The sequence below is a fragment of the Macaca nemestrina genome, chromosome 8, assembly GCF_043159975.1.
Source record: "Macaca nemestrina isolate mMacNem1 chromosome 8, mMacNem.hap1, whole genome shotgun sequence".
NCBI lineage: Eukaryota > Metazoa > Chordata > Mammalia > Primates > Cercopithecidae > Macaca > Macaca nemestrina.
The window spans coordinates 59,821,763-59,882,710 of record NC_092132.1 but is presented as its reverse complement, the minus strand read 5'-3'; the positions used below and the strand labels follow the sequence as shown (position 1 = coordinate 59,882,710).

Sequence of the window (60,948 nt, the reverse complement as noted above, 5' to 3'; positions counted from 1 at the left end):
CGTCGGCGCCAGTTAGAAAGCCCTGCAGTTTTGCGAGACAACAGGAGGAGATGGAGGGGCGAGGAGCCACGACTCCCGGGAGAGCGCAGGGAGGGGCGTAGGTGCCCCTTCGCCCACCTCCGCCCCCCTCACCTCGACAGCTGTCCCGCTCTTGGAATTCATTGGCTTCCCCCACCCGGCCTCCCAAATACCACCCCAATCTAGTTTAGCCCCCTGCCCCACCCTCGCTGACCTAATAAGGCCATGCAGTGTGCGGGGGGGGGGAGCTACATAAAAACGCGGGCCCTCGGAGACTCTGCACCACGCAGGGGAAGAGAAGGCAGGAGCAGTCCAGCGCGGAGGAAGGCGACCATGGCCAAGGAGTGGGGCTACGCCAGTCACAACGGTGAGTGCAGGCAGCGGCGACCTGGCCAGGAGGAGATGCCGGTCCTGGAGAGCCCTGCCATTGCACAGAAATGGGCAACTTTAGAGAGTGCAGTGGAAAATGTAGGAGTAGGATAAGACCTAACATTTACTGAGGTTTTTCAACTGCCAAATGCTGCTCCTTCTTTTTTCCCTTCATCTCATTTAGTTCTCCCTAGTATGGAGTTTTTATTTCTCTTGGAGGCAACTGAAGTGCAGAGAAGTTGGATCACTTGCCTAAGATCCCGTTGCCTCTGAGAAGTCAGACAGCCCGAGGTCAGGTGTGACTGGCCCTTATTCTGTTAGACTGGACAAGCACCTAACCTGAGCTTGGTGCTGGTGTGAGAATCTCTGCTCTGCCTAAGGTTCTCCCTAATCCAAGGAAAAGGAATACGGGTGTGCTCTGAAAACTGCAACATAATGCTCAAATGTAGGTGGTCAATATTATTGTATTCCAACTGTATGATGGAAGGTGGCATTGGTTTAAAAAAATGTGATAAAGTTTATCTCAAAAATAAGCCTTTGAGCAAGCAGAGTGAACACACCGAGTTAAATAGTCTCCATGTATGCTATTCACAAAACTACCAACAGGCCTGAAATGAACGGTAAGTCTCTTATTGCCCAGTCTGAAACCTAAGACCTTTTTGAAATCACTGTCTAGCCTCTCTGCATTTTGCTGGTTTAGTCAATTAGAAAGAGGCCTTGGGTTGTGCCACCAAATAAATACATCCCCTCGACTTTATTTCCTAGGTCCTGACCACTGGCATGAACTTTTTCCAAATGCCAAGGGGGAAAACCAGTCGCCCATTGAGCTGCATACTAAAGACATCAAGCATGACCCTTCTCTGCAGCCATGGTCAGTGTCTTATGATGGTGGCTCTGCCAAGACCATCCTGAATAACGGGAAGACCTGCCGAGTTGTATTTGATGATACTTACGATAGGTCAAGTAAGTATGACAGTGAGGTAGAATCACATGGATGTTTTCAATGTCCGTATTGACAAAATGTGGGTTATGACACAGTACCAGAATTAGTGAGGAGAGGGAGCCCTTTACCTCTGAAAATGGAGATGACATTTGACTTTGCTTTAGTTATGAATAATTATATTTATGCATTGAAGAGAAATGTCTCACCCTCCAAACTTGGTCTCTGTGAAAACGGCCCCATGTCCAAGCTAAAAGTTGGCAATGCATTCCTGAAATGGAACATGATAGGACAGAGATGACAATAAGCTCAAATGAGTATTCTTCAGACTCTGATGGCCTGTACCTGAAGGATTTTTATGCTTCTTGTCCATGGTCTGGAGAGCCAGGCTTCCACTCTCGATTGCGTAGATTCCATTCTACAAAGCCAGAAATATAATAGAAACCCTAAATAGGCACTTTCTTCCCCTGGTGCCTGGGAGGTGACCAATCTAGGGGAGAGAATGGGGCCATTGAAGGTGCGAAGATGACTTACCTTCAAGCCTTCAGTGGGGTTCATCTGATTAATCATTTTGGTGAGTATTTTTGAAATATCTGACAATTTCTTCTTGAGTAGTATTTGTGTGTGAGACAGCAACTGAAAAATACATGTTTAGAAAAAACAAATCTCTTTATTTCACTTACACTAGTAAGCAAATCAGTAAAATAAAAGAATGCTAGTCAAAAATACTTTATTTCACAATAAATGAGGTAAGAAATAATCTTCCTTTAATATTTTGGTGCTTGATATACAGCAAAATAATTCCTTATAGCCACATTTCTAATAAAGTTACATTTATTGATATACATAAGTGAACATTCTTAATGATGTTGTAATGAAGAATGATATTCATAATTCCTACCTACTAGGAGGTTCCAAGTTATAGAAATTTAAATTTTCTTAAACAGTGATTTTGTATTGCTATTGTTTTCTTTTTTCCCCTTCTCCTTATATATCAAGTACCATTTTGAAAGCACCATAACAAAATTAAACATGTCTATTAGATTGAACCACATGAAAATGCCATTTTTGTGAGCAAAAATAGTTGAATATTGCCAATTTCATACAGTTTATTCTAATAAATTGGACTCACATGTCCCTATAATAACTGTTCTGAGTGGCTGGACAGGAAAAATGCAATGAATTGAACCACTCCATTTCTACATGAAAAAACTCATATAGGCCTAGCCTCATTGTTTGAGGTCTACATTTATGGCTTTCCTGGGCCACTTAGTGTGGCCAACCTCTTCTAAAATAGCTGTGCTCTGAATTCTATTTTGATCTAGCTTATATTGCCAAATCTTGATCTTACGGTTTCTGCATAGTTTTCAATATACTTTGGAAGATATCTGAACCTCTGAATCACTCTGCAATGGGTTGAGATGTTTATCAACAAGCCCAAATTAATGCTGCTGAGAATTATCTAGTTTAGTCATATAAATTGATTGGTTTTCTGGGAAATTTCTGAATTTTCCATTTCATCTCATTTGAACAGACACGGTCTAAATTAGGCATAGATGAAAGTTCTTGCTTGCTGTCTTAAGAAAAGTGTAGTTGGAAGCAACATGGGGAGAAGGAATTCACATTTGCTCAGTGATCATCGTGCAGGCACTATGATGAGCACTTTAAGGTGCTTAATCTCAGTTAATCTTCACAGCAGCTCTGAAAGTTTGGTATTATTATCACCTTCTTAGAAATGTGAAAGTGGGTTCAGAGAAGTTTAGCAACTTGTCTGAGATCACAGAACTAGCAAGGGGTGAAGCCAGCATTGGAAACCTACATCCACCTGGTTCTCAACTGTCCAGTTCTTCCCACTGCACCACACTACCGACCTGTTCTCTGGGTGTATGCCTCCTCATTGTCCATCTGTTGTTTTAATTTTACTTTCCTAAATGTTAAAATGATGTTTCAATAATAATGAAACAAACAAACAAAATAAGAAAAACAGAAAAGAACAATCATTTATCTTGACATATCCCAAGACTTCATTTTATGAGGAGTCTGGTGTCCTGGGAGTGGCACCATCTACCCAGCACACTGACCACATTTTGTCCATTAAGCTCTGTAAAAGAAGCATGAATTCACTGTTGACCAAGCTTATCTGAATCACAGTGCTGAGAGGGGGTCCTCTCCCTGGACCCTACCGACTTCGCCAGTTTCATCTTCACTGGGGCTCTTCGGATGATCATGGCTCTGAGCACACCGTGGATGGAGTCAAGTATGCAGCAGAGGTAGGAGGAACTGCCATAATCCATTCTGAGTCTCATACAGTGAAAATTGCAAAATTAAAAATAAGAACCACAGCAACAAAGCATCATCCACTGCTTTTGTTTCAAGTCTATAGTTATGAAAATAGCTGTACTAGTTTTAGCTAAACTGAAGCTGCCAGACATTCTAGGCTAGACAGGTAAAGGGGTATAGGTGAGTTGGCATCAAACATGAAGATTTCCAAGGTTACATTAAGAAACTGGGGCGAGTGCAGTGGTTCACACCTGTAATCTCAACACTTTGGGAGGCTGAGGCAGGTGGATTGCTTGAGCCCAGGAGTTCGAGAGCAGCCTGGGCAATATGGTGAAACCCTGTCTCTACAAAAAACACAAAAATTAGCCTGGCATGATGGCATGCACCTGTGGTCCCAGCTACTCAGGAGACTGAGGTGGGAAGATCACTTGAGCCTGGGAGGTTGAGGCTGCAGTAAGCCATGATTGTGCCACTTTGCTCCAGCCTGAGCAACAGAGTAAGACCCTGTCTCGAAAAAAACCCCAAAAAGTTAGAAATTGGATAGCTACTTAATAAGAAAGCCTAGGGTCCTCAATGAAACTGGAAAAAGGATAGCTAATACTTATTAAATGCTTACATGTATTAACTCATTAGATCCTCTTAGCTACCTTAAGAGACAGGTTACAAACGAGGAAACAGAGGCATAGAAAAGACACATAATAAAGTCACATAGCTGGTGAATGCTAGTGCTCTACCTGATACAGACTGGCTTCAGAGTTCATCGTCTTATCCAGTGCCCTATGCTGCCTGTTTTATAAGAATATAGTACTCCAAAAATAGCATTTAGAAATTCTGAATAATGCTTATGTTCCAATCTCTTAATGAACCGTGTGCATATATATATGTGTGTGTGTGAATATCTATATATACACACGCACACATATTTACACACACATAGAGATATGTGTACACACATACAATTTAATCTGAGCATATACTACTCTCTGTCTCAGTTAACCCATTAAAGAAAAGAATGAATCGTAACTCAGATCAACGCATCAAATTACAAGGGCTTAAGACAGGCCTCTGACAGGTTTTCTTTATAAAGCCAAGCCAATAAGTGGTGGCAGTTGCCTTGGAGGTGAGGACCAATTCATTTTTCCTGCCTTTCTCTTTTCCAAAGATAGGCTCTGGTTAACATAGGGGCTGTGAAAGAAGCCCAGAAATACACTATGAACATGTTTTTAAGCAGAATCATTAGGCAACTTAGTTCTTGGTTAAATTAATTGCTAGAAAACCCAAAGTACTTCACTGTGATCTTTCTGTTTCTTTACAGCCAATCTAGAAAGCCATGGCAAGATAAATTAAATATTGAGAATGCCTTCTAGACATCTTCCCCAACCAAATGGGGAAAGTTGAGTATATTTCTTACAGATGCAGTCAATATTTTCAGTTTGACTTTTGCATATGGGATTATTTCATACTTTTGGTCTTGAATAAAACATTTTTTAACTGCTGCAAGTGATTGTATTCTCTTGCCATTCTCTGTAACTCAGCATAGAAAGTTTGATTAACCTAACTGGTACGCATGTTCTAAATTAAGATCAGGTTGCCACCAGGTGTCAGAGCTCTGGTTGATAAAAGGAGATAAATAATTTTATATGCCTTTTATTTGAGCCACTAGAAGTGTTACCAAAATACTACATGCTACTCTTTCAAATTTTCTCAGCTTTTATGAGAGTGCTCAGCAACCTTAGCCTGTACAACGATTGGATTTACTGTGGATAATGTTATACTTACTTCCATATTCCAGGAATTTACCTTCTAATCTGTCTTCTATGGTTTCAGCTTCATTTGGTTCACTGGAACCCCAAGTATAACACTTTTAAAGAAGCCCTGAAGCAGCGTGATGGGATCGCTGTGATTGGCATTTTTCTGAAGGTAAAGTAAAAATTGACCATATATTTTCTTTCAAAATGTATTTCCCTACCAATGCTTAGCATAGTTTGAGTTTCATTCCCTCATTTTTACTTTCTTCCCTCTATATACATTTTATTATTAATTCAACTAATCAAGATATTTCTGCTAAGATCAGCTCAAAATGTCTTGCTTTTCTCTAAAAGTGTATATTTTACCACACTCCAGGACCCCTAGCACTTCTAAATTTTCCCCAGATGTGGGATGTGTGTGTGTGTGTGTGTGTGTGTGTGTGTGTGTGTAGGTGGCGGGGACAGAGCCTTAGAGTGCGCTTATTATCATGGTGGTAAGGGCAAAGGTGGCATATATTCATTTTCCTTTCTCACTGCTCCACTTCAATTGCACTGGAAACCAGAAAAGTCAGTGTTGGGAACCATATGATGCCAAGTCCCTGGCTGGACATCCCCTCGGTTTGAGGTGGTCACCACTCACATGATCCCAGGCTAAGATAGCACATGGAATGTGTGTGTTGTTGAGCCAGCCTTGCTTTAAAGAGGACTTAGTGTCATTAACACATGAGGTTAGTGGTAACATAATCTAGATTTCAAGCCAGAGGTGAAAATCTGGCTTCTTTCTCTTTGAATGACCTAATTTGTTTTAGGTTCTCAATTCATTGGGTCATTTCTGGTGCTTGAACACAGCACAGCAGGAGGTGGAGTAGGTCTAAGAAGAAAGACAATGAGTTTAGTTTGGGAAACATAGGGTCCATTTTGGTTCTAAATCTGTTTTTTAGAAAAGTGGAATGACTTTGCGGAGAAGGTCAAAGACACAGAACTAGATCAACATGTAATTTTGTGGTCCTGTACTTCAGAGGCCTGGAGTCCAAATTTAGATCAGAAAATATATACTCTAAAATCTTGAGGAAAAATAAACTTAAGTTTTTGCTTAGTACGAGATATTCTGGCAGATTTATAAACACTAGTTGCAGATGGATGAATCAAAATCAGCTTTGAAGACAATCCTAAATTATGGAGGAGTAAAAGAATTATACTTGGATTTCCGTTTTCTTACAGATAGGACGTGAGAAAGGCGAGTTCCAGATTGTCCTTGATGCATTGGAAAAGATTAAGACAAAGGTAAACAAAAATCATTTTCCCTCCTAACACATAAAGCAGATTATGCAAATTTTCTTTACACATTTTCAAGTTTTTTTTTCACCTAAAATCTGTTACTAAGTTTGATGGATATGCTAAGCATAAATATAAAAATAAATGCTATTATATTTGTATGGCATGCAGTTTTTAGAGCAATTTCACATATATCAGTTTTTTAATGGTGATAGTCATCCTGTCAGATAATCTCTTTCTCAATGGAATAAGTGAGAATCAGAGAAGTTGAGTGGTCACCGCATCCTCGCCCCCCCCCTCCACACACACACACTGCATATATGCATGCATACCATCATGGAGATACTAAATGTCAGCCAGCACTGGTCTGTTGAGTCTTGGTGATGACCTTTCTGGGAAGCACTTATAAATTTAAAATCTTAACAACAGACTCATGTAAGTAACAGAAAAATTTTGATTTTTTTTGCGACCATTCTAATAAAATATTATTGAGTTTTATTAACAGAGAGAGTAAGTATTCCAAGTAGAACATTCAATAAAAATGCAAGCCTGATATTTTTTGGTATCATCAACAACAAAACATTAACTTACATGAAATAATTCAATTACGCTTGGGATATCAGTTTCTCCTTTTTCTTGAGGAGTGATAGAATTACAAATTCTACTCACAGTTAAAACAATAAGGAACACAGTGTGACAATGATTGTGTCAGATCAAGTAATAATGTGCAAACCAGCTTCCCCGCTTTGATCTTTATTTTTGACAGGCCTCTACTTTGTTCAAAAGTTCTATTTTCTCTATTGCATTTGAAATCCATTCTCACAAATGAAGTGATAAGGGCATTGGGGTGGGTGAGCATGTGCATGCACACACTCACTGCACCTGCAACCTGCTCTTACCCAGGGCAAGGAGGCACCCTTCACAAAGTTTGACCCATCCTGCCTGTTCCCGGCATGCCGGGACTACTGGACCTACCAGGGGTCATTCACCACGCCACCCTGTGAGGAGTGCATTGTGTGGCTGCTGCTGAAGGAGCCCATGACCGTGAGCTCTGACCAGGTGAGCAGCCTTGTGAACACATGGGCTTATGTTGCTGTCTGCCTATGTAAGATACAGATACCAAATCAAAAATACATAGCTACTAACTGGATACTCACTGGACATCTCTATAGCTAGAGATTTCATGGTCTGCCCTGGTTAGTTACAACCAGCTTGTTCAGCTTTCTAAAACTTGGCCCCCAAAGGGTACCAGGATAAATAGAAATCATTTAAAAGTCGTTTTGATACTGACCATGACTGAGTTTATGCTCTATAAACACTTTAAAGGGTTTAGGTTAATATGAATCTTTGTTAATTTGGATGTTGCCAAATACTGAGCACTGGTAAGGAGATGGGATGATAAATACAGACCTGGAGAAGAGAAGGGTGCTAATGGAAAGGATTTAACAATTTTGTATGCTATATATTATTTCTGCAGTTTTACAGATACGTAATTCAAGGTTCAAAGGTTCAGTAATTTGTCCATGATCACACAGCCAAGTGCAGGATTGTAATTCCACCTTCAAACTGTTCCCAGTATTTTTGGCATCTGTTCTCAAGGTTCCCTTCTTAGTGTTCAATCTAAAGAGTGTCCTAGTAACATTCATTAAAGACACTTTCAGGGAAAAGCTACATAGGAGAAAATAAGTGGGCAAGAACATGGAGAAAAACAGATTGAAGCAAGTAAACAACACAGGGACTTACAACCTAGAGCATGCATGTTCTGTAATAGTAAAATCAGTTTCCCAGTGTGTGTCTCTTGCATAAGGCAACAGTTTTCATATTTATGTCAGTTTATAAAGACATTTTTATTAAAAGATCAAATTTAACAACATCGTTCAGTGATGTAACTATTTGGAAAGAATGAAATTTTTTTCAAGAAGAAATGTAAAAATATTTTAATATAGAATCATAGTGTTACTAATGAGAATTTATTGTCTTATCCTTTAAGAAAGAAAAGACAATTTAAAAATTGGAAATGTAGCGTGAGTTGGATTTCTTTTTGCTCTTAAAATAATTGACTCCATAAACTTATACAAAAAAGGTCTATTACATTTTATTTACACTGATATATGGATGTGGTCATCCTCTCCAACAAAGTATATAGTTCATACTGACCCCTCAGATAAAAAATAAATGTTTCAGAATTCAAGAGGAAAAGGCTGTGACCAGAGGGCATAGTGATCTTGTACAGAATGAAGAAAAGGGCTTTTACAAATAAACAAAAAATGAGTGTCACTCTGCAGCGACTAGCTAAATAGCTCTGGACTGGACACTGGGGACAGGTTGTGTGGTTTGCTTGTCATTTTTAAAACACCAGTATTGGCTGGGCATGGTGGCTTACGCCTGTAATCCCAGCACTTTGGGAGTCCGAGGCAAGTGAATCACCTGAGGTCAGGAGTTCGAGACCAGCCTGGCCAACATGGTGAAACCCCATCTCTACTAAAAATACAAAAAATTAGCCAGGTATGGTGGCAGATACCTGTAATCCCAGCTACTCAGAAGGCTGAGGCAGGAGAATCGCTTGAGTCTGGGAGGTGGAGGTTGCAGTGAGTCAAGATCCCACCACTGCATTCCAGCCTGGCTACAGAGCGAGACTCCATATAAACAAACAAACAAACAAACAAACAAACAAAAGAAACCCCACCAGTATTTACACCTCTTTGTTGCGTAGTGTGTCCAGTTCATCCGAATGTCTTGTTAACAGTCTGCCCCTGCCCTTTGCAGATGGCCAAGCTGCGGAGCCTCCTCTCCAGCGCTGAGAACGAGCCCCCAGTGCCCCTTGTGGGCAACTGGCGCCCTCCACAGCCTATCAAGAACAGGGTAGTGAGAGCTTCCTTCAAATGAGGCTGCTGGATCTTGCCCTCTTCAGGAAAGGAAACCTGCCATTGGAGAGCTTGGTTCCTTGCCTCCTTCTGGTGCTCCTTACTCCAAGTCTATTTCATTTCTCCACACTGAGCAATGAATGTGAGAGATGTGGTCACCAAGAAACCAAAGTTACTTTTGACAAGACCTAATATGAAAGAATAGATTTCATATTTGATCTCTGTAATAATCATCTTTCCTATAAAAGTAGCATTTTTAGTAAAGTTTCAAAGAAGAAGAAACAGAGATGGAAGAGTAAAGATATTTTTAAAATGGCTAGCTATTGGGCACCAGTTTTTCTGTTACCTAAAATTTCACAGAACTTCATTGTTTTTATTTTTACATTATGAGTTGTCCATCTTAAAGAAATATGAGTAATTCTACATGTAGTAGAGGTGTATGAAGATCATGTAACAATTAAACATAAGCCAGAAATTAAAATGACTATGGACAGCAAGAACTGAGCTAATAATATGTTTTAACTCAACACCAGCAAGAAGTCAGTCATTTATTGAACTTTTAGCTACTAAGATTACTTGGTTTTTATTATTAGTGAAAAGAAAACACAATACAATCAGGAGTTTTCAAATTTTTGATTCAGTATTTGAATTTCTTCTTCATAATTGTAGTTGAATTTATCCTAGTATTTTTCTTTACCTGAAGGAGGGCCATTTATTTTTAATTTCACTACATTTTCCTTTGCATGATTATTAAAATAAAAACTGCCTCTGTTGTCTTTCTCACTGGAGGCTGGAATGAATGATCATTAAACACAAAACAGTGAATGATGGCACTTGAAGTTAAAGCAGTTGTACTGATCACCAGAACCAATAAAGACATGAACGGAAAACGTTGAGTGTTGTGTTTTTTTTAAAATGGAAGGGCAGCATAAATGACAAAAATGGAGTTTAAGAGCAACAAACTTTGTAAGTTTGTTTTTATAGCTGAAGGATGGCACTAAGGACTGAAGTTCTCAGTTTGGATGCTACATTCCTCAAGGAGCGCCAGGAAAAAAAAAAAAAAAAATTAGTACGGGCCTTCTGAGGAAACTGCAGACCAGAAGATGAATGTGTGGCCATATATCTGATAGTGGGAAATACTTTCCAGAGGCCTCAAAATTGGTTTAGAATTCTGGGGTTCAGACTAGTACAATGGGTTTCAGGGGCATGAAATCAAGTCAGACTATAGCTTTTACATCCATATTTTTAAAAATTGTGTCTTTAGGATGATGCTGGCCTAACACTGCAAAAATCCATATATTTAGATCTTTAAACCATTTAATATAAAATCTTTAGACATAAAGTCTAATTTTGCAGTTAGTGGTTTTGATGCGTCTTTCATCACCTCACTGGCCAATATGTTAACTTACTTTAAAAAGTGACAGGAATAAGTTCATTACCCTAAGGAATGAAATAATATTGGGTCAGGAGAGTCCTGAGATGCCAGAAGTCAAATCACGTGACAGAGTCCTATGAGGCTAAAGATATTTAATAGATTACCACCCAGGTGAAGTCAAACCAGGTTGGTCAGTATGAACTGGAAGTGTTAATTAAATCCCTTGAAATTAGGAGGTGTGGAGCTTTGATCATTAGTGATAATACACAAGCTGATTCTCTCAAGGTACTTACTTAATAATGCTTATGCACTGTAAAAGATGTATCCAGTATTGACTCTATGTGGGGGAGGAACATATGACTTAATGCCAGCTACAAATGGTCCTTATTCCAGTACACAGGCTGAACAGGTTAGAACTGTTTTGAGGGAAAACACCCCATCAAAAGAGGCTATCTTCATAGACCATATGCTCTATGAGGGCACAAATATGAGTCTTGCATGCTGACATTCACCTTGCTGTCTAATACTGTGTCTGGCACATAATGATTACTCAATATTTGTTGAATAAGCGATGTCATGAATATAGATGAATCCAGGTAAAATACTTACCTTCTTGAACAACACATTACATGGTTAATAGGAATATTGTTTTTTGTTTATCTTAGTTTAGATCCCCTTGGAAAATGATCTCATTAGCTTCAGGTGGGAGCTTTCTAGTAGAACATAGTTCTCCCCTCCCTCCAGTCTGAGTCATTGTCAATGCTCACAATTATCGCCCATCTTAAAATTTCCTCCCAGCTTCTCAAAGTGCTGAACTCAAAGTGCTGTGATATTATAGATGTCCATTAGAATATTAAAGACATACTATGTCCTTATTCAGCAGGGGGATCATTTTCCTGATCATAAACAGGCCCCTAAACAATTGCATTTCAGATACACACAGCCTTACAAAGGGGCATGGCTGGGAACTGCTGTGGTAAGAAGATTTCAGCATCTGCCAACTTTTGTTCTTCAGGGTATAATCATTGCAAGTATTTTAACATTTCAAAATAGGGCAGAAACTAATTTGAATTCGTGTTTCATAACATTCAGATATCATATCATTAAAAGCGTATGAATTGGGCAGAATCGACAAGAATTTACCTAATATAGGGTATTGTTAGAAGTATGCAAATATATCTATATTTACATATATATATAACTTTTTTTTAGATGAAGTCTCACTCTATTGCCCAGGTTGGAGTGCAGTGGCATGATCTTGGCTCACTGGCACTTCTGCCTCCTGGGTTCAAGCGATTCTTGTTCTTCAGCCTCCCAAGTAGCTGGGATTACAGGCATGCACCAGGATGCCATGCTAATTTTTGTATTTTTAGTAGAGATGGGGTTTCACCATGTTGTTCAAGCTGGCCTCAAACTCCTGACATCAGGTGATCTGCTCACCTGGGCCTCCCAAAGTGCTAGGATTTCAGGCGTGAGCCCCCGCACCCGGCCAAGACTAAGTGTGCAAATATACTGTTAATATAATCCCTGCCTTTTAAATGAGCAGATATATTTATGAAAAGGCAAATAATTTCAGGAGTATTGATTCAAAATTCTTTAAACTGTACAATCAGTGAATATTTACGTAGATGAGTGAGAAGCATTCTACACAGAACATGCAAAACTGAAGCACTCAATGTTTAACCATAATCATTTATATAATTAAATATAGTTGAAACGATCAGCTATTAACAAGCTTGGATACATGTGGAAAAATTAATATGACAGTTATTAAAATGAGAATTGGCACAAATAAAATTGGCCTAAGAGAAATACATATGGTCTAAACCCACATAAAGAAAGTTAATTAGATTCTAGGTTCTTTTCTAATGCCTTCTTATCTGATATTAAATATGAGCTCCAGTTATGAGTAAAATATATTATTTTAGCAGAGGAAGAATAAGTGAGAAGAGGTAAGAAAAATGAATCACTGTGAATTTCAGATTTTTTAAATTTCAGATTTGAGGTATACAAATTTAATGATTCTTTTAAAACCTACCGCTAAAGTAGTTCTTAAAGTCTTAAAATGCAGATGGGAAAATAAAATCATATTTGAATGTTATTTTCACTTAGGTCATTAGATGGCAGCAAAATATTACAAAAATTTCATGTGCATCACTAGATGGCAGCAAAATAATTACAAAAATGACTATGAGATTAAAAGCCATGCTGTGCTTTATTCACACTAATTGCAGAGCAATAAGATTTAAAAATTGTTTTTGACAGCCTATTTCTGTTTTTCAAATGTTTACTATTAGTCATTGATACCTATGCAAAAGAAAAGAGAGTGAAGGATTCTTACATATTTTTAAGAGTCTTTATAGCCAAAAATAAGGCCTGAGGGATAAAAGAATAGTAGTTATTGCACTGAAACTTAAATAATGGGAAATTAACATTTTAAAGCCCTCTTCAGTATTCAGAAGGACTAGATTCAAGACACACAACACTTGCTGAATGTGTGCATCAGGCAAGTTAATTTCTCTATGCCTCAGTTTCCTCATCTGTAAACAGGAATGAGAGTAATAGCTGCCTCCAGAGAGATTTTAAGAATTCCTTGTAAACCACTTAGAATAGTCCTTCTGACATAACTCACAATAGGAGTTAACGATGATCTTTTATTAATTAATTTCACACCAACCAAGAAAAAATTGGATGCCTTATTCAATACCTAAACTTACATTTCTTTCTTTAGGTATCTATTAGTAATATCGTGAATCCACACCTCATCAACAGGTAATATTAAAAGAGTTTCTATAACAGGCTCACCTCTGGTTGTTATTGGTGAAAATGGTATTTTAAAACAGTAACTTTTGTCCTATATATATAGCAGGCAAAACAAGATGTGGTGACATTGGAAACCAGCACATCACTAGAAGCAGCGATTCAGAGGAGGACCAAATAACTTTTCCTGAGGAAGCTTCTGCTCCAGGAGTTCTACCCCTCTCCTGAGGAACATACAGAGTTAGCAAAACATCCAGAAAATAAACCAAAGAGGAGAGTTGTAAGAACCATAGCGTTTCTTTTGTTCAATACTGATTTTCAAATGTTAGCAAGATAGAAGCCCTTGGAGTGCAGCGTGAAGTGGAAATCTATCTTAATAGTAAATACAGAAAGTCTCCTGCCATGAAATTGATTTTGGACTTGTCTGAGCATGCCATAAAGTCAGAATCCTAAATGAGATGCACAAGTCACACTTGAGAGAAGAGCTTGTACTTTGGGGGTGATTCGACTACAAAAAAAACAAGGAGATAAAACAGTCTAGGCATAAAGTCTAGCATCAAGGAATTAAGTAGAGGGTTAAAGCACTACTTTAGGTGTGAAGGTGTTTAGTAGGTGCTGCCACTCGACAACTTGACCGCGTAAGTAATCACAGCAGGAGTAAGAGCGAATCTAATGGTGTAATCACAGCATTACACGTGTGCAGCAGCAGCATAAAACCCAGTGATTTAAATGCTAATTTTAGCCAGGTTAGAATTGACTCTGTGCAGTAAACAGGAATCAAATCCTCCCTTGTATTTAAATCTTTCTCAGGTAGAGGAGAGTGGAATTCCAGGGAAATATTTTGGCCATTAAGTGTACATATTCTCTGTTCAACATGTCCATACATTTCTATAATATGTATTCAGCGCACTTGAAATTTGGATGGTTCCAAATGCATTTGTTCAAGGGAATTCTTACCCTAAAAGGAACCTGGCTCCCATGGAACTATAATACAAATGGAAGTGTTTGAAAATACTGCGCTCACAGAATTCACGCTTCTGCTCCTGTGAGATCAGTTTACAGCAAGATCTAAGGCATCACAAGGGGCACATGGATGGATCAGGACCCCAAAGAAGGGGGCCTATTAAGGGTGGGAAAATTGTACAAGCCAAGCACAGCAGATGTAAGGGCAAGGCCAAGTGCTGGGAAGAACTAAGAACTGAGAAGGCTGCACATCAGTGAATATATAGGAGCTCAGATTCTCACACTGGGAACTAATTTAGGAGTAACAACAACACTTTTAAATTATGTTTATAATATAAGAGCTGGTGTGTGTGTGTGTGTGTGTGTGAGAGAGAGAGATAAGTAGTGGCAGCAGGGAGGTTTTGTGAAGGTAAATACTTTATCTGTTTCATTACACTATTGAAGCCCCAGCACTTCACACAGTATCTGGAACCTAGAATAGAGCCCAAAGATATTTGTTGCATGGTTGAAGGAATGAATAGATGGATGGATAAACTGATAGAGGGATGGATGGATGAACAGATAGATGGTGCAATGAAATTCCTAAAATACTGAATGCCAGTCTAAGTCCACAAGCTACTGGGAGCTGTCGCCTCATCTTAGGAAGGCCAGAGACTGGCATCTCAATGAGTTTTTATACTTCCTCAATTAGGGAAAGTTCTTGTACTTTCTCAATGCAGAATATACAGATGTCTGTTGCTGCAACCCAGGCTTCTCTATAAAAAAAGTGTGCATGGAAGAAGAGAAGCAGCTTTACATATATCCAAAGCTTCTCATTTGCAAATTTTAATCTTAATAATTAATTTCACTTAGCATAAAACCGACATGTTTTAGGAGATATAACAGCAGAGTCTTTCCCCGCATATTTATCTCTTTTAGCACTCATGCTTCTAATGTGCAAGTTGAAGAGGTAGATTAGCAATGAGTCTGTGGCATTAGACTCTGATGACACTAATTGGCATGATTCATGCTGGTACTTGAACTACCCCACTCTCTCTTTTCTCTAAGTTTGCCTTAATTTTCTCATTAGTGACTTTAGTTCTCCATTTCATTCAGTTTTGCGTAGAGATATTTATGGCAAGTTCACATACATAATAAAGATACCTCTTCCTAACACAAATCCTTGTTTCACAGTCATGATTAGCAAAGTATGATGCTTTTGAAAATCCAATAAGCATTTCCAACTGACACATTCCACTCCACACCTGCCAAATAGATGGTAAATTCAGGTCAATTTCCTCCACAAACAACATAGGCCCCATGTATGTTCAGGTACTGATAATTACTACCTCGAGCTTTATAGTATAGCTGAGAATTTTTTTAAAAAAAAGCTTTACCTCAGACAGTAAATAACTAGAAGTCACCGTCAGTTATGATGGTAGTGGGCTGGGGAGTGGCAGGGTGGAATAGTAAGTACTTTGCGGCTTAACTTGTAACTTGATATGTAAATTTCAGACAGCCTATTATAAATATTTCTTAATTAAAAGAGTATTTTAATGACATCTTATCTGAGAAGGTCTAATTCATTCCTTTTCGTTTGTTTTCTCTAACAAAGGGCCTGTTGTCAAGATTGTGCGGTGTACTGAGTCTCTTATTCTTGGGAGCTTAATTGATATGAAACATTGATGAGGCCCCAAGAGGAGCAGAGAGTTGCAGAGGAATTATGAAATCACCACAAGGCATAAAGAAGAAAGTTTATAGCTACAGCTGGGCAAAAGTATCCACTATTTGGTATATAGTTTTAAAAGTATACACAGATGACTAAAATAAGGCTCTTTTTTGTTTTTTGAAACACAGTCTCACTCTGCTGTCACCCAGGCTGGAGTGCAATGGCGGGGTTTTGTCTGGGATTACAGACACGTGCCACCAGGCCTGGTTAATTTTTGTATTTTTAGTAGAGATGGGGTTTCAGCAGGTTGGCCAGGCTTGTCTCAAACTCCTGACCTCAAGTGATCTGCCCACCTTGGCCTCCCAGAGTGCTGTGATTACAGGTGTGAGCCACCATGCCCGGCCATAAGAAAGGCTCTTTTTGAAAAGATTTCATGCTTTTCAAAAGTGTTTATGTGTCAAATACGGAAGAAATAAAAGCAGGTTAAGGAACTACTTAGAAGCATCAAGGAGAAGAAAAAAATAGAAAGATAAAGGCGACTACCAAACATTGCTCAAGAGAAATGATACTAGACATGGCTGTGAATACTGAATGAAAGCGCTTATCGGGCACAAGCACAGTGCCCAACACACTGGGCATGAAATACATGTTGAACAGTGATATCAGTGCCATAGGAAAGAAGGAACAGATAGCAGGACTGAGGGTACAGGCGACCTGCAAAACACGGCTCTGGGTCACCTGGGTCTTTGGGTCAGCAATGGACTCCAGACTCTTTTTGAATGATGTAGGGCCCCTGGGACACAGTTCTTCCACATGTTCCCACAAGATCGCACTTAAAAAAAATAAAGTATATATTCACAGTATTTTGTTATTTTATATATTATAAAATATAAACAAAGTAGAAAATTTTAGAGGCTAAAAAATTAACTATAAATAGAATTTCTCATGTTTTCTTCCTGTCATGGGGCAGTCATCATGTGCACCCCTGAAGTGTGTACAGGGTCATGTGGGGGGCAGCTGGTGCAGAGTCGAATGCTAACAAAATCAGCCTACAGAATCTCCTGCCAACTGGTCCACTTCGTTCTGTCCTGTGGTTTCTCACCAGCCATGTTGGCCCGCTGTCTTATTCACTGTCTCACCGAGTGGGGACTACCGGAGAGTGGAAGTAGGAGATAATTCTATAACAAATCTTAAAAAAGAGAGAGTCATTAAGACTGCTGTGAACTGCTGCACAGTTGAAGGAAAGAATGGATGGATGGATACATGGAAGGAAGGATGGATGGATGGAGAGATGGTACAATGAAACCCCTAAAATACTGAATGCAAGTCAAGGTTCATGAGCTAATGGCCTCATCCTGGGAAGGTCAGAGACTGGCATGTCAATGAGTTCTTGGAGGAATAGCACACATTTTTGACTCATCAGTTTTGATCTTGGGTTGGGTGGCTTTTTGAATTTGGCTGTAACTCTTTTGGCTTGGTCAAAGCTGACAAAAGATAAAAAAAAAAAGAAAGAAAAAAGCATTCACAATACATAGGTCTAGGGAAATATAATTGATTATTGCTTCTGTTCATTAAAATATTTAAATGACATTTATTCTTTCAAGTGTGTATTATTTTCTAGCCATTGTACTCAGATGGAAGAGAGAGAGAAAGACACTAATAGAAGCATAGAGCTAACTGCATGGAATAATCTTTAAAAGTTTGTGTGAAATGGTAAAAACACATACAATCTAACAAGAAGCAAAGAATTGCAAAGAAAATGTCATGGGGGTTCAAAGCCAGCAGCAGTTTTCTTAGGTTATATACTACTTCTATTTCCCCAAATCTTAATTTTGAGTAGTTCAAAACTTTTTAAGACATCTTTTCATGCCTATAGATTTTCTATCTTCTTTAGAATCAACCTGGATAAACACAAACGAGAAAACTACAGAGTTATAAAATATAATTATCTTTGTTTCCTATAGCCTATCCACATATGTTATAGGATTATAAAGTGCTGATTTTCCACTTGTATACTCTTAAGACAGTTGTCAGTTAGTGACACTGGTGAATGAGGACTCCTGCCCTTGAACAGGAGGAAAAAACTTATTCGTAATGCCTACAATTCCCCTTGCATGGAAAATGTTAAATTATTCTTATAACTAAAGGGAAGTCAAAAATTCCCCTATACAAAATGGTGATTTATAAGCAAAAGAGAAGTTTAATCATGTGGTGAAGCTAATATTAACTTAACCAAGTCACTATGATTTAGGTGCAAAGCCATCATTGGAAGTGTGTTGAAGCAAAGTGAAGAGACAACAATCTTAAGGTGCAGAGGCTGGATTTTGTTCTTTTCTATCCAATCCAATAAACAAAAGATAAGCGAGGGAGTATTATGGGCAAAGCCCTGTCCTAGGGCTCACATGTTGCTGGACACATATGCAACTCTAACACAGACCTTTTACAAAAGCATTACCTTATGTATACTCTTAAGGTAGGGTTCCAAAATCTTGGTACTATTAACGTTTCAGACAGAAAAATTCACTGTTGTCAGTAAGTGATTCTCTGAATTGTAGGATGTTTAGCAACATCCCCAGCCTCTATCCACTAGAGGCCAATGGCACACAATCCCTGTCTCCCCCAGCTGTGAAAACCAAAAATGTGTCCAGACATTGTCAACATCCCCCTGGGGAGCAAAACTGCCTCCAGCAGAGAAGCTATGTTCTAAGAAGAGGTGGACTTTTATTTTTATTAGATTGATGCTAGTATCACATGTGGCAGCTGTTCTGGAATATAAAATATTTAAAATGTGTACTTTATGTATTTTTAGTGTAATTGTCCCACTTAATACTTCTTCCAGTTCTGGTTGGAAATGAAACTAGGTAATGAGCTTGGAATTCATCCACTACTCTTCAAAACTAAATAGATTTTATTACTTATAGAAAAGTTAAGTGTTGCTAGTCATTATGAAAAAACAAAGACACATTCAGAAACTACATTTTTAAAAGTCTGAAAAGTTATTTACTAAGGGAAGTTGAATTCAACTGTTTATTATATGTAAAGTTATTGTTATCCCCTGCTACCCCAAATAGTCAAAAGGAATTTAGCAGGAAACCCTAAAAATGGCCAGCATTTTGATAGAACATTCTATTTTATAGAGGAGTACTGCTTACATAATCTTAATGCACTGCTATTCCATCATGACAAGGCAGGTGCCTTTATAAACTCCTTGAAGGCACTTTGCTGGCCCTCGGAGAGACAACACAGCAGATGGCTAATAGTTCAAACTGTCTGGTTTCATAGCTGGCCTCATCACTTCCTAGCTGAGTTACCTGGGGTAATCTGACTTACCTCTATGCCTCAATGTCACCAGCTGTAGAGTAGGACTATGTGAAGTATTCAGAATTGTGTTGGTGCGTAATCAGTTTTCAATAAGTGTTAGCTGTTTTTATAGATCAGGAACTCAAATAATGTTAACTAAATACATGTGAATTTTCATCCAAGCTAGAGAACTAGAAAGGTCAACCTGTTATTTGACAATGGAAAACATTACATGCGATGACAATCATACCATTTATTCAACAAAGAAAATGTGCCAGGATTGTATCTAGCATCTTCCAGACATTCATGCTCATCACGTTGTGGAGGTAGAATTCCCTTCACCCCACTCCGCCCAGTCGCCATCCACAAATAAAGCTCGTGAAGTTCAGAGGGATTGATTACTTTGCTCAAGGTGAGGCAGCAAGTAAGTGTTCGAGTCAGAGTATGAACTCAGGTCTGTCTTATTACAAAGTCGATTCCCATTTCACAATTCTATGGCTTTTGACTACAATAACAAGAATCCTAATGGAGCAGCTAACATACCAGGCATCATGCTCATTCACACAACCAATTCGCACAAACTAGTCCATTTGACACAATCAGCAGCCCTGGGTACTCATTACATTTCACATACGGAAACTGAGCTTTGAGAAGGCGAAACAAATAATATAAGATCATGTAGTGAAGAAGTCCTAGAAGCCAAATCCAAACTATAAAACCTGGGCTCTTGACCACATGTGATGCTGCCTCCCATCTTACCAAAGAAGAATACTGAGAGACTCAGAGCCCAAGTGGGAAGCCAGAGACAGGATTAAATGGCTTTATAGTCAGAAGAAGGAGTTTGGATCTTTCTGTAAAGGAAGTTGTCAGATGAATAAAAGCAAGGAGCTAGGGAACAGCATGTTGTATCTGGGGACTTCCACAAGTTTCCTCATCTATAAAATAAAGAATTGGACCAGTTAACCTCCAAACTTCTTTTAATTCTACAATGCGATATTGTTGCAGTTTGTATTACACCCACCCAGCACATAATACACCTGTGCATAAGCCACTCCCCAGTGGCTTCCCTGTGCAACCAGTATAAAATCCTTTCTTGCTATCATTGTCTGCAAGGCTCTGCAGGCTGTAGCCCCTGACTCTCTCTGACGTCACTATCTGTCTTTTCTTCCTCAATCGCCATGCTCCAGTCACAAGCTTTTCTGTTCTAGAAACTTCCTTTCTCAGGGCCTTTATACTTGCTGTTTCCTCTGCCTGAAATGCCCTTCCCCAGATCTTTTTTTAGTGGTTCCTCAAATGCACTTCCTTCAATAGGTTTTCTATAATCACTGCATCTAAAGTAGGATTTCCTCACTTGTTATTCTTTACCTCATTCCTGTTTTACTTTCCTCATACTAATTCTCAGTATTGGAAATTTACTTTTTTTTTTGAGTCATTTATTGTGTAGCACCCTCATCCATCCCCATGTCAACTCTGTGAGGGCAGGAGTTATGTTGATCTGGTTTATGGCTATAGCCTCTGTGCTGATGCCTGACACATAATAGCACTCGGAATGATTTGCTGAGTGAATGAATGAAGACACGAGTCATCTTGTGTAGCCCACTTATCACATAGAAAATATTAAGCACAAAATAGGAGCTGAGAAACATGTAATGGTAGTAATGATAACTAACATTGATCAAGTTCTAACTATTGGCACTAGGTTAAATCCCTCACACACATTGTATCATCTTAGTCCTCACCACAACTCTGTGACGTAGGTATTACTGTTACCCTAGTTTTACAGACGAGGAAATTGAATCTTAGCACAATCAAGCAATTTGTCCAAAGTTACAAAGCTAGTAAATTAATCCAGATTCAAAACCAACCTAATTTTAGCACAACGTTATTTGCTAACTGTAATCTGTAACAAAATTATTTACTAACTTCTGCAAAGTGAAACTGCCGTTATCTCCATTTGGATTTTTCAAAGTTTATAATTTCAAGGAGTACTATGTGAGTAGCCACTACATGTATCCTGGGACTCAGCCTAGGTAAAGGGTGCTAGGTGCCTAAAATACAGAGATAAATAATGTGACACAGTACCCAACTTCAGGGGGCACAGTGTAAGAAGAAAAACACAAGTGTGGTAGAATGCACATCTCCATGACACAAACACTCCTCTGTCCTCCCACAAAAAAATAAAAACTGAAAAATAAAAAACAGCTAAAAAAAAAAAAACGCCTCTTGCTGCTGGAGACTCATTCCTCTTAAATGTTTCCCTTGAACCTGGCCCAGGTGTTTAATTTTGCACTCCTTACATTATTTTCTAACTGTTTAGCACTGTCTAGGAGGAACTGAATAGCCATCATTTACTGAGTGCCTACACGTGACAGGTGATTTACCTATGCTCACCGACTGAATTCTTACAACAATGAGGTGGGTGTCATTATTCCTGCTTTACAAATGAGCAGTCAACAGTTTATTGGGTCATTGGATTATAAGCCAATGATTACAATAGAGTATCTGATTACAATGCAGAACTGCTAATATTAGGACAGAAGGATGTGCACGCAAAGATCTATGGGAGCCCCAAGAAACAAGTGGCTGTTGGCCTCCATAGATATTTATTTATTTTTATTTTGTTTGAGACAGGGTCTTACTCTGTTTCCCAGTCTGGAGTGCAGTGGCATGATCATGGCTCACTGCAGCCTCGACTTTCTGGGCTACGATCCGCCCACCTCAGCCTCCTAAGCAGCTGGGACTGCAGGGGCACACCACCATGCCTGGCAAATTTTTTATTTTTTATAAAGATGGGGTTTTGCATGTTGCCCAGGCTGGTCTTGAGCTCCTGAGCTCAAGCAATCCGCCTGCCTTGGCCTACCAAAGTGCTGGGATTACAGGCATGAGCCACTGAGTCCAGTCCCAGATATTTACTTTAACACTATAATTGTAACAAGTATGAGAATATCTAGCTTTTTATTAGCTTTTTAATTAAATATTTAATAAATAATGTATATCTCACTTTGTAAAATATCTTAACAATATCTTTACATTTTTTGAGAAAAAGCGAATACTTTTTCTTTTACATTTTTACTAAGATTAATATGTTAGAAGTTTTGTATTCCAATAATTGGAACACAGACTTTAAGATTTTTTTATATTACATTTTCCTGATATACTGACTGATTTTTTTTTTTTTTTCTGAGGCAAAGAAAAGTACTTTACTCCAGTTACTGTCAGTTCCTTTACTTAGGATTATTCTGAAATGAGCCAATCCTTCCCTCTGATGGAAACATAGATACATAATAAGATAAGTATTATTTTTATTTTAACAAATCCAGTATTAGAGTAGTCTTTTGCAGCCAGTGAATCATGACAGCCTGCTAAGAATGCCTTCAGTAAAATAAAGTTAGATTGGGACTGACTGATGTGAATGCATAAAGTTAACTCCATTTAAAACAATTGACTAGGAAAATAAAACAATGCTAAGCCAACCACTGTACTACCAAAAACGCTACTAAAAAATTTAGATTGCTTCCGAGTAACCAAAGGCAAACCACTCTCCACCCTGTGGTGAACATGTGATACTCTCCCTAACAGCAGCTCTGTGGGGAGGGCCTGCTCCCACTGAGAATTAATTCACTTTCCAGAAGTGAGAGATAAGGGAAAATTCCCACAACAATAATCCATTTGGTGAACTGCAGTTTGGTGGTGTTTGAAGTTTTACACATATTTAAGAATCAAACATGCTCTTACTTCATCCCTATTAGGAAAGTCATAATCCAGCTTCACAGAAAACGAAAGACAAGCATTTCTGCTGATCAAATAGCCTGGCTCCCTCTACAGAATCCCGGGAACCCACTCTACATTCATAAACTTTGTACTCAGTTCTTGGCACCTATCAACGCCATATCCCCAGGGCCAAGTGAAGAGTCTCACAGCAACTAAGTTAACCCGGGAGGCGGAGCTTGCAGTGAGCCGAGATCCGGCCACTGCACTCCAGCCTTGGCGACAGAGCGAGACTCCGTCTCAAAAAAAAAAAAAAAAAGAAAAAAAGGAAAATTATGTAAAGAATCAAAGTTACCTCACTGGGACCCAACAGATAGGATGCACCTACAGAGGCACAAATAAACTCCATTTTGCAATGGTCCTAAAAATTTTAAAAATGTATTGCTGCTTTCGTGCCTAAGAATTCCCTGTGACATCAACCCAAAACCCACATAAGCAGAAGCACACAATTTTCTAGAATCTTAGAAGAAGAACAAGTAAGTCTAAACATGAATCGTATTTGTTTGGGTGAAATTGACTGAAATAAATAGTAAAGAGTGATTTTGAGATAAATATTGCAAAAATGTACACTAATAACTTACCTTTTATTTATCTATATATTTTCAAATGTAAGTAATGTGATGTCAAGGCCGACACAATCACATTAAACTGTGTCCTGCTTCCCCAACTGTAACTCTAATACTATTGCCCTCAGAGATTGCAGAGACCACAGAACCGAACTCCTTCCCACAATCCCCCGGATTTTTTTTTTGTGGCAAAGTCCCTTGTAGGAAATGAATTCTGTCTATATCTCAAAACAGCCTCACTTACCCATTAGACCCTGTAAGCACAGTGCCTCAGGTCCACAATACTTTTAGATGCTCAGGAAAATGTTTCCTTTTAAACTAAGAACAAAAAAGAAACAAATATGTTTTGATCAAGGAAAATGTTTAAATATATAATATTAAGGTATTTATCTTTATCTCAGTGTAGGTATAAATGCGTGTTTACGAAAAAGGGAACCCCCAAGGCGAAACTCCATAGGACCCACTAAAGTCATAATGCTGGCTGGGCCTCAAAATGTCCTTCCTATTAAACTATTTTGAATGATTCCTAGGTATGCCAGATGCCAAGTTTTTTTGGCCAGCCGGGGAACTTCTCTTACCTTTGGAAGAAATTATCTTTCTCATACTAGATTCTTCCGAGAAAAGTGATTTGTTAAAAGTTTTGGTTATTTCAAATCAATATGTACTCAACTTAGGACATCTCCTCACCCACGTTAATTTTTTAAAGAGAAGGAAAGTAGAAGGAGAAGATGAACACTTCGTCTGAGGCTCTGCCAGCCTACGAGGAAATGCAATCCTCCAGGCTGGCCCGAGCGTGGGCTGCGGGCAGGGGACTGTGGCGCCGCTGTCTCGTTTTATTCCACGGCCGTGCAGCAGAGGGCGCGTGGCTCTCAGCACTCAGTGCTGCGCGCTCCCCTGCGCCTCCAGGATCGTATCCCTATTTGCCCCAAGGTCATAGCTCCTAACCCAGCTTGCCAGCCCCAGGCCGGGGAAACCAGAAACGGAGCCCTTTGCGCTGGAGACCCCGGCGCGGGTGGGGCGGAAGGGCTCCAGGGCCAGGAGACAGATCACAATGGGGACAGGGGATGAAAGGCGCCGGGGGTCCGGGTCCCGAGCAGTCCCCGCCGCCGCCAGACTCCGCGCCCGGGAGGGGGATGGGGTGCGCGTAGACGCTCCGCGGCCCGGGTCGGACGGAGGAGCCCAGGAGCCACCGCAGCCGACGCGAGCCCAGAGATCCAAGCTTCGCTGCCAGCCCAGGACACTGGGGCCCGGACGCGGGCCGAGGGGAGCCGGGCGACGGGAGAGGAGCCCCGGAGCCCCGCTGAACGCCCGCCCAGAGGGCGTTTTCCCCGCCCCCGGAGCCTAGCCCGCCCGGCCCGCCCCGAGCGCGGGGAGATCACCTCCGCCCGTCACCTCCTCCCCTTGTCGCCTAGGTCCATCCGGGCCCCCTCCCCCGGGCCGCCCCCGAGCACGAAGTTGGCGGGAGCCTATAAAAGCCGGTGCCGGCACGACCCGCGGACATACAGTGCAGGCGCCCGAGCTGCCGCCGCTAGACCGGTGCCGATTCCTGGCCAGCCCAGACCGCCGGCGCGATCATGTCCCATCACTGGGGGTACGGCAAGCACAACGGTGAGTGCCGGCGGTGGCCGGCGCGGCGGCCCCCAGATCCCGGATCCCCGAGCCTGGATGCCGGCCCGGGGCCCACAGCACCCGCACATGCTGTTTACTGCGGCCGCGGGGAGCGCTGGATGCTCAGGTGCGCCCCGGGCGCTCACTCCGCTCGCGGCTCCCCGGCGCCGGGGATAACCCCCTTGCCCCAGCTGCGAGGCCACTGTTGAGGAATCCCCGCGTCCGCCCGAGGCGCACAGGGCCCGAAGGAGGGGAGGCGCAGCCCTGGCCGCGGGACCCGAGGACAGTCCCTCCCGGGTCCCGACCTGGGGGATCATTTTAACCGGACCTAGGAGGAGGCGGGGAAGGGTTTTAACGGAAAATTCTAGTTGTTGATCGCAGAGAAATTAAGAGACTCCCCTTCCCCCTTCCCCTCCCCCCCCCCCCCAGTCCACCCCCACACACCCCTGCAGTTTCAGCACCACCTGTGGCTAAGGCGCTCAGCACGAACTGTCCCGGGGCATTTTCCAGTGCTGGTTTGAATCCATGGCGCTGATTTCCGAGTGTTCCCTTCATCTCTCGACTTCTAATGTTAGGGGGTCGGACACCAGGAATCAGGTTTTATCTTGGCCTCAGACCTGGTTCTTCCGAGCCAGCGGAGCAGAGAAGCATGCCTCTGGCGCACCTAGCGCATCTTTGGAAGGTGTGGGGCTTCCTAGGTAGTGGGGACCCTGACGGTTAAAGGAGGGGTGGGCCCGGGCCTGGGCAGTGAGGAAAGGATCCGGATCTCCTTGAATGTCTTAAGTGAGCTTGCATATCCCAAAATCCCAACCACAAGCCCTGACATTAGTGTCTGCCCAACTTCACTTGCTGAATTTCAGTAAAACGACTTTAAAATAGCTAATATTTATATAGCACTCAGTGATCTAAGAACTTTACATATATCAATTCTAATTGTTACAGCGACATCTATGAGGTAAATTTCTAATTATTCCATATTACAAATGTGGAAACTGAGGCACAGATTACGTGTTTTGCCAAAATTTACCCCACTGTTAAGTGGTGCTTCTAAAATTGGAACTGAGCAGATAGGCTCCGGAATGATTGTTCTCTAGGGGTCTGGGTCTACCTTTCCCTACAATGGGGGATTCACACGTCTTCTTTCCCCCAGGACCTGAGCACTGGCATAAGGACTTCCCCATTGCCAAGGGACAGCGCCAGTCCCCTGTTGACATCAACACTCATACAGCCAAGTATGACCCTTCCCTGAAGCCCCTGTCTGTTTCCTATGATCAAGCAACTTCTCTGAGGATCCTCAACAATGGTCATTCTTTCAACGTGGAGTTTGATGACTCTCAGGACAAAGCAGGTCAGTGTTTAGAAAATAACTTGTGTATTTCAGACAGTAGCTGTTTTCCGAGCTTAATGGAAGGAGCCAGGAACAGTGGTAGGAACCCTCTTAATAGCACAGTTTGTCTCAGGACTCAAGGATGCCACCCTGATCATTTTCATTAGGTCTCAGATTCTGAGAAGTAGGCTAATTAGTTTGAAGTGTCCCGGGGCCGTTTCTCCTCTGTGAAATCCCTGACTTCTATGTAGGGCATTGAATAACTGCGATATGCCTGTGAAAAGTCACAAAAGGCACAAAGTCCCCTAGCAATAAAGATCAATCATGATGAGATTTGCACTAATTGAACTTTTAAGATTGTAAAATATTTGTCTTCCAGAGCTGATGCGTATCCATTAAAAAGTATATCTTAGTGAGCCTTATCTTCAAGGTAGCAGCGAGAAGAGTAACAAAAAACATGCCAATTTAAAATGCTGAAATTCTTGGAAAATGTTATGGGTATTTCTTAAGATTGGGCTAGTGTGATAAAGATGGCAGCATATTTTGATATCTACTCAGAAATTCATTCCACAAACGAAGATGTTGTAGAGTTGGTGGACATACCTGGCCCGTTACTGACAAAACCAATTACCATATTTATTTGTAATAGAGCTGTTTACAGGATGCTCACTGTAAAAAAAAAAAAAAATGCTGCTTTTTTTTTTTAATCTCTCTCTCTTTGAAACAAGAGAACAATCCCATTCAGACATAGTAGCTGCCTTCTTTGCTCAGCAGTTACTTTAATTGCCAGTGCCCTATTTTCCTGAGTGCTTTCCTCGGAAGGTCATTGAATGAAATGGTGCTGCAAACACATTTTGTTTGGTGGTGGGAGTGAGGGGAGTGGTGCAGCAAAATGAGAAAGTTTTGGAGTAGTGACCTACGGTACTAATATATTGTATAACATGCAATTATAACCATTTGGGTTGACTATTCTTTGTCAGCAGCTATCCTATATAGTCAGCTTGGTTTTGTAAAAAGAATTTTTCCCTCCTTTCAACTTTTAAAAAATTTGTAAACACCTGGCTTTCTGAAATGGTGATTCTGGAAGACAATTAGATGGGGGATAATGTGGAGATCATCTGAGAAATGTTTTCAACCTACCTGTGCCTGCCTGTGTGCACCGTCCCCAGTACACACATACATACATACACACACACACACTCACAATCATACTCACACATTCTGACACAGTATGATGATTTATTAGAATCAAGTCAAGGTTGTACATTGAAGACAGTTCAGTGATTCTGCTACATTGCTTTCCCAAGCATTTCTCTCACTCCAAAGGAACAGTGTTATATAATTAAATTAAACACTTTTTTCCTTGTAAAGAATACTGTATATTTATAACATGACAAGGCCAAAGGTCTCAAGGTATTACACATACAGAAAGGATACTATAACATTTCATGTCTAGTCATTTACAAACCAAAAGAAGTGAGCTACTTTAGTCTGTAGCTGTGCTTTTTGAAAGAGCCACAATGATGTCATTGTTTTCAATGGATGTAATGTCTACCACATTTTGTATCTCATTGGATGCTACATAGAAATTAGATACTTTGAGTCTTTTTTGGAACGCTGAAGAAACAAATCTCCAATAAATGAAAGCAGATGAGATTCCTTATCGTCCTCACGGTGGCTCAAGCCTGTAATCCCAGCACTTTGGGAGGCCGAGACGGGCGGATCACGAGGTCAGGAGATCGAGACCATCCTGGCTAACACGGTGAAACCCCGTCTCTACTAAAAAAAATACAAAAAGCTAGCCGGGCGAGGTGGCGGGCGCCTGTAGTCCCAGCTACTTCGGAGGCTGAGGCAGGAGAATGGCGTAAACCCCGGCGCGGAGCTTGCAGTGAGCTGAGATCCGGCCACTGCACTCCAGCCCGGGCGACAGAGCGAGACTCCGTCTCAAAAAAAAAAAAAAAAAAAAAAAGAAAATGGATAGTGAAATAAATTATTCTAGTAATACATATTATTGGAAAGTGGATTTGAACATATGGTCTGGTGGTTATCAGCATAGACCGGGGTCAGAGAGACCTAGAGTTGAGTTCTAGCTCTGCCGACAACTAGCTCAGAGACTTTGCGAGTAATACTGTCTAGGTTTTAGTTGTTTTTAACTGTTAAGTTGGAGTAACAATAGTATCTGCCACAGTGGAAGGATGAAATGGGACAGTATATGTAAAGCACCTAGCCCAGTGCCTGGCGCATAGAAGTTCCTCAATAAATGGCCTCTGTTGTTGTCACAATTTGAACCCTTCGACCGCCTCTATTAGACAATTGCTGTAAATGTTGCACCTGAGGTAAGATTTCTGAATAAACTTTTTCTTTAACAGCTTTAAGATTAGTTCCCATCATTGGATGGTATTTTAAAATTTTATTTTTATATTTTCTGAAGCATTCTGTTTATCATACTGAATATGTACTTATTTTATGTATGAAGTTATTATATAGTTATGTATTTTACCATGAATCTGTTAAACTTTGACGGATTTCTCCATAAGCAGTAACTAATTGGGTCTAGCTACATTTTTAGCAGCTATTTCTTGTGGAGAGCAATGCATACATTTTGAAAGAAGTTGGCCATGTTTAGATTGTGAAACAGATGAAAACCATGGCATTTAGGTAGGAGCTCCCACCCATGCCTTTAGAGACACATGTATTATCCACCTAGTTCTTCTACAAAAAAAAAAAAAAAAAAATCATTACTAACACCACTTAAATGCATGGGAAGCTAATCATCATGAAAGCAGGGTGGAGGCCTGGTCCCTCTCCTGTTTCCCGGAGCCCATGCTGGAAATATCTAAAGTAGAAAGACATAGAAATAGTAGACCCTGACTGCCACTTTGATAAGTGCAGAAAGGAAGTATTCCGAGGAACTATGGAAACATGAAGGAGGCTTAGCAGTCTAACTGTGTAAGACAGGAAAGACTTTCCAGGGTAAATAAGGCTTATGTGGAGGCTTGAAGGATTTTGATGTCTTGGACAAGAGTCCAGGCAAAGGGAGATAGGAAATACCAGGGGACTTAAGAGAGCACAGCATGTGCTCCAGAAAGGCAAGAAGGCACACTCAAAGCAAGGTCAGGAAGGACTTGCCCTCATTTGCATAGGAAAGATTCCTTTGTAATTTTGCCTCTCTTTTCCACATTTTCAGTTACTTCGGTTAAACAAGGATGCAGAATATATTACAATGTCAATATTAAGGGAAAAGACATCTACAGAAGAAATTTTTAAAAATTATACCATGTGGGGGCCAGGCATGGTGGCTCACACCTGTAGTCCCAGCACTTTGGAAGGCTGAGGCAGGCAGATCACTTGAGGTCAGGAATTCAAGACCAGCCTGGCCAACAGTAGTAGAAACCCCGTCTCTACTAAAAATACAAAAAAAATGAGCTGGGTGTTGTGGCATGCGTCTGTAACCCCAGCTACTCAGGAGGCTGAGGCAGGAGAATCTGGATCCCGGGAGGTGGAGGTTGCAGTGAGCCAAGACCACACCACTGCACTCTATCCTGGCGATGGCATGAGACTCCATCTCACAACAAACAAACAAACAAAACCACACACAAAGAAAAAACATGTGGAAAAACTCCCTTTAGAATTTTTTTTTTTTTTTTAAAATAAGACAATCCTAGGCTCTCAAAGCCAAAACAAAGAGTAGAGATACTCTAGTTAAACTCACCTAAAATAAACATGAAGAAACTGAAGCCGAAGAGTTTAAATAACTTGCTAAGTCATCTCCTTGCCAGTTTGCTGGAGGGACTAAATAGCAATCACTTAAAAATAGAATTTGAATAAAAATATTTGAAGGATAACCATATTTGACATTTAGTTTGTACATACCATGTTTTTTAAAAACTGGCATTTTTTTCTGTACACTTCAGTCAAAGAGTTTTTTATTTCACTCATTTAATTTTAACAAATCAACAGTTTAACATCTTTTTGTTAGGAGTTATTTTTGTGGTGGTAACATTTTTAGATTTCCTATACCTCTTATTTCCTGCATTTAAATGCGTTTCATTTACCTGTCTTCTTTGTCTTAATGAGATTTCAGCCTTCTAGAACTTCTCATAAATTGAGGTTTTCCAATATGCTTTAAATGTTCTCTCATATCCAAACTTAGGTACTTGGGTATCAGGAACTGAGTGGGTTGACTTTATTGCTGATTTAAGCTTGAGAGAATTTTTTAAACTGTGGAGTTAATAGGATTTAACTAGAAGCTTGGGTTAGAGCTCTGATCAATCTTCTAAATTCCTTTGAAAATAAGCCACCTTAAATTCACCTTAAGTTAATGAAAAATTGCTAATCCCTTTAGGTTTTTAAAAAAACTTATTAAATAATAACTCACCCTGCTTGAGATGTTTTATTAATGGCCTTATCTAGGAGAAAAGAATAGTAGTCAAATTATTAACTCCTGCTAACTTATTAACTTTTATTAAGGAGTTTAATACTCTCCTGCTTTATTGCAAAGTTAGGGACAAATTTTGAAAGCCAATGCCAGAATTATTGGGCCAACTCTTATCCAAGTCTTACATCATTTCTGTTTTTTAGAAATTGAAATTTTAAAAATCTGTTTGTTATTTCAAGAAAAGATTAAAGGAAGCTGGATGAGTTTACCTGTGCTCTTTCTAAGTGACCCATTGTCTGTATGACATAATGGATCTTCATACATGGATCCTGCTTGCCTTTCAGAGACTTGCTTTTGAAGCTCTAAAAGTTTTCTTCCACAGCAGTCCTAAGTTAAAAGAAAGCATGGCAACAAATGAAAGGGCTTGTCATGCACACAGTCATGGTGTCAGCAAAACCCTAAATACCTAGAAAATGGACCAACATATTCTAAACACCGTAGTTACTATATTCACATCAAAACAGCTTCTTTTTTTACTCCTATGTAATTGCCACATAGCTTAAACCACAACTTCTGTTGAATTTCAACAGTGTTTACTCTAGCGAAAGTGACAGCTACACATCTTATTGCTTTAAAACAAATGGAACACGTGTATGTTTTTTATCCCCAGATTTGTCTATATTGTCACGTAGCCTTAGGATTATTGGCTGCTGCCAACAGTCAACACAGTAATACATGATTTTAACATTTTCAGGTTATTTATAGAAAAGATAGTCCCGAAAATGACATGTTTTCTGTAGAATTAATCATTTGCTTCATTAGTAGGAAATCATTTAAAATTTATTTTTAAACTAAAGATTATTGGGACTAGTTTATTTATATTTTGGACTTAAAGGAAACTGTTGACATTCATTAAGGTCTTTAGTCTGTCACTTCAGTGCATCTTAATTTAGTTTAAGTGAGTAGGGAGAAAAAATTAAAAAATATTAAATGTTCAGCTTTTAATTTGTGTAAGCAATGTGATTCACTTCAATATTGCTAGATCTCTTATTTTTCTCAAAAAGTAATTTATATAATTTCCTCAAATAATATGTATAGGCAGACAGATTATTCTATAACATTACACTTAGTGCTTGTTTTGTGTTATATACAGAGTATGTATAATTGATGACAGATCATGAAAATTAAAATTGGCTGGAGCTCTTGATGTTGAGATTTGAATTTAAATTAAATTTGGGAGGTCTTGAAAAAACGTTAGAGTAGAAAACTGTATTTATGTCTCCATCCCGCACAAAACACATTTCTGGGGCACAATAAACCATTGACTCTTTAAAGCGCCACTGCCATGGCTGGATTTTACAGAGAAAAAATACGCAGTTAGCAATTTCTGCTATTTTAAAAAATTATTTTTACATTAGAAAATAGATTTCATTTTAAACTGCAACAGTTTAGAAAAAGGCATGGAGTTATTTAAATAAATAAGTAGATCCAGAATATAGCATAAAGTCCCTAACTTAAACCAAAATATTATCTTTTATTTTTCGCAAATAAAAAGTTTGAGTTTATGTCAATTTATTATAACCATGTTTTTGAAGGACTTCATTGACTAAACTCCATGCTAAGAGTTTGCTAGAATTGTTGCCTTCTGTAGCAAGTAAACGTTAAGGATTTAATAACTTTTTCTAGTTACAGTGGGTTTCTAATCTTCATAGCAATGAGTTTTATTTTAACAGGGGCTAAAACAGGTATCTGGTGATAGGAGATTAGCACTGAATGTGTTTAATCATTGAGCCCAGAGTAGTTTTTCTTTTTTTTTTTTTTTTGTCTTAGCTGTTAGCAAGCATTGTTTAATAAAAGTTTGCACACACTCTTGCCTAATTCTAAATGTTCTTAGAAACAAATTAAGATGAAATTTTAAGATTTGTAAGAGAAAGAATAAGAATAAGAAATAGCAATAAACTTTATTCTCCTTAAAATGTAAGATCCTGCTATGATTCTTCATTGGGGAGAAAGAAGCTACATTTGGAAAACTGGTTATCTCAAGATGCTTAGTATAGTTTTATTTAGTTAGTTTTACCACTTGGTAGAATTAATGATGTGACAAATGACATTTGCTTCTTATTATCAGCCAGTTGGTTGCTAGCTTTAAAGAGTTATTATAAAGGATTTTTTTCAGTATTAATTTATTTCATGAACATATATTTAATTTTTAAGGGTATATTATTATTAAAAAAAAGAGAATTCTTTCATTCTCTTAAAGAGTCTAGAATTAGAAGCTAATATTTCCTTATAGAATTATCAGGAAACATACTGTCATAATAAGTTGTTTTGGTGTTCCAAGAGATGTGACTTTGTCAGAATACATCCAAATTCATATTTCTTAGCAGATCTGAAACATAACACCATTTATAATTCTTTCTGTTTTCATTCTTCCTTTTTTATCCTGGCCTACTGTAAAACAGATCTGGCAGCCAGAGGTTGTATCAGGAACCACAGAAAGACCTCACTGCTTAAATATCTTCAAAGCAGTGTTTCACTTTGAATAGATGAATGGGTGTTGCTACCATGTAAGCATATTTAGGTGAAGCTCATGAACAAATCTTGTTGTACAGAAGTTATCCCTTTGTTCTGCAATGCCAAAGTAAATTTGGGGTCGTTATTTTATGGAATTATAAAGTAAAGCTAATAAAATACACTTATAGCAACAGATGTTTAATTCCCAGTACTAGAAAAATAAAATTTAAATTGTAGAACTAAACTACCTCTAAAAGCTTTTGAATATATTGGTTAAATCCCATTAATATATATAAAGTTAGGTACAGAGTTTTCTTGGTGGAGGGGAGGAGAAAGAGTGATTTCACACTATTTTAATCCTCTGTCAAGACGCAACTTGTTAATTATGTACAGATAGTTCGTAGCCCAAGTATGTGAGTTTTAGTACTGATTTGGCTTAGTGAAGTTACATTAATGCCAAAATAGTAGAATCATGGAATAGTTATCAAGTTAGAATTTTAAGTTCTTAGAGATAATAGAGCACATTACACTGCATATAGAAGATGATCCATAAATTATTAGTAAAATAGTAAATGATTTAGTGTATCCACTTTACAGATGAGTAAATTAAGGTCAAAGAAGTTTAATAAAAACTTTTGGCTGGGCACGGTGGTTCATGCCTGTAATCCTGCACTTTAGGAGACCGAGGTGAATGGATCACTCAAGCTCAGGAGTTCCAGACCAGCCTGGGCGACAAGGCAAGACTCTGCCTCTACTAAAAATATAAAAATTAGCTGGACATGGTAGTGCACGCCTGTAATCCCAGCTACTCGGGAGGCTGAGGCACGAGAATCACTTGAATTCTGCTTGAGGCGGGGGTTGCAGTGAGCTGAGATCGCACCACTGCACTCCAGCCTGGGCAACAGAGCAAGATTTTGTTCAAAAAATAATAATAGCCAGGATGGACTCGATCTCCTGACCTCGTGATCAGCCCACCTCAGCCTCCCAAAGTGCTGGGATTACAGGTGTGAGCCACCATAATAATAATAATAATTAAAATATATGTAAATAAATAATAAAAAATTAAGGGAACAAAGCTAGCCAGCAGCAGTGACAGTCCAAATTCTAAAGAATTTGGGAAGCCTATATAAGGATAATTGGATTTTGCAATGTTAAGATCAATGGAATACTTATTTCACAAATTCGGGTGTGTAAGAACTGGTATCAGAGGTTAGCAAAGCAGGCTGTATGGCAGCCATTGGGCCTTGGTAGAACAGACGGTCCCACGTTTGCAAGTGTATGTGGCAGACCAATTATTTGGCCAGTGGCTACATGGGTGCTTCCTAAATGATTCACAGAGGGATTATTAGTTTCACTTAAAATTTTCTCTCTCTGGACCTGAATCTATGACTCTAAAACAAATCCAGAAAAAGGAATCAGTATGCTCAGAAAGAAAGATGTGAAAAGCATCCTTTCTCCAGACAACACATGTGAGGAATAAAAACAGACGAAGTGATTTTGTTCAGCACCATAGACTAAACTTGACTCTGGATTGAATTTTCAGAGTGAAATGTGATGAAAGGCAAACATTTAGTACTGTAAAATAGAACTAAAGATGGTAATATTTAGACATGTGTTTCATGTGCGTGTGTATGAATATATGTGTGTATACATATGTATGTATGTGTATGCAGATACATACATATATGTTACATGTATATATGTTTTTAATTATAGTGATCAAGGGAGGACCCCTGGATGGCACTTACAGATTGATTCAGTTTCACTTTCACTGGGGTTCACTTGATGGGCAAGGTTCTGAGCATACTGTGGATAAAAAGAAATATGCTGCAGAGGTAAGATATACTTTTTTTTTTTCTTTCCAGGGAAAAATGTTTATAAGTTGATAGCATTAATTTCAAAAGCTTAATTTGTAAATTCAACTCGCACCCAGTGAACCACTTCTTTTACAAAGGACCTTCATATTTGCTTTTTATAACCTTTAATTGTGACATTATACTTAATGCTGCAGAACTTTCTCTACTGTCTCCAACTCCACCATTTGCAAAAAGTAAACAGACTCAAATTAGAGGATCCTGTTTTAACATAAATTTGGATATCAAATGTGTGCCTTCTGTCAAAACTGTACATTTCTTTGTCTTAGAGTTATTGATGAAAACACTTGCTATTATACCAAGTACTCTGTGGATAATTAGAATTAAAATGAAAGGAAAGTTTTGATTTAAAATTATCCATATTTTCAATTTCCTAAGTCACCTTTACTGTGAGAAAAAGACCATTGGACAAAATCTGTCGGCTTTGATTGTGTAAACCACTCACTGTGGCTTTGTCTCTTCACCTTAGCTTCACTTGGTTCACTGGAACACAAAATATGGGGATTTTGGGAAAGCTGTGCAGCAACCCGATGGACTGGCCGTTCTAGGTATTTTTTTGAAGGTTAGTTGATGGCCCAATTATTTCTTTTTTTCCTATTTTTAATAAAGAATGACCAGACAGAACATTTGTAACATACAGGACATTCTACAAAAGAGCTTAGGAAATGTCTTTGTCCCTGAAATGTTTTAAAGTTTATCTCCTCCTTTCATATCTGCTAGTTGCAGTGGAGATGGAGGACAGAAAGACAATAGGAGAGGTGTTTATTCGGTACTGTTTGAATGTAAACGTGAAGAACATAAAAAGATCAACTTGGGTGACTGCTAGGTGTTTGTTTTCTTTTCATTTAATCTGAGGCTAAACAGTACTATATCATGATAAAGTAAGATCAGGTACTGAAGAGGGGAAAGACAGTGAATTTCAGGCAACAGTGGGACAAAACTGGTTGAGCTGCCTTCTAAACAGTGGTAAAGGGGAATGGAGAAAAGTCTGGACTGGAGATTTATGAGCTCTGATTCATATGTTGAGGTGAAAGCTACAGGTATCTATGAAATCATCCAAGTACAGCACCAAGAGGGAGATGAGAAAGCTGCCCAGGGGGCAATCATGAGAAACTGCAAAATGTAAGGCCTTTACAAGGGGAGAGATGCAAATTAAACAACTTAAAAGGGGTCAGGTGTGGTGGCTTATGCCTATAATCCCAGCACCTTGGGACACCAAGGCAGGAGGATAGTTTGAGGCCGGGAGCTCAAGACCAGCCTGGGCAACATAGCGCCATTCCATCTCTATGAAAAAATTTTAAAAATTAGCTGGGCATAAAACAAACAAACAAACACAAAAACACAAAATTAGCTGGGCATGGTGGTGTATACCTGCAGTCCCAGCTACTCGGGAGGCAAGGGCAGGAAAATCACTTGAGCCTAGGGGTTTGAGGTTACAGTGAGCTATCATCATGCCACTGCACTACAGCCTGGGTGACAGAGCAAGACTCTGACTCTAAAAAAAAAAGGCAAGAGTTAAGAGAGATTTGGGATGTTGGAAGGCATAGGGAAAGCCAAAGAAGAAGATAATTTTTAAAAAGAAGGGATGACCGTAGTGTAAAGTCCAAATCAAGGCAAGTCCTTGAAGAGTATTCTAAAAGTTAGAGCTCTGTCACTGGGGATAATTGAGCCAGTGGTTTCAGGAGTACTATCTGAGTGGAAGCCGAGGCAGGTTGAAGATTCAGTGAAAGTAGGCAAGTCTATGGTGTCAGTGTCATCAAGCCAGTACTGATGGGTGTCATGTATAAAGTGGAGGATTTGGGCTATTTGGATGTTTTCTAATAGAGCTACCCAAATAAAAATAAAAACTGGTACAGTACCAACTGGGTGATAGTATCTTGCCCTTTATGTTTTTCTTTAGGTTGGCAGCGCTAAACCAGGCCTTCAGAAAGTTGTTGATGTGCTGGACTCCATTAAAACAAAGGTAAATTTGAATTTTCTGCCACCTCCTTAAGGTACTGATTTTCAATACTCCATTGGTTTTAGAAACTTCTTTTGATCAAATTGCACAGTCTCAATGACATGTGATATTTGGATGAGCAGTTGATAAAGGTAGAATATTCCTTAAATATTTAATGTTTCTTTCAACAAAGTTGATCCTAATGCTAGCATAATTCTAAGACTTGTGTTTATTTAATCTTGCTCCCCCATCATTTGAACATCCATATGTAAGAGTCAGAGAATCTTATGACTACAAGGCGGTTCAAAGGTCCTCTAGTCAAATTATTCACTCACTCACAGAGCAGATATTTGTTGAGTATGTACTATGTGCCAGTCGCTTTGCAAACAAGTAGATACAATGGTGAACAAGATAAACAAGGCCCTGTTTCATGGAGATTTCTATTCTATAACCTCTTTGCATTCATTCATCCTGCATTTAAATCCTCTCTACAGCATAGTTGTATTGAGGTCGTTGAGCATCTGTTTAAACACTACAGTCACTTCCCGTAATGGGGAACTTATCACCAGGGACAGCCCTGGCTTTATAAAGCTGATCCTCACATTGAAGCAGCATCTATCCTCTGAAATGCTCACTCTACACCCCTGGCTTGAGCCCCTTGAATTCATAGAATAAACCTGATCTCTCTTCCACATAACCCTACTCTCTCTCTACTCTGTTTTTTCACCTACCTCAAGCTAATTATCTTTAGTTCCCTTTAACTATTCTCATATGACATCATTTTCTCTCTTTGCCACCACCTTGTCACTCTTCCAATAAATCATTCCTGTTTGCTTGAAAAGTGTAGTGTCCAAAACAGAATGTAGTTATTTGATTCTGACCTAGAGCGAGAAAAATCACCTCCTCATCAGGGATACCCTATTTCTGTTATTGCAATCTGAAGTCACCTCATTTTAGTGGCAGCAGTCTCACTTTAAATACTGGGTGTGATCAGTTAATGACTTAATGGAGAATGTAAGGATTTTAGATAAATGGCCAACATGAAAAATGGACATGTGAAAATAGTTTTTGTTTTGTTTTGTTTTGTTTTGCTAAGACCTGCCACATATTTTCAAGTCGAATGTCTTCTGTTAATTTCTTTTTATTTTGTTTGCCAGTGAATATAGGACCTCTCTTTTAACAAGTGTTTTTGACCATCAGAGAGGAGTATACCTATTTGTGTCTCCTGCTTTCCTACCTTCCTCCTACTGTGTCAATGTGACGGTTTGAACCTGCATATTTGCCTTGTTCTAGGGCAAGAGTGCTGACTTCACTAACTTCGATCCTCGTGGTCTCCTTCCTGAATCCTTGGATTATTGGACCTACCCAGGCTCACTGACCACCCCTCCTCTTCTGGAATGTGTGACCTGGATTGTGCTCAAGGAACCCATCAGCGTCAGCAGTGAGCAGGTTGGTTTTCTAATGACAGGTCTGTTTATAGGTGGAGCATTTAGTCAAGGCAGAAGACCTTGGCCTCCAGAGTGAGAGAGACCTGAGATTTAATCCTTCTGCTACTTCTTGCTGTGGAAATAGTGCCTTTGACGGTGCTCAGCAAATAAACAGCATTCAGTAAATCTTTGTTGTTATTAGCTATAAACTTACACAGTTTGTTTAGCCTGTAAAATTGAATAGTCATTGTAAAGATTCAATGAAAAAGGTGTCTGTCACCTAATAAATGCTTTTTGTTTTTTTTTTTTGCCAGTTATGAGGAAACTGAGGCTTAGAAAAGTGAGAGTTCATATTCAAGGTTACATAGATATCAGTGAATTCCCAGCTTACTACTCACTCACATAAGAGCTTTCTGCAGTTTTATTTATATCAGAATGCATTTCTGAATCCTGACAGGTGAGAGTCATCCCTTGGAGAACACATATCTATTAAAACTTACTCCAGGTTGCTTTAGAGGCTTAGAGCAGGTATTCTTACATTTCCAATACAATGTATTGTGTGATGTTCAAGTGATTAATGCAGCTTCTAAGTCACTGATGAGTGGCCACAAAAGTGGATACAAATGAATTTTTCCTAGACTTGTCTCTTAGCGCACAGTTGAAATGTAGAAAGTGAACATTCCTTAGGATTCGCAAGAGGTTGGATCCTGAATAATTTAAGGAGAGCTTTAGGAGCCAACAATCTTGAAAATGGTCACTATGTGAGTAGTGATAGTGTGATTTAAAGCTACAAAAATGCTGAATAATAGAGGTTTAGAGCTGCAATGTGCAATATAGATTATGTTGTCCAACTTTCTCATTTCACTGGCTTGAATCACTTTGATCAACAACAGTCTGAGAAACAGGAAAATTGAAGTGTTTTCCCTTCAGCTACCTTGGGACAGAATCAGGTCTGGGAGCAAGGATTCTATTCCTGTGTCCTCCTTTAGAATATGAACTTATGAATGCTGAAGATGCTTCACATCTTTCTTTAAAGGAAATATATATCTAACTGGAAAATTACTTGTAGCATATCAAAGTGTGCCTAAAAAATAGCATGCTTGTCTTGTAGTATGTCACTTGAAGATTGACCTTGTAGTAATAAGATATTTGAGCAAGCTTCTTGAAGTTATAGTGTAAGGAAAGATTATAATGCCACTTTGCTATGTAGATGCAGTGTTTACGTTGTAATTTAAAACATGGAATTTTTTTTTCTTCTTTCACTGAGAGCAATGCAACTTTAAAGCAATAGTCTGACATTTAGAGCCATTATAACAAATAGATTTATGGCGTATACACACCCACAGGCCGAAATACACATATAGATAAGGGCAGTTGAACCTACTGCATTAATCCTTGTGCCCTGAGTTTGCTCTTTAAAGTTGAAAGTGGTATTAAACTAATAATGTTAATTGCATATATTGGCAAAATACCAATAGGGCTATTTTTCTTGTCCTATAACATGGAGTCTGGAGGGAGGCTCATGCTTAGCTCAGGAAGCTAGGGCTCCAGGTCCTCCTCTGTCTGATTCCCTTGACTTGGCCTTGCCCATCTTCAGGTGAGGACTTCATCTTCAAGGCAGTTGCAATAGCGTTTTGAGCATCACATCTGGAAACAACCACTTCTTGAGGAGGAAATGAATACCTCTTCCATTGGCTCCCTAGGAGCGGAGAAGCTTTTCCCTGAAGGCCCCTAGCAAACCTTTCACTTCTCACTGGCTAGAATTGTGTTTTCTTGCTTAGTCTCTAGCCAGGGAATGTGATCATTTCGGCCTGTGGGTGTGTATACACCATAAATCCATTTGCTATAATGGCTCTAAATGTCAGACTATTGCTTTAAAGTTGGATTGCTCACAGTGAAAGAAGAAAAAAAATTCCATGTTTTAAATTATAACGTAAACACTCCATCTACAAAACAAAGTGGCATTATAACCTTTCCTTACACTACAACTTCATTACCCCGCTGAGGCTTACAGGGAGAGGGCCGATGTCTGTTAATGAGGAAGTATAGGGGTGGGGGGGTGTGGATTTTAGGTAAGCAGTATAAACGGGTCTGCTAATTCTGCTACCTTTATTTTCTATACTCAGGCTCTGTCTCTGTGATGCTAAAATAATGAGTCAAGTTGACTAATGTGACGAGTGTAATTTAATTGGTGCAGTGAGGAACAGAAATCGGTTATACTAGTTTGATCAAAAGTTTGACCTGATTACACTTAATGAATAGACTCTCAGATTGCTGGAATTCTGTTGTAATGAGTCAACCCTATATATCCTTAGAATGCTCCCTAGCATTCAGTAACCATAGCTGTGCATGTTATAATGTACGTGCATGGAAGGTGGCTTTATGGGAGTGATTGAGAGACTATTACCAGACAAAAGAGATCAAAGGCTGTTGATTCCTGGGCTGCTGTATTACTGCCCAAACCACCCTTTTTCATTTGGATCAAGTCTTGGTTAGAGGGAGGAAAGTAGCACTTTTTAAGAACCTTGAAGAAGTGGGAGACTGTTTAATGGCTTCCTGTATCTCAGTGGTGGCCAGTAAACTGAAACAAGTTTACAAGGGAGTAAAAATCAACCAGTGACAAGGGGTTCTAATGTTAAATGCATATATTGGCAAAATACCAATAGGGCTATGTAGGATGATGAGCACTCACAATTGTTCACTAAAATGCTATTTTTAAAACAGGAAAGTAGAATGGTTGAGTGCAACTCCATAGCATGAAATAAATTGAGCTAGTTAAGGCAAATCAGCCTGGGCAAATTCATTTCTGTGTTTTTGTGTATTTGGAGATGCCAGCTCGTCGCTCAGCCCATAGAGCTTACAGGTCCTGACCACTTGATCTAATTGTACAGATGTGATAGTTTGTCTTCCCTGGGGCAGAAAACAAACTTTAATTTGGAACTAAAATTGTTATTATTTTGCATCTAAAGGTATGAGTTTATTGACTTTTGAGATTAGATTTTAAAATTAAAAGGTCACTGAAAATTTCCTTTAAAAATGACCCCAATGAATTTGTGTATTTTGTATAAATTGGTTTGTTATATTAAAGCATGCATACATAATCTATATGTGATTATGTATTTATTAGGAATCAAATTGAATTTTGGCCTTTGATGCACAGCACTGTGAATGTTGGGGAATGTAATTTTTGTTTGTTTTTGTTTCTGCTTTTTGAGACAGAGCCTCGCTCTGTCGCCTAGGCTGGAGTGCAGTGGCGCAATCTCAGCTCATTGCCATCTCTGCCTCCAGGGTTTAAATGATTCTCGTGCCTTAGCCTCCCGAGTAGCTGAGATTATAGGCGCGCCACCACGCCTGGCTAATTTTTTTTTTTTTTTTTTTTTTTTTTTTTTTTTTAGTAGAGACAGGGTTTTGCCATGTTGGCCAGGCTGGTCTTGAATTGCTGACCTCAAGTGATCCACCTGCCTCAGCCTTCCAAAGTGCTGGGATTACAGGCATGAGCCATTGTGCCTGGCAGGGGAATGTATTTAAAGATACAACACAAGCATATAACTGAATACTGTTGTGAAACGTGAATTATCAATGTTTTATTGTGTCTTTTAGATGTCGAAATTCCGTAAACTTAACTTCAATGGGGAGGGTGAACCTGAAGAACTGATGGTGGACAACTGGCGCCCGGCTCAGCCACTGAAGAACAGGCAAATCAAAGCTTCCTTCAAATAAGATGGTCCCATAGCCTGTATCCAAATAATGAATCTTCGGGTGTTTCCCTCTAGCTAAGCACAGATCTACCTTGGTGATTTGGACCCTGATTGCTTTGTGTCTGGTTTTCTAGACGCTTCGTCTCTTACTTGATAGGCTTACTAATAAAATGTGAAGACTAGATCAATTGTCATGCTTGAAACAACTGCTGTGGCTGGTTGGTGCTTTGTTTATGGTAGTAGTTTTTCTGTAACACAGAATATAGGATAAGAAATAAGAATAAAGTACCTTGACTTTGTTCACAGCATGTAGGGTGATGAGCACTCAATTGTTCACTAAAATGCTGCTTTTAAAACATAGGAAAGTAGAATGATTGAGTGCAAATCCATAGCACGTGATAAATTGAGCTAGTTAAGGCAAATCAGGTAAAATAGTCATGATTCTATGTAATGTAAACCAGAAAAAATAAATGTTCGTGATTCCAAGATGTTAAAGAAAAACTTTAAAAATTATTATATATTTATAGTAAAGTTATCTTAAATATGAATTACGTTGTAATTTAGTGACTTTTGAATTACAGAGATGTAAATGAAGTATTATGTGTAAAAATTGTTATAATTAGAGTTGTGATACAGAGTATATTTCAATTCAGACAATATATCATAACTTAATAAATATTGTATTTTAGATATATTCTCTAATAAAATTCAGAATTCTGTTTTGGGTTATTTTATTGTGGACTGAGTAGTGGGTAATACAATAATGGAGGAACAAATGTCTGCTTTTATAATTCATAATAATTCCTTATTAATAATGAGCCATCATAATTGGCTTACTGATAATTGAAGAAATCTCCATAAAAGGAAAAACTCTGGAGGTCATTTACTTATTATGCCAAGTACCGTTTTAAGTGCTTTCTGAGCATTCATGTGATCTTCATGACAATCCTATGAAGATTAATTCTTCAAGAGAAATGATTACATTAAAAGTAGCAAGGTAGAAAAGGGGGAAGAGTCTGCACACTGAATCAATATAAGCCCCTTGGGAATAAAATAAATAAAAGTTCATTTTATTAAAAAACGGAACTCAATTGATACCCAGAAGTGAAATAATAATTTGAATTTTAAAAAGAGAAATTAAGCTGAGCATGGTGGCTCACTCCGGTAATCCCAGTACTTTGGGAGGCTGAGGCAGGATGATTGCTTTAGGCTAGCAGTTTGAGACCAGCCTAGGCAACATAGTGAGGCCTTGTCTCTATAAAAAATGTAAAAATTATTCGACCGTGGTGTTGCATACCTGTAGTCCTAACTACTTGGGAGTCTCGCGCACCAGGATCACATGAACCCAGGCGTTCAAGTCTGTAGTAAGCTATGATTGCACCACTGTACTCCAGTCTTGGTGACAGAGTGAGACCCTGTCTCTAAAGAAACACACAAACAAACAAAAAAGATGAATTATACAACTATTACAGACAGGAAAGAGTGAATAAATGAAAATAAATCTCTTACTATTATGCCTTTCTGGATTTAGCTCTGTGCCTTGACCATGGAGTCTTTGGCTAATGAATTATTCTGGAAAATGAAATGGAACACATATCAGGTTCTACACGTCAGGGAATAAAAACTCATTGCTTTAGATAGAAAATTTCCTAAACTCACCTTAGATCTTTAGCTAACTCAAGCTTACAAAAATTTTATTCTGTATTTTCTACCAAATAATAGGTCTAAGAGCCAATTTGAGTTAACTTTTTATATGGTATGAGGTAAGGATTTAAGTTCAGTTTTTTGGCCTGAGGATCCAACTTTCCTAGCACCATTTGTAGAAAAGACTATCCTTTCCCCACTGAATTGTTTTGGTCACTTTGTAGATCAAGTAACCAAAACAACTTACTTTCTCACCTGTTTTCCTAAAGAATTGTACTGAGTTTGATTATTTGTTTTGAATCCCAGCACCTCTCTGATCCTGGGTATATATTGAGAGTGACACCCAGGATTGTTGCTTTTTTTTTCTCTTTGAGATAGGATCTCACTCTGTGGCCCAGGCTGGACTACAATAGCATGATGGTACGATCTCAGCTCACTGCAACCTCTTCCTCCAGGGCTCAAGTGATCCTCCTGCCTCAGCCTCCCCAGTAGCTGGGACCACAGGTGTGCACCACTACACCTGGCTATTTTTTTGTATTTTTAGTAGAGGCAGGGTCTCACCATGTTACCCAGGCTGGATTGTTGTGCTTTATTTGCTACAGCTCATCTCATCTTCCTTGGGACCACCCTCATCTCCAATCCCCACTCAGTGGCGGCAGGGCGGCTGGCAATTAAAACTTGTCAGTAAAGGACATCTCAGTTTGTTCAGGTTTCAGCAGTCTTTTTTCGGGTTTTTATTCTCCACTCATACCAGCCCACACAGATGGTGTCTGGGTGACAGAGGAGAGGGCCCAGGATCTGTATAATGCCCCCAGATCCTTGCTGGCCTCTGTTGTGGGGTGGCCTAGGCTGGCCCTGGCTCCATCTGTGTCTGCTGGCGTTTGGTCTGTTCCATCTGGTTTTTGGAGGTACTAATAGCAGAAGGCTTATCCCCACCACTGCCTCTAGTTGCAAAGTCTAGAGCTCTACATTTATGACCCTGGGGAAGGGTCCAGGTGAATCTTGTTTCCAGAAAGAAACAGTAAAAGGGAAGCCTCTGCCATACAGGAAGAATCACACAGAGGCAACCTATCTTCTGATGAAGAACCAGTTTCCTTGCTTTTCCTTATCACCCAGATTGGACCCTTAAAGAATGAGGGCAAAGAAGGACACTAGTACCTGACATCCTTGCTTAATTCTTCTCTCCCCTTCTTCACACAGGGTCAGAAAAGGTTGGTTTGTCCTTCTGTAATTCTTCCCTGTGTGGCGGCAGATTCTCTTGTACCCTGTTTCTTTCTGAAAGCAGCATTCACCTGGTGTCTTCCCCAGAGTCATAATAGCAGACAAAATGCACAGAAAGAAAATTGGTTTTACAATAGGAGAAGGGCCATCAGAAAATATTTCAAAATTAGGACCCACGTTACACTTAGCAATATGCTGCTGCCAAAGACTCAGTGAGATTTCTTTAGTCCACTTGGTAAAATCTAGAAGTTCAACTTGTGTTTCTCTCCTGTCTCCATCTCCTCTCCGCCCCTGACCTCTGCCTCTAATATAAGTAATCTATATGCCCCTGACCTCCGCCTCTAATACTATAAGTAATCTATAGTGCTTCCATGTTTAACAAAAGGTAACATCATTACTTTATTTTTTTTAATTTTTAATTTTTTATTTCAATAGATTTTTGGGGAACAGGTGGTGTTTGGTTACATGAATAAATTCTTTAGTGGTGATTTCTGAGATTTTGGTGCATCCATCACCTGAGCAGTGTACACTGTACCCAATGTTCAGTATTTTATCCCTCACCACTGCATCCATGCCAACATCTATTTTTTTTTTTTTTATCTTTTGTTTATGGTCATTCTTGCAGGAGTGAGGTGGTATTACATTGTGGTTTGGATTTGTATTCCCTGATAGTTAGTGATGTTGAGCATTTTTCCATATGCTTACTAGTCATTTGTAATTCCTCTTTTGAGAATTGTCTATTCATGTCCTTAGCCCACTTTTTGATGGGATTATTTGCTTTTTCTTGCTGATTTGTTTGAGCTTTTTGTAGATTCTGGATATTAGTCCTTTGTCAGATGTATAGATTGTGAAAGTTTTCTCCCACTCTGTGGGTTGTCTGTTAACTCTGCTGATTATTTCTTTTGCTGTGCAGAAGATTTTTAGTTTAATTGAGTCCTACCTATTTGTCTTTGTTTTTGTTGCATTTGTTTTTGGGTTCCTGATCATGAAGTCTTTGCCTAAGCCAATGTCTACCAGGGTTTTTCATGTTATCTTCTAGAATCTTTATGATTTCAGGTATTAGATTAAGTATTTGATCCATCTTCAGTTCATTTTTGTATAGGGTGAGAGATGAGGTTCCCATTTCCTTCATTTACGTGTGGCTTGCCAATTATCCCTGCACCATTTGTTGAATAGGATGTCCTTTCCCCACTTTATGTTTTTGTTCACTTTGTCAAAGATCAGTTGGCTGTAAGCATTTGGCTTTATTTCTAGGTTCTCTAGTCAGTTCCATTGGTCTATGGGCCTATTTTTATATCAGTACCAAGCTATTTTGGTGATTATGGCCTTATAGCATAGTCTGAAGTCAGGTAATGTGATGTCTCCAGATTTATTCTTTTTGCTTAGTCTTGCTTTGGCTATGTGGGCTCTTTTTTAGTTCCATATGCATTGTAGATCCTTTTTTTTTCTAGTTTTGTGAAGAGTGATGGTGGTATTTTGATGGGAATTGCATTGAATTTGTAGATTGCTTTTGGCAGTATGGTCATTTTCACACTATTGATTCTACCCTTCTATGAGCATGGGATGTATTTCCATTTGTTTGTGTCATCTAGGATTTCTTTCAGCAGTGTTTTGCAGTTTTCCTTGTAGAGGTCTTTCATGTCCTTGGTTATGTACATTCCTACTTTTTTTTTTTTTTTTTTTTTTTTTTTTTTGCTTTTTTATTTGTTTGCTTTGCAGCTATTGTGAAAGGGGTTGAGATCACAATCTGATTCTCAGCTTGGTCGCTGATGGTGTATAGCAGAGCTACTGATTTATGTTCATTAATCTTGCATTCTGAATCCCTTTGTCAGTTCTAGGAGCTTTTTGGAGGTGTCTTTAGGGTTTTTTAGGTATACGATCATATCATCAGCAAACAATGACAGTTTGACTTCCCCTTTACCAGTTAGAAAGCCCTTTATTTCTTTCTCTTGTCTGATTGTTCTGGTGAGGACTTCCAGTACTAAGTTTAATAGAAGTGATGAAAGTGGGCATCCTTGTCTTGTTCCAGTTCTCAGGGGGAAAGCTTTCAACGTTTCCTCATTCAGTGTAATATTTGCTGTGGGTGTATCATAGACGGCTTTTATTACCTAAAGGTATGTCCCTTCTATGCTGATTTTCCTGAGAGTTTTAATAATAAAGCAATGCTGGATTTTGTCAAATGCTTTTTCTGTGTCTATTGATATGATCATATGGTTTTTGTTTTAAATTCTGTTTATGTGGTGTATCAAATTTATTGACTTATGTATGTTAAGCCATTCCTGCATCTCTGGTATGAAACCCAGATTATGGTGGATTATCTTTTTGATATGCTGTTAGATTTGGTTCATTAGTATTCTGTGGAGGAGTTTTGCATCTATGTTCATCAGTGATATTGGTCTGTAGTTTCCTTTTTTTGTTATGTCCTTTCCTGGTTTTGGTATTAGGATGATACTGGCTTCACAGAATGATTTAAGGATTCCCTCTTTCTGTATCTTTTGGAATAGTGTCAATAGGATTGGTACCAATTCTTCTTTGAATGTCTGGCAGAATTCAGCTGTAAATCCATCTGGTCCTGGATTTTTTTTTTGTTGGCAATTTTTTTATTACCATTCCAATCTTGCTGCTTGTTATTGGTCAGATCAGAGTTTGCATTTCTTCCTGGTTTAATCTAGGAGGGTTGTATATTTCCAGGAATTTATCCATCTCCTCTAAGTTTTCTAGTTTATGCATGTAAAGTTGTTCATAGTAGCCTTGAATAATAATCTTTTGTATTTCTTTGGTATCAGTTGTAATATCTGTCATTTTATTTGTTATTCAGCTTATTTGGATCTACTCTATTCTTTTCTTAGTTAATCTCTCTAATAATCTATCAATTTTATTTACCTTTTCACAGAACTGGTTTTCTGTTTCATTTACCTTTTATGGTTTTTTTTATTTTCTTTGTTTCAATTTCATTTTGTTCTGCTCTGATCTTGGTTATTTCTTTTCTCTGCTGGGTTTGGGTTTGGATTGTTTCTCCAGTTCCATGAGGTGTGACTTTAGATTGTCTATTTGTGCTCTTTTGGACTTTTTGATGTGGATATTTAATGCTATGAACTTTCCTCTTAGCACTGCTTTGGCTGCATCCCAGAGATTTTGATAGGCTGTGTCACTATTATCGTTCAGTTCAAAGAATTTTTTAGCTTCTTGATTTCATTATTGACTGAACGATCATTCAGGAGCAGGTTGTTTAATTTCCATGTATTTGCATGGTTTTGATGGTTCTTTTTGGAGTTGATTTCCATTGTTATTCCACTGTGGTCTGAAAGAGTACTTGATAGAATTTCAATTTTCTTAAATTTACTGAGACTTGTTCTGTGGCCTATCATATGGTCTATCTTGAGGAGTGTTCCCTGTGCTGATGGATATAATGTATATTCTGCAGTTACTGGGTAGAATATTCTTTAAGTATCTGTTAAGTCCATTTTGTATAGGATACAGTTTAAGTCCATTGTTTCTTTGTTGACTTTCTATCTTGATGACTTATCTAGTACTGTCAGTGGAGTCCCCCGCTATTATTGTGTTGCCGTTTAACTCATTCCTTAGGTCTAGTAGTAATTGCTTTATAAATTTTGGAGCTCCAGTGTTAGGTGCATATATATTTGGAATTGTGATATTTTCCTGTTGGACTGGTCCTTTTATCATCAAATGATGCCCCGCTTTGTCTTTTTTATCTGTTGTTGCTTTAAAGTTTGTTTTATCTGATATAAGAATAGCTACTTCTACTAGCTTTTGGTATCCATTTACATGGAATACCTTTTTCCACCATTTTACCTTAAGTTTATATGACTTCTTATATGTTAGGTGAGTCTCCTGAAGACAGGAGAAACTTGGTTGGTGAATTCTCATCCATTCTGCCATTCCCTATCTTTTAAGTGGAGCATTTAGGACATTTACATTCAATGTTAGTATTGAGTTATGAGGTACTATTCTATTCATCATGCTATTTCTTGCCCTCATTAGTCTTTTTTTTTTTTCCATTGTGTTATTGATATATAAGTCTAGTGTGATTTATGCTTTAAGGAGATTCTATTTTTGTGTATTTTTAAGGATTTGTTTCACAGCTTAGAGCTTTTTTTAGCAGTTCTTGTAGTGCTGGCTTGGTAGTGGCAAATTCTCTCAGCATTTGTTTGTCTGCAAAAGACTATCTTTCCTTCATTTATGAAGATTAGTTTTGCTGGATACAAAATTCTTGACTGATAATTGTTTTGTTTAAGGAGGCTAAAGGTAGCACCCAATCTCTTCTAGTTTGTAGGGTTTCTGCTGAGAGATCTGCTGTTAATCTGAAAGATTTTCCATTATAGGTTACCTGATGCTTTTACCTCACAGCTCTTAAGATTCATTCCTTTGTCTTGACTTTAGGTAACCTGATGGTTATGAGTCTAGGTGATTATCTTTTTGTGATACATTTCCCAGGTGTTCTTTGAGTGTCTTGTATTTGGATGTCTAGCTCTCTAGCAAGGCTGGGAAAGTTTTCCTTAATTTTTCCCTCAAATATGTTTTCCAAACTTTTAACTTTCTCTTTTTCCTGGGCAACACCAATTATTCTTAGGTTTGGATGCTTAACATAGTCTCAAACTTCTTGGAGGCTTTGTTCATTAAAATTTTTTTTTCTTTGTCTTTGATGAACTGGGTTTATTGGAAAGCCTTGTCTTCAAGCTCTGAAGTTCTTTCCTCTGCTTGTTCAATTCTATTGCTGAGACTTTTCAGTGCATGTTGCATTTCTCGAAGTGTGTCCTTGATTTCCAGAAGTTGTGATTGTTTTTTAATTATGCTATCTGTTTCACTGAAGAATCTTCCTTTCATATCCTGTATCATGTTTTTGATTTCTTCAAGTTGGACTTCACCTTTCTCTGGTGCCTTCTTGATTAACTTAATAATAAACCTTCTGAATTATCTTTCTGGCAATTTGGAGATTTTGTCTCGATTTGGATCCATTGCTAGTGATCTGCTATGATATTTTGGAGGTGTTAAAGGTCCTTGTTTTGTTCTTTTGTTCTATTACCGGAATTGTTTTTCTGGTTCCTTCTCATTTGGGTAGACTATATCAGAGGGAAGATCTGGGATTCAAGGCCTGCTGTTCAGATTCTTTTGTCCCATGGGGTGCTTCCTTGCTGTGGTGTTCTCCCTGTTCCCCTAGGAATGGGGCTTCTTGAGAGCTGAACTGCAGTGATTGTTTTTGCTCTTCTGGGTCTAGCCACCCAGCAGAGCTACCTGTTCTGGGCTGGCACTGGGGAGTGTCTGCAAAGAGTCTTGTGATGTGATCTGTCTTCAGGTCTTGCAGCCATGGATAACAGCACCAGTTCCAGTGGAGGTAGGAGGCGAGTGCAGCGGACTCTGCCAGAGTCCCTGGTTGTATTTTTGTTTAGTGCACTGGTTTGGTGTTGGTTGGCCCCCAGCTAAGAGGTGGCACTTTCAAGAGTGCATCAGCTGCAATCCTATAGGGATGATGCAAACTTGCCCTGGGGACATGTGGTTAAGTATTTAGGCTTCTTAGGCAATATGCAGGGCCATAGAGCTCCCAAGAGATTATGACCTTTGTCTTCAGTTAACAGGGTGGGGAGAGAAAGACCACCAGGTTGGGGCAGGGATAGGCATGTCTGAGCTTAGACTTTTCTTCAGTGGGTGGGACTTGCTGTGGCTGCTATGCAGGATGCGGATGTGGTTCCCAGGCCAATGGAGTTATATTCCCAGAGGGATTATGGCTGCCGCTGCTGAGTCATGCAGTTCACCAGGGAAGTGGGGGAGAGCTGTCAGTCACAGGCCTCACCCCACTCCCACACAGACCACAGTTTTAAAGGTCAGTCTCACCCCCACCATGCACCCCCAGCAGCACCAAGTCTATTTCCAAGCAGCCAGTGACCAGGGCTGAGAACCTACCCCAGACCACAGACCTCACTGTTGAGAAAGAAAGCAGACTCACAGTATTTCAGCATCTCAGGGAGCCTGCTGCAGTGATCCAGTTCTTTCAAGGGGTCTGTGGATTCCCTCGGCTTTCCTGGTAGTTCTTGGAGCAAGAGTTCATGATGTGAGTCTCTACACGCTGCTCTGTCCTTCTGAGCAAGAGCTGCAAGCTAGTCCTGCCTCCTATCCGTCATCTTAATCCAAAAAGTGCATCATTACTTTTCATCTGGTATCTTTAACAATTTATTTTATGGAATGAAACAAAAAGGAACTCTGAAGGCTCAGATACCGAAAGGTTCATGTTCCACAAATAGAACAGTGCACAATTTCCTTGTGTAGGAAACAGAGATGGTCCCTCTGTGGGACTTATGGAAGAATCTCAACCATTGACTTGCGGCTGGACACAGCACCCCTGATGGAGTTACATTCTGTAGAATAGCATGGCCCCCACCAGCAAGGATCTGTTTTTCAAGTAGAGATGCCCAGAAAGAGGTTTAGGAACAGAAGGAGCCCTCAGCTAACAGGGGCCTGCAGGTGCAAGTGGAGAGAGTGAGTCCAGCACAGTCCTGGGCACTCTGCACACTCCTGGGCACTCTGCACACTCCAAACCAGGACCCAGACATTGAAGGTTTCTTCCACATACCTTTGGTCTTTGGAAGAAAGATTGTCCCTGATGTTTTTAGAGAAGTAATTTTACCTTCTCTTAGAAGAATGATTGTGATACGTTTGGCAGAGGGCAATCTGCCCTCCTAGAAAGGGTCTGTCTACTGCTCAGTCACTGGACTGTCATTTATTTCCTCTTTTCAGTCCACCTGTGTTTCTACTTTCTGAAGAATTCAAGTCTGCATGCTTGGAAAGTTCTGGCAGGCACAGTGATGCCTTTCAGCCTATAGAAATGTGCATGGGGGGCGGGCACGGTGCCTCATGCCTGTAATCCCAGCACTTTGGGAGGCTCAGGCAGGTGCATCACCTAAAGTCAGGAGTTTGAGACCAGCCTGGTCAACATGGTGAAACCCCATCTCTACTACAAATACAAAAAAACTAGCTGGGCATGGTGGCGCGTGCCTGTAATCCCAGCCTCGAGAGGCTGAGGCAGGAGAATTGCTTGAACCAGGGAATTGGAGGCTGCAGTGAGCTGAGATGGCACCACTGCACTCCAGTCTGGTGACAGAGTGAGATAAAGGCTGGCAATATGTGTTTTTGTGATACATAAGATATTTTATACACGGCTACCTTGATGAGCCACCTGGTTCCTTTAGGAGCCAATATTGATACAGGATTTACTGATTCATCTCTTCCTACATTACCTTATAGCCTACATCACCCACATGCACCTACATCAGCCATATAGCCTCAAAAATAGAAAATATAAGTATTGAACAATGTGGACTACAGTTGTCATAAAAAAAGGAATGAGGTTTTATATCACACAGTGTGCAGCATTTCATGGCCCAAATCCCCATTCACCATCCTCTCTCCTTCCCCTTCAAGGACTCAGAATCTCCCCTGGCTGCAGTTTCCTGTGCCTGGAGCCTCCCTTGGGGCTCATTTTCTTCTCTATTTCTAACACAGAGCAATTTAGTTCCACCTTCCCTGCCTCCCCGTTCACAATACACACATACACACTCTCACATGTACACCAAGAAACTCACACACATGTGAATGCACACACACACATGCACATACACATAGCTGTCTCTTGTTACTGTACCGTTTACTGTACCACACTTAAGCATGCTAAAGGCTAGCAAAGGTAATTTCCTCCAGTTTCAAAGTCTCTCCATAAAAGTGGCAGGAGAATTACAAATATTTATTTTTCTTGTCAGCAATCATTTTCGTATTATCTGTCGTATTCCCAACAAACATTATTCCTTCTTTTTTTTTTTTTTTTTTTTTTTTGAGATAGAGTTACCTCTTGTTGCCCAGGCTAGAGTGCAATGGCACAATCTCAGTTCACTGCAACCTCAGCCTCCTGGGTTCAAGCAATTCTCCTGCCTCAGCCTCCCAAGTAGTTGGGATTACAGGCACACGCCACCATGCCCAGCTAATTTTTTGTATTTGTAGTAGAGACAGGGTTTCGCCATGTTGGCCAGGCTGATCTCGAACTCCTGACTTCAGTTGATCTGCTTGCCTTGGCCTCCCAAAGTGCTGGGATTATAGGCGTGAGCCACTGCACCAGGCTGACATTATTCCCATTTTACAAATGGAGACTTGGGAGCTCAAAGAGGATAGGAAATATGCCCAAATCCCACAGCATATGAGGCAAAAAGGAGATGCAAGCCCAAGCTTTAGTGTTCACATCCTCTCTACAGCACCACATGAAGGATGACACTTAATGGCCTAGGGCCTGTTCTTTAACTGTATCAAACCTTCTCCCCATTCCCACCCTTTCAATTAACTACTGGTTTTGGTGGCCAAACTATAAGGAATAAAGCTCATGAGGTGGGGCCAGCTAGCCCTGTAAGGGGAATCTGAGAAAGTGAATTGGGCCATACTTCGCTCAGCACCTGGCTCAGAGCAGAGATTTAACTGGACTTCAGTAGCACTGCTGAATGAATAGATAAATGTGTTTTAAATTCAAGAGTAATGAGAAGTTGGAGATGGATGTTGGTGATGGTTGTACAACAATGTGAATGTACTTAATACCACCAAACTGTAAGTTTAGAAATGGTTAAAATGGTAAATTGTATGTTGAATGTATTTTATCACAAATTTTGAAAAAGTCAAACGTGCATGGGGAGACTGGAGAGAGCCATATAAAGCCATATAAAGGAATTTACTTATATCAACTGTTTTATTATTCATTTGTTCCCTGCCAGTTGAAAGCAGTCACATTCTGCCCAAAACAAACTGACATATACAAAGCTAACTTAAAAAGATGTATAAGACCTTAAACAAGATGTGGCATCGAGATGACCTGGATTTAAGGGTGACAAATGTTGTGGTTGACCACAGTGGGTTCTGGAATTAGATTGTCTAGGTGTAATGCCTGGCTTTTTGTCTCTTAGCTGTATGAACTGGGACCAGTTAGTTAATGTCTTTTTTTCTCATCTGTAAAATGAGGATTATAATACTAGCTAACACATAAGATTCTTGGGAGCTAATACAGGTAAGAGACAAGCTATCATGCTTTGAAAGCACTCAAAAAATCCCAACTATGATTAGTAAGGCTCCAAAAGTGACTAAAAACGAAGGGCCTTCAGTTATCAGTCTAACTCAAACCAGGCTCCTGCCTGTAAACAGCTATGAGTGACTTCGTGTGTCATCTTTCCTCTCTTTTCCCTAGGTATGGAATATTCTCTATGCTGACCTCTTGAATAATGCCCCAAGAATGCATGCCTTTCCTGATCGTTCTGTGAAATATTGCTCAGTACAGGAACGAGTGAATTGCAGATGGATAAATATCTAGTATGTTCTCCACTTATTTCAAAGTCTAGAAAGCTTTTATGTAATCAGAAAATAAAATCCAATTGCTTCCTATTGCGTTGTCTTCCCAAATACATTACAGATTATATTTTAAAAATTTGTATTAATCAAGTAAGCCACACTTGCTTTCCCCCAATGGAACCTGTAGAACTATTCCACTGCTCCTGGGCAAGGTGGTATTGGATACAAACTCCATATTGCCAGGATTCCCTCTCCCCTTTCATCTCACTTTTGCTTTAATTTCTGTTGTTTGAAAGGGCGATGATTAATCTATTTCAGATTGGCATTTTAACTTGTTTTACTTACTGACCACTGTGGTGAAATGAACTGAGAGCTATTTCTCAGCTTATCTTAGTCTAATGTAATATGAAAAGACAAATATCATATTTGAGGAAAAATATTTCATATGCAGCATTATTATTAATCAGGGATAATAGGTAAAATATCAGAAACTGATTAAATGAGAATTTTATAAGTAAGAGAAGGAAGTTAGAGTGAGAAATGTAGTCTTTAGAGTCCGACTGAGAGGCCTGTATTTTAACTGTGTAACCTTGAATGTGTTACTTAATGACTCAGTGACTCAGACCTGCTCCTTCATGTATAAAATGAGGAGAGTGATACATTTCAGAGAGACAGTGTGAGAAGTAAATGGAATTATGCACAAAGAGCACAGTGTAGTCTGGCTCATAGTAAGTGCTCAATAAATGGTTACTCTTATAAATATACTCAAAATAAGATATATGTTCCAATCAAACAACAGTCTTACTTAAGGATCACATCAACCTCTTTCTGGCTGACTCAGGTACAGTAAGATGTGAGGTCAGCCAGACCACTGACAATTAAACACTGGCTTAGCTATCACTTTCCTGGGCTCCAGTTTCCTCATCCATTCAATGGAAATAATAAAGGTACCTACTTCTTAAGGGTTGTTTTGAGGATTTAAAAAGATAATTTAGGTACAACTCTTAACACCAGCAAATGCTATCTGAGGTTATTAAAAGTTCATTGAATCAACCATGCAGAAATTCACTTCATGATGTGGCAACTGGGGTTTTTTCCAGGCTTCTGGAAATGTATAACCAAATAAGTGAATATATGGCTGCCTCTAACAACCATGTTGAGTATTTTTTTTTTTACTTTAGAACAAACTTTGGTCATGCTGCAAGCCTAGTGGAATACCTGATTCTTCTGGGTATAGCTCAAGGAACACCCACCCCAGAATGGAAGTCATTTAGCAGGTAATGGTCACTGTGGAATGCAAGTCTTTAGAATGAGTTTGTGAAGACCCAAGTATCTGATGCCTTCCTTGGTAGACAGTGCTGTCAGGGGCTGATAGGCTCCACCATTTGTTTCTTCAGCTGATCTTGTACAGTTCCAAAACCACTTTTCTTGGGATACTCCCAAGCATTTTCATAGCCTTTTCTACTGTGCCAGTAGCAAGCAATTCAATGTCTTGCTTAGTTTTCATTTACCTACCTCTCAGGTAAATTCTCTGAGTAACTACAAAATGGTGGCTATAGCCACGAGAACATAATGTATGTTTTCTGCCATTGTCCTTGAAATCATTAATTTTATATTTGTATAGAAGACAAGAAATTGACTTTATATGTACACTAGTGAGATTGCTATATCTAAATTTGCATACAAATCAGAAAACATTTACATTGAGTTTTGCATTTTTGATGCTCCAATCCTACCTGTTAGACTCACAAGGAAGTCTGATCTGCAAAAGATTCTTTCTCTCCAGAGATTTCTTCAGGTCTGAGAGGTATACACATCTATTCAAGAAACATTCATTGGACATAATTCACTATTATTGCCTGCTGATGAAGTAGAAAGTCACAGACATTCCTTGTGGGCAAGTTCCACAGGTGATGGTCCCCTGAAAGGTCTCTGATTCTCTCTCCTCCCATCACTCCTGCTACCAGTGAGAGAAAGGGAGATCTGTCATTGTCATGGGACTGGGGATCCACTCACATCTCTGCTAGCACTGTCACCATTGCCAGGGCTTCTAGCTGAGCCTTGTAGTCTCATGGCCTTAGTGCCTACCTCCTTCAACTCACACAAGTTGTGATGCTCTTGAAACAGGGATGAGCACAATTCACAATTGCCAAAATGTGGAACCAACCCATATGCCCTTCAATCAATGAGTGGATAAAGTGGATAAAGAAACTGAGGGGTGTGTGTGTGTGTTTATATATGTGTATATAAACACCTCGGTTTCTTTCTTTATATATATATATAATGATAAAATACTACTCATTCACACAAAGGAATGAATTAATGGCATTTGCAGCAACCTGGATGGGAAAGGAGATTATTATTCTGAGTGAAGTATCTCAGGAATAGAAAACCAAACATATGGTTTTCACTCATAAGTGGGAGCTAAGCTATAAGAATGCAAAGGCATAAAAATGACACAATAGACTTTAGGGACTCAGGGCAAAGGGTGGGAAGGGGATGAGGAATAAAAGACTACAAATCAGGTTCAGTGTATACTATTCTGGTGATGGGTGCACAAAAATCTCACAAATCACCACTAAAGAACTTACTCATGTAACTAAATACCAACTGTTTCCGAAAAAACCTACAGAAATAAAAAAAATTTTTTTTAAGACACAAGGAATTAAAAATAAAAAAAAAAGAAAAAGAGATGAGTAGAATCCCTTCCTGTCTCTCTGTATATTATAATGTATTGGCTTAGAACTGTCTGTGTTCCTAAATGTTGGCAGGCACAATTCTTTCACACACACACGCACACACATACACGTCATTGTCTCTAGAGTGCTCCCATAGCACAGGCCCCATTTGGCCTTCACACCGAGGACAGCTTGGGGTCCAGGCACCATCTTCCCTGTTGGTGCTTTCCCTTTCATGGTGCAATCTGGTTTCAATCACGTGTCACCCCAGTTTATGCATTTTTACAGACTCGAATCTCAATAAGGTCAGTGTTCCTGTATCTTTTTCAAAGGCAGGCAGATTTTCAGCTCTTATATACACTAATTCATTCTAATAGACACTTGGGGTATTGTCTAACTCTGCTCCTCCTCAGCATATAAGCTTGACTTTATTATGGATTCACTGAATAAGAAGGGATTCCTATATCCACTTACCAACTGTGGTTGACCATGTATTAGTTTGCTAGAGTGTCTGTAACCATGTACCATAAACTGAGTGGCTTAAACAATAGTTTATTGTCTTGCAACTCTGGACCCTGGGACCAAGATGAAGGTGTTGGCCAGGCCTGTGAAAGTGCTAGAGAAGGCTCTGTTCCAGACCTGTCTCCTAGTTTCTGGCAGTTACTTGATTTGTAGCAGCATACCACCAGTTTCCACAGGGCATGCTCCCTGTGTATCTATGTCCAAATTTCCTCTTTTCATAGACACCAGTCATATTGGATTATATCATGGAATGCCCACTCAATTCCATTAGTTAAGATGAGCTTATCTTAACTAATTCCATCGGCAATGAGTAGGACTCTAACATTATATTATCTTGAGGGGGAGAGACACAATTCAACCCTTAACACCATTCAAAATATCTTTTCACACAAAAATTTGTGTTACATGACAAAGGGAAACTTTATTCTTCACTAATTCCTAAATGTGTCTTAATCGAACCTACACTTTATTTTATTGTTGCTTCCTGTTAAAAAATTTCATAAAATATATATGGCATGTTTTAATTACTGTGACAGATTCAATATAAATTTTAAAAGGAGAAAAAAAGCACATTTTAATGCACCATGTATTTATATTACATGTAAATCTTTCACGATTGGTGAAAACTTTTACAGAATATTTGTGGAGGTGCCAAGTTAGAAATAATAAACATTTATCAAGCTGCACTCATGTCCCTGATTTCTTCAAATATATGTTGTTACAAGCCTCATTTTTCAGGAAGCGATGTGTGTCTTGTTCATGTCCTGTGTTTCACCGGTATATTTGTTATCCATATAAAGTTATAAGACTTGTCCTTTTACAGTGAGAGCAAAGTTATTTCTTTTTTTTTTTTTTTTTGAGAGGAGTTTCGCTCTTGTCGCCCAGGCTGGAGTGCAATGGCGCCATCTTGGCTCACTGCAACCTCCACCTCCCAGGTTCAAGCAATTCTCTTATCTCTGCCTCCCAAGTAGCTGAGATTACAGGTGCCTGCCACCACACCCAGCTAATTTTTGTATTTTTAGTAGAGACGGGGCTTCAACATGTTGGCCAAGCTGGTCTCAAACTCCTGACCTCAGGTGAGTCACTTGCCTTGGTCTCCCAAAGTGCCGGGGTTACAGGTGTGAACCACAGAGCCTGGCTGCAAAGCTATTTCTATACATGTCAGAACATGACTTATTGTTATCAGTGCATCAAATTTCTTTCATCTTTAGTAAAATAAAGCTGTGACAGTTTTGTTAGGTGACAAAAGTACTTTTTGTATAAAGTAAGCATGAATTGGGTTTTGTGTCAAATCATCAATGCTACAAGGAGAAAAAATTCACTTTCAAACTTTTTTATTCAGTATCTAATACTCTGGCACATCTGGAGTTCAGATATTATGTTTTTTTTAAAGAATTCTGAAACAATGCTTCATATAATTTCCCATTGTTCTTCAAAGACTGGAAAAAATGAGTTAGACTTGTATTGAAAAGGCGTTGGTCAGAGAATTAGGCAAACTCCTTTCTGTTGATGCAAATTGAATCAGATCATTAGGTTAGAGATCATAGAAACTAATGCTGTGGTGTTCCATGGTGGGCAGGTCTATGCAAACCAACCCTAAAATTCGAGGAAGCTGAGAGGCCAAAGAAGGAGCTGATAGATCAATTTCTTAGAAAGAAACGGTTAATAGGAACTTATAATCAGAAACTGTATCTGGTCTGTATTTCAGGAGGTGGTGGGACAAGATGGTGGAACCTCATGCCATTACCCCACCAACCCAGGGCTTATATACCGTAGGGAAAGGATAATTCCAAAGGGATGTGTAGGACATCTGAAGTATGATAACATTAAGGTTGTTTGACCTAAGGTTGGGATTTACAGTAAATACCTCTGCTCACACGAGAAGCAATGGATAAACTGGAAATGTTAGAGGCCCTCCAGGAACAGGGGTTGATCAGAAGCCAACATGGCAGATTAGCATCCAAGGTGGAGTTGCCTTAGCCTCCACAATTGGTCATAATCACCTTGTTAGGCCCGCTTCCAGCTAAAGTTGTTTCTCGATAATTTCAGGAAAGCAGTGCTCTGCTGTTCTCTGAGCACCATTGACCACTTACTTATTGGATTGTGGAAGACACCTAACTCAAATTTGGAGCAAGAAGTGGCTTGAAATCAAGATCTCTTCCCCAGAAGAGACAACAATGAATAGGTGAGCCTATCAGGTAGTCTTCCTTTACAAACAGCCTGAAGGTTACAAAGAGGATTGTCTAACAGAGAAGGGAAAACAACACAGCACAGGGAGCTTCAAGACAAAACCCCCAAAACTCAGAGGGGAGGATTAAGAAGCTAGTCCTCAGAGCTGTCTGGGTCTCTGTGACAGCTCTTTGTTTCTGTCTGGTCTGTTTATGTAAATTCTTAGCCTCCCATCTCTTAAGGTGGCCTGACTTATTATTTCCTTTAAATAATCCAAAGTGTCTACACATGCATAATCAGAGATCACTTTATTTCCATTAACATTTATGGAGACCCTTCCTTCCATCCCCACTCCCCATTAGGTGCTGGGCTCTGCGCTGAAGATTTCCAGTATTCCAGGAGTACACAGGAGAAATTTTTTAATTAATTTTTAAAAAAATCTATATAAGAGACCACTTAAATATGTCTCTTCTATTAGCAAAACTGTACTCAGTCTCTATTTCTGTATTCCAGAAAGATTTTGTGAATGAATTACAAGCCCATTTTGAGCCAGGGGTGCAAGGATTTCTTCCCTTATGTGAATGTTCCCACGAACAGTATGTGACAAGAAATTACAACTAAGGTTGAATGGAACATTGTTGAGTAGCATTCTAAGAATTCCAGCCACTACTTTTCTTTTTCAAAATAAACTTGAACAAGAAATAACATAATGTGTCATAGATGATTGACAAAGTTTTTGCTAGTG

At 39.3% G+C, this 60,948-nt stretch overlaps 2 protein-coding genes and 1 long non-coding RNA gene across 3 annotated transcripts in view; all 3 read left to right on the top strand.

Annotated features, from left to right (window-relative positions):
• The first annotated feature begins 278 nt into the window (after positions 1-278).
• On the top strand, positions 279-10,384 carry LOC105477140 (carbonic anhydrase 3). The gene is made up of 7 exons (XM_011733523.2): positions 279-385; positions 1,153-1,350; positions 3,479-3,597; positions 5,435-5,527; positions 6,577-6,639; positions 7,534-7,689; positions 9,397-10,384. Exons 1-7 carry the CDS (start codon positions 352-354, stop codon positions 9,514-9,516), a joined length of 783 nt encoding a protein of 260 aa, XP_011731825.1. The 5' UTR covers positions 279-351; the 3' UTR covers positions 9,517-10,384.
• Positions 10,385-25,026: 14,642 nt separating this feature from the next.
• Positions 25,027-42,821, top strand: LOC105477141 (carbonic anhydrase 2). The gene is made up of 7 exons (XM_011733524.2): positions 25,027-25,482; positions 26,633-26,830; positions 35,418-35,536; positions 36,045-36,137; positions 37,476-37,538; positions 38,808-38,963; positions 42,542-42,821. Exons 1-7 carry the CDS (start codon positions 25,449-25,451, stop codon positions 42,659-42,661), a joined length of 783 nt encoding a protein of 260 aa, XP_011731826.1. The 5' UTR covers positions 25,027-25,448; the 3' UTR covers positions 42,662-42,821.
• Positions 42,822-53,396: 10,575 nt separating this feature from the next.
• LOC105477143 (uncharacterized) overlaps positions 53,397-60,948 on the top strand; it is a 14,283-nt gene continuing 6,731 nt past the window's right edge. Inside the window, exons 1-3 of the long non-coding RNA XR_984498.2 lie at positions 53,397-54,855; positions 56,016-56,111; positions 60,084-60,219. This is a non-coding gene — a long non-coding RNA (uncharacterized lncRNA). The remainder of the gene's footprint in view (positions 54,856-56,015; positions 56,112-60,083; positions 60,220-60,948) is intronic.

Coding starts and splice junctions, on each gene's coding strand:
- LOC105477140 (XM_011733523.2), top strand. CDS start 352: ATGGCCAAGGAGTGGGGCTACGCCAGTCACAACG. Junction 1,351..3,478: donor TGATACTTACGATAGGTCAA/GTAAGTATGACA, acceptor TCTGAATCACAG/TGCTGAGAGGGGGTCCTCTC. Junction 3,598..5,434: donor GAGTCAAGTATGCAGCAGAG/GTAGGAGGAACT, acceptor CTATGGTTTCAG/CTTCATTTGGTTCACTGGAA.
- LOC105477141 (XM_011733524.2), top strand. CDS start 25,449: ATGTCCCATCACTGGGGGTACGGCAAGCACAACG. Junction 35,537..36,044: donor AAAAGAAATATGCTGCAGAG/GTAAGATATACT, acceptor TCTTCACCTTAG/CTTCACTTGGTTCACTGGAA. Junction 36,138..37,475: donor TTCTAGGTATTTTTTTGAAG/GTTAGTTGATGG, acceptor GTTTTTCTTTAG/GTTGGCAGCGCTAAACCAGG.